This window comes from Falco cherrug, chromosome 7 (assembly GCF_023634085.1).
Source record: "Falco cherrug isolate bFalChe1 chromosome 7, bFalChe1.pri, whole genome shotgun sequence".
Lineage (NCBI taxonomy): Eukaryota > Metazoa > Chordata > Aves > Falconiformes > Falconidae > Falco > Falco cherrug.
The window spans coordinates 33,424,934-33,497,022 of record NC_073703.1 but is presented as its reverse complement, the minus strand read 5'-3'; the positions used below and the strand labels follow the sequence as shown (position 1 = coordinate 33,497,022).

The window sequence follows — 72,089 nt, the reverse complement described above, 5'->3', positions numbered from 1 at the left end:
TGTGATTTCCCTCCTGCCCCAGTAGTAGGTATTGCAACACCTTACATATGGATCATTTTAATCTAATATAATCTGGCTGGCTAGAAAGAAGGTTTCCCTCCACCACAGCTGCTTGTGATTAATGTTAAATATACATGCCAAGCTTCAGTCAGCAAGAGTGTGCATCTTAGCTAGTCTGTATTTGGTAAATCAACAGTAAACCCTATCAAATGCAGAAGAGGCTGCAAAGCTTTACATGCTTAAGTTATATCCAGCTTTTTTTTTAAATGCTTCCTCTATTTGCCATTTCTAATGTATCATGATTTGTCTTTAAGCAAAATTGATTTAAAAACGGCTGATCACAGAAGATAGGAAGTGTCACCTCATCTTTACAAATAACAAACCGTGGGCAAATACTCATTAACTGTTTCGTCCTCTTCATTTCACATTCACTTACTGCAAACTTCAGCGAATCACATTTCTTTTGAAACTAAGATCAAGCACATATGTTATAATAAAAACCACAAAGCCAATAAATGATAGCTTTTTATCATTATTAAATACAAACATGTATTCTTATTTTACTATAATTATCAAACCAGGATTAATATAATCTTGTATATTGCTTCCCTTCACGGTGAATTAAATTATGTAAAAAGTCTCCCACTAGTATTCTTACCCAGAGAGAGAAACATTTTAATTGTAAATTTGCCTTTTGGAGTCTTTAAATTATACACACACGCACATTAAAAAAAGGCCAGTACTACGGATACTGTGTACCCACTAATCTGTAAATAGACTCCCAGTCCAGGACTCATCTCTGAAATGTGGCATCAATTGCAGAGGCTCCCATTTAGTTTTAGTTGAATAAAGCCATACTAGATACGCAAATAACATCAAACTTGCCGGATTAGAAAGGGGCACCTCGTACTCTAAATCATGATTGTCAATCATCACCCAGGATTAAGGGATATAGTTTAAAAACCTAAAAGCAAGCACTTCCTTTTAACTTCTGCCTACTGTGCATTTTGGATTATCGCCCAGAAACAGCATTACTTGAAACAAGGCTGCCTCCCTTCTCCCATCTCGGGGAAGTACATCTTTGCCATCTCCTAACCTCCGTTTGGGAAAAGAAAGTCTCAGCAAAGCATACAATTTAGATTTGAGATCTACTGCTGACTGTGATTATATTTATAACTCGCTTTTCACAGAAAAATGGGGGGTTATTTTTGGCTTAATAAGTGCTTTCCAAACACAGTCACCATTCTTACCACAAAGATGTAAGGCAGTTAAAAACCAGAGCAGCTACTCTATTCTTACACAGAACTGGCAGCCTTCCGGAATCACTGCCTTTCACATGAAGAATTTTGAGAGAATTACTTGAAATGCATTTCATTGCACTCCTAAAAACAGAGCAGCATCCCATGGATAACTCTGCCTGTCCTCCTGCACATGGGACAGTCGACATTTGGCCTTCCTACTCTGTCCCCCACCTCTTCCTCTGCCATTTCCCCTAAGTTCCCCTGGTTGAGGTACAAGACACTTCGGCAAAGCTAAAGTTACCACTCTGAAAGTCTCTCCTTTGCTGTCAAAAAAAGGTCACAGGAGAGGGAGATTCACCAACCAGTGTTAGTGTTGAATGTGTATGCCAGTTCAGTGAACTGAGCTCAGGACTGGGTCATAAACTGGGAATAATTTATGGAAACAGTTAACAGACTGGCTGCTCTGTTTGGCTCCTAACTCATCACTTAGTACCTGATTTTCCAGTCAAACAGGTATGTGGTTTTCCTTATTTGATGTAAAGTTGAGGTCATTCTTGGGCTTTTGGTTATTTCTGCTCAACAACTGTCACGTTGTAGAGAATGTACCACTGAGGTACCTGCACGTGCAAGTTATAGGGACAGCTGGACACAGATGAGCAGCTGTGGGACTCAAGCGTGCCTGAATCCATGTAGAAGAGAAGGTACACAAGGAGTTGGGCAGAGGGAGTAGATGCCTACACAAACAGGACCCATCTGCTCTGTTTGAAGGCATTTTCATCTGTGGTTCTGTGCTCCCCTTTCTTTGGCTACTACCAGAGACAACAATATACACCCCGTCATTCACATCCATCCTCATGGACTCAGCTAATGCTTGCGGAGCACTAAGTTATGAGACCCATTACAGTTATTCAGGCACGTAAAGCCTCTTCAAAACCGTGGGATTTAGATACCTCAAAGCTTTTATGGATCTGAGCTTCTAAACTGGACACTGTAGTGTTGAGTCTACTCAGCTTCCCATTGCAGATACCCCAAACATCCTAGGAGGTGAAAATCCACAAGCAAAGGTTTCTTGCTGCATCTGTTTATGAGTGTGTGTGTCTCCCCTTCTCTCTCTGTACATATGATATGTTTAAAAGTGTTATACACACATGTACATATAAATTTATAAATATATGTAATATAGTCGTTATAAGAAAAAGACAAACTAAAAGAGAATAAAGGATCATCGCTGCTACCCTATTCCATAAAAATAGGATTAGATCAACTTCCACAGCTAATCAAAATCTTTTCAAAAATCAATACTTTTGGAATATCTTTAAAATTAAGATGCTCACCAGAATCTGGGGACAAGGGTCATATCCTCAGATGGTATAAACTGTCACAGCTGCACTGACTTCATCTGTACTTCCACAATCTAAATGAGTCAATGATCTTACCCCTAAGGTACAGCTTATGGCTGCATACTGATTAAAGAAAATATACACTGGTTCTTTAAGCATGAAGGGAAAAAAATACTCAGCTAAGGCTAATCTTATCAACATATAACCTTTTAATCAGATTATTGAAACATGTTAATTTATGAAAAGTTCAGCGTTCTATTAAATTGCAAACAACACAGAGAATTGCAACCCAACAGGCTGCTTCATTGAATTCATGCAGCCACTCCTGGCAAAGGCATTCCGAATTTGAACTTAATTAATATTCCTACTCCTGGTTTCCATAGTTTCTTTTTAAACATGAGTACCAGCAGAAACTGGCAGTAACTTTACCCATATTCTCAATAATAACCCCCCTATGGCTGTCAATATGTATGAAAGGAAAAATTTTTTGCATACCCCAAACTGCCTGTCATTTTCCTGTCTTTTTTCAAAAATACGTTAGCAACTTTTTGCCTACCCCCCCCTCTTTTTTGCTTACACAGCTTAAGATACTTAACTGTTTCTCTCCTTGGGTTACGAGCAAGGTACCTTCCCTCCTTTTCTGTATTGGAAAAAGAGATCAGTAGCCACATTCCTCCAACCTCAGATGACAGCCACACTGCAAAAAAACGTATTTCACAGAGGTATGGAGCGGGGTGGGGGGAAGGTTTCCTTAAAGAATCAGGAACTGAAGTGGCTAAAATGCTTGGGGAAGTGTTTCGTATTTTCCTTCCTTGCCTAGGAACTTCAAAAATAACGAGTGTCCATCTTGGACCAAGAACTTACTATTCCAAATATGCCTTAAAGCTATTTTTCTATTCCTATATAAAAGGGCACCGCCCTTCCTACAAGCAATACCTGAGCTAGCCTGAATACCAGAAACACAGACCAGCAAAGTGTCTGTCTCACCACCTGGACTGAAAGCAGGACAGAAACTCAGCACTGGACCACACTTGCGCAAAGAGGAGGAGGGAATAGACATTTCCACCAGTGCCCCACTCCCATGGGAATCATCCTAGAGGCACAACTACTCTGCAGCTTAACAACAATTCCCCTTCTGCATGATGTGGCCCCAAAACGCATCTTTCACTGTCACGTGAGCCTGTTCACCAAGCAAACCCAGTATCCCCTGACTTTTGGGAGTATTGTTTATCTTCTGTGCTAGGACACGAAGAACATAAATACCACTGGGAAGGTACCCATAGAGCAGAAGGGCCCCATGAAGAATTTCAGGTAAAAATCTGCATAACAAATCCACCCTGAGCTCTATGCTGCTAAAGGACACCACAATAAAGATTAAGATCTCAAGCCTGGGAACCGGTTACTTCAGATTTACGCCTTTGGACTGCTGCACAGGAATAACGCCATTTCACTTGCCATGGGGAGTTCAGAGTCTCTGTTTTATCCGGCCAAGAAACCCCCAATTATTTCAGTCACTGTCTGACTGAACCTACTTACAAACGGAGCTGACCAACTAAGCTTTAAACCAGGTGCAACTGAGGTGATGTTAGCGGGCAGGTGGAAAACCTGGTGAGAACTGGGGATGGGTTGTTACCTTAGGATTCGCAATTTATTCCAGCTCATAAACCAATAGCCCTACAGACTGTGTTTTTTCTAGACTGCTTAATGGCAGCAGTTAACGCACTTTTCAGCAGTTACCTGCTAAAGGTGTAGTGGTTTGCTTAAATATACCTAAAGCTTTGTCCTAAATGGAAACTGGCATGTAAGCACAGGGTCCCACCATGGATATATCCAAACTAATTCTTCTCTCTGATTTTCTAGGGGTGGGGTTTTTTTAGCTCATTGGTCCATTTCAACCAAATGTGGCGGAGGCATAGAAGATTAAAAAAAATTATGCCCCAATAAATTTTGTGCAAAACATTCAATGCAAAGCTCAGAAATACAAATTAGTGCCTCACTATAACAAAGGCTACAGAGCAAGCTCAGCAGTAGTTTGCTGTTTATCCCATCTGTTGACTGGTCAAAATGTGTGAATTGGAGTCAGGTTCACACGTATGTCAGTATCTGAGAAATGTGTGAGATGTTAATGTATATCTCATAAGGATCCACAACACAAATGGCCACTCACCCACCCAGAAGCTGGGGGACACAGCACAGCACTGAAGGTACTCCATAGTGATTTAAGGGAGTCTTAGGAGTCTTTTGGGGGAGGAACCTGCTGGACATCATTCCCCAGGAAACCAGACTTGGTTTATTCTGCTGTTCAAAGAGCAACCCTTACATTAAAAAAAAACAATTAACATCCCCCTGACAAAAGAGGACTTAGATACACACAATACAGCAGATCAAGCTTCTGCACCTCCTTTCCAACAATGCTGCTAAAACCATCATTCTTTATGGCCCAAATTCAATGATGACCCTACTTTAAAAGCAGGGGGGGTAGACCAGATGACCTTCTGAGATCTCTTTCAACCTGAATTATCCCATGTCTGTCATACACCTAGGAATACAAGCAGTGAGACCTATACTTGCCATGCAGCTAAGTACAGCCATAGTTGAATTGGCCAGCTGTAAAGTTTAGACTACAGAAAATCCAAGTTAACAAAGATTAAGCTCATATATGATAAACTGGCACAACGAGTCTATGGCATACTCTCAATGAGTACAGGAGACAGATAGTGATGCCATGAACCAACTAATCAAACATTAAACACAACAAGGCAACCTTGGGCTGGATGGGACCCATATTTCATTCCATCAAGGCCGATGACAACCACAATTTCCAAGATTTTGCAAAATATGAAGTCTGCCTTCAGGGTACCACAATGCAAAAATGTGATCTTTCATCCTGTCATTCCAAATTCTTCTGTTTTATTGAGTTGAATTGACTAGGTTCTGTTAGCAGTTGCCTCCTGTGTTGCCAGACGGGGAAGCTCAAAGCCACCTGTGAATCAGGAGGGGACAAGATGACAAGCAACTGCTTGACTGATAAAGATCCTATTCTTGGAATAGTTCCTGTCTATTCTGCCAAATATGCCTTGGCTGAAGAGTGCGTGGTGGCTTGGGAGGAGGGATGAAGAGAAGGGAGGGAGTGCTGAGGATCAAAACTGCCTCCAGGTAAGGTAGGCCCAAGGCAGAGTCATAAGAGAACGGCAGGTCAGATGGAAGCACCCTAGGAGAGACTGGGCATCTGAGAGGATGTCCAGCCAAACCCAGGATTTTCTTCAGAAGGAGATAAAAAATTTCTCCTTGATGTTGGTGGTAGCCTTCAGCTTTAGGGACTTTCAAAGTCCTCATCTGAAAAAACTGGTTTAAAAAAAAAAAAAAAAAAAAGAAATAAATTGACCAGGAAGCCCAAGTGGTCCTTTGAGGAGACAAAAAGATGATTTGTGGTTCACAGTTCGTAACAGAGAAGGGCAAATATGATGGCTATAAAATACCATTCATTGTTACACATGAAAAAAATTCTCTAATTCTTCAGCTCCTGGGAGGGACAGCAGACATTGTTTCCGGTTACAACCGGACAAGCGTTAGCTAGAAGATGGATCCTGGAAAACAAGGTGAAAATAGTGAGGACATATGAGGGCAGCTCATAAACAGAGCCCTGCAGGAAGCAGACAGACATGAGGTGCACCCCAACAGACTGTCAGAGTAGCTCTGAAATGTCAAAAAGCCTGAAAGTCACTCAGACCTGGACCAGCACTGCAGCACTCCACCTATGAAGGAAAGTTCAGTGTGTTCAGTGTGGAAGAACAGATCCAGAAAAACCTTCGAGGACAACAGAAGAAAGTCCAAAAGTCCATTTCTATAAGAAGCCAGTGATGGAACAGATGGATGGCATCTGTAGATTGTCTAACTTACATTGTACCTCATTGTGCCATCTTAGACAAATGCACAATCATCAGTCGACCAAACAGTCAGACAGCAGCTGTCACTCATGCAGGCAGAGCTGGGATCCAAGGGGGAGCAAAATGAGAGGGCCTGTTCTTCTCTGCCAAGGACCAGCAGGTGTGGAAGGAGAGAGATGCCAAGCAGAAGGGAACCAAGCTAGAAGAAAACTCATTTTGTTTGAAGTTAGCCAGTGTCAGATTAAAGAAATCAAAGACTTGTTTAGAGTAAAGCAAAGAGAAATAAAGGAAGCATTCTTCAGATTTCAGTCCAAGCCTTTTGTCCAGTTTAACCTCTTTTCTCTTGTTACTTCATTTGCTTGTTTTCTTCATCAGTCACAACAGAATGGCTCCTCCAGAAGAGACTCATCTCTTGGCTTTGAGATCACCAAAGAGACCAATATCAAAGCAATTCATGAAGCAGTTTTCATGCCTGCATTGTCATGTATACTAATGTCCTTCTTCACACAACACTGTCACTGGAGATAAATCCATATACAGTGCTGTGCCATAGCAGCCAGAGTTACTGTGCAGCCTTCATACTAGACACTGAAAGGCAGTATTTGCCCGCTATCAAATTCTCTGTAGTCTACCACTAGACTTCTAAATGAAAGTCAGCTCCAGATTCTTCTGTTTCCCAGTGAAACTGAAATCCAATGAGCCAAGCAAGCTGAAAGGGCTGAAATTACAGTCAGCCTTCAGTGGTCAAAATAAGAAGTATCAGTGGGCTTGCTTGGCCTCTACAAATAGGTGAGGCCATCTTACTCTTTAGGCATCTCAATTTAGCTAGTCTAAACAAGTGGCTTGCGCCCCTTCAAAACTGACGAAGCAACCGAGACTCTTCTTGGAAGCACATAATCTGTCCTACTTTAGTTCTATGCCAAGATGAATCAGACTTTGGAATAGCTCCCTTCCCTCTTAGTCCACGATATAGGAAGCCTACACAACTAGCACAGTACATATTTAAATTCACAGAATGGGAATTTGGTGCTATCAGTCCCCCACGATGTTACCATGCCTTAAGAACTGCTCTACTTTTGCCTCTTTTGGCTCCAGTTACATCTTGCCTGGCAGTCCAGAGTGTTGTGTTGCCTTCTACAATCTTGTTTCATTGCAGAATTGGCTCTGCTCCATTTCCCCCTTGGAATGCACATAGTTTTGACATCCAAGAATAACATCCCACTAAATTAAAATAAAAAAAAATTAAAAAAAATTACGTCACTCTCCCCTAGCTTCCTTGGCACATCTAGTTCTTAGTTCTTTCTACATCTATTATATATAGAGCAAGTTCTGCTCAAGAATGAGTGCCATTTCTCATCTTCTATGGCATGAAGCAATTTGCTGGCACTTAATTAAAGGAAAGTACACTTCACTTCAAAGTTCCAGACAAGTGTAAGACTGTATCTGACAGCACACTATATAACTCATGCAATTTTTAAAACCAAGTTGACAGATTCTTGCAAGTTTCTAAGAGTAAAGGGCAGGCATTTCCTGAGCCCGATTACCACCTTATTCAATCCTGGAAATAAAGAATCAAGATGAACTCTCTTCTTTAACTGATATTGCTGTTGATTTCTGCCCTCGCAACATGACTGAACAGTTGAACACTAAGCACTCCCATTGAATCATTATTTTCTGCCTTCTCTTTTTAAGCTAGGCCCCTAACGTTGCTAAATGTACCATTTTTACACGAAACAAAACAGAAAACTGCCCACCTTCCCGTTCGTTACCTCATACAGTGGGTCTGAATTAAAAACACCAACATGGAGAGAATTACGCGTTGCACAAAGAATAGCTTGGGTTTTCTCAACGCGCGCAGTGTCTTAAATGGGAAACAAACCACGTTTTGGATCATATCACTGCCACACGAGGCATTCTCCCTCTGGTGGTCTGATCTGAGGGTACATTTTGGAATAATTTCCTAGAGGGAAGCTGACAGCTCTTTCACACCCTTCCCCTGCTCCCTGCACACAAGCGGCAGTATTATTCTTACAAGATTGTTATTTATCAAGATCAAATAAAGCAGTTTCCTTTAAAGCAAAGTGCCTTCATAGTGTAAAGGCTTCAAAGGGATCTTTGCCCATCTTTGTAGGGACTACCACCACCTTGGACATACGTATTTTTGTCCCCCAAAAGCCACTTTAATCTACTTTTCAATTTTTAGAAAGAAAACATTCTTTGTTGCTACCAAAAGCACCACCTTCGCACCTTACTCACCAAAAAATGAAGTGCTATCAGCTAAACACGCTCCACCGTCTGCTCCGAGTTATACACCAGTCATGGTAGGTTTTAATTTGATTAGTGACTGGGCTAAAAGCAGCTAAATAAAAATTATAATGCCCAAGAGCCACTTAGACTTGTTCAGACACTTTAAATACCAAATCCCTTCAGCAATATAATACTATCTTTATAGACAAAACTGAGTTTAAAAGTACAAATCTAATTGATCTCAAGTGCATTGGAATTACTATATTTAGGCACTGGATTATGTACTACAGAAAGCCTCATGCTATGTAAGCAACAAAACTAATTGTGGAAAGACAAAGGTGTGCGTCTAACGTGCTTATGGACTTTTAAAAATTTGTATTTTCATTGAAGCTGGCAAAGTTACAGCTGCTCACACCAGCAGTGAATTTGGCACAGTGCCCTGTATGTAGAATGAACATAAGCTGGATTTCTGGTCTCCTCCAGAAGACCTGCACTTCGAGCCCTACCTCAAAATTATATTTAAGGCTCTCACTGTTGCAGGAAGAAAAAGGTAAATTAAAAATCAGCAAGTTGATTCTCAACAGCTAAGCAAGACTTTCTTTTCTTTAGTCTCAACTGTTCATGCAGGCATTTACGGCAGCTGCTCAGACACCACAGAAGGATGCCAATGCACTTTTAAAGAAGCTTTATATATGTAAAATGCTATTTCAGAATAAACAAGTTACCTAGACGAGAGGAAGGAGCAATCCATCCCCACAGCCACTTCTGCATGTCCTGAAAAAAGGACACAAAAATGGAGAGATTCACTAGTTGAACTGAACTTGTGTCTGGCTGGACAGGGAAGTGCTTTTAAAGTCTTCAGATGGATGCAAGGATTCGGGCTGCTTTGAACTCTGCTGCTGCATGCAACTCGGTCGCCTGCCTGCAGACAGACGTGCCTGGGAGGGAAAAGCAAAAAAATCCATTTTTTCCTGGAGTACAAACCCATACTTGCACCTCAGAACAAAACAACCATCAAGAAAGACTCGCAGACAACATGATTCAAAACATCCCTCTAAAACTTAGTGGCACACCCGACGCTGTGCTTTCTGCTTAACACAGGATTTTCCAGCAACAAGGCCCAGAAAGGAGTCTTCTCTCTTGATCCTCTTTTATAAGAGGAGATACATTCACTGGTTAAACAGACTAATTCGACTGTCAGAGGCTACCAGAAAAATGCGTTAAGAGGGGAAGAGCCAACATAGCAGAAGCTAAAATAGGTCTTAAAAATAAATAAAATAACAGTGATCATCAATTAATTCAGAAAAATCTATAGAAGGAATCCACCTACTAAGCAACTAAACCAAGGCTCTAACCTAGGTATTAATACAAGGGGCTGGGCTGGGTCTTGGAGGTCTTGTTTCAAGAAGTTTCCTAACAGGCTAGGAAGAGCAGGAGTGGATTTGGATCAGAAATTCCACAGAAGAGCAAAAATCTTTCTAGATTGAAGGGTGTTGTTATTTTTAGTTTTAATGAGAAGTTAGAACACACACACTGGGAAACAAAGTTAAGTTAAATCTAGCTCAGCTTTACACATTTTAACAATTCACTCTGCTGTCTGTAGAACACAGCAATATAAATATTGCTATCTCTGTTAAAATGAATTATTGACAATTTTAATACATGTTGCACAGTACATATTAATATAGAAAAATACATGTTATCAGCAGTGCAATGTTGACCATGTACTAATCCATTCCACCTGCTCAAATATTAGTGCAAATAATTATATATTTGTAATGCATCATTGCTGTCTAGTTTGAATCTCTGTCTCCAGAATAAATGTCTCTTCTGTGAAGTTGTTTGCTATTATGAGTAAAATGTTATATATTCATACTCAAATTGACTTTGGGTGGATAAGTAAAATGAGCAACCTTCAAAAATCCACTTGTCTAAGACTTAGCAAGTCATTTTAATGAATTGTTTACAGTAAAATGAATGTTATAAAAATGTTTCAAACACAAGCTCATGTTAGCTGGCTTCTCTACAACACTCAATACCACACATCAAAACAGCGTAGAGTTCAAAATGACCATCTTCAACTGGCAGCATCAACTGAGGTGCACCTTAACCATGTCTTTTAGCAGGAGCTGTCTACCCCGATACCATACAGTTTATCTACCTATGAATTGATTCTGGGGACATCTCTCCACAATCTCACCTATCTCTTCAAGGAAAGAGGTGGCCTTGATGAGGCTGGACACTTGGTAGAACAACAGCTTCTGTCTCCCACAGACTGGTGATCAAAGTGGGAAAAGCAAATGTACAACCAAGACATCGCAAGGGCTCGTTTGTGCCAGGATATATTCTTGGCTCAAAGTGACATTGGGATGAGGTTGAGAAGGACATGGGCAGCCCTGAGAACAGACGAGGTGGGGTTAAGGTGGATAAATTGCACGGGAAGACTGTGGTGCAACAGCCAGCTGACAAAGAGGCGGGGGTCAAAAACAGTCCCAAAAACTGACAGAGCCCCGTTTTACATGCAAAGGAGAGGGATAAGAAGGACTGACATCTTAGTCCATTCTCTCCTCCATTCTTTCCAAATCCAGGTTTGAGAACAACAAAACACAGTGTGCAGAAGCTTTCAGCAACAGCTGCCGCTGCCATGATGCCTGTTTCCCAAAAAAGCGTTTATTTCTTCACATTCTGGCTCCAGCAGCCTTATGGACAATTTTGGGTTTCAGTGAAAGAAGAGAAACTTTAATACTTCAAGAAGAAAAATTTTAAAATACCAACTTTCAAAGAATAGCGCATATTAGAAGATCAGCTGAACAAGCCAGCACTTGACAGCTACGGGTCTCATGAAACATCACACACGCTCCAAAATTACATGACTAGGGTGGAACAGTTCTGCCCCTCCCAGGATGACAAACTGTAGCTCAGAACTACTGGACCCTTTTGGGCAGACCACACATGACAAGCAAAGACATCCTCTGCAGCTCAAAGGTGATGCAAAAGCCTCACGCTATCCTATGTGGAGGCTACACAACCACGGGAGAGTAAGTGAGAGAACACGTATGCTGACCCCTCACAGCAGCCGGAGGCAGCTGCTCAGCTGGAACCAGGGTAGGAACTGCCACAGCCTGCAGCTCAGCCAGCACTGCTGCCTCAGCTCCAAGGTTCCCTCGCTTCACAGAGGGGAAACAGCAGCGCAGATGAGCAGGATTTGGGACCACTATAAGGAAATCTCAAGTTTATTTTCATCCCATACGATGAGGATAAACTTAAGTTACAGGCAAATAAAATTTCAAGATATCTTGACCCTCAAGTGTCAAAACAATTCATTTTGGTTTGTTAAGCTGTTCTCAAAGATACTATTCAGAGATGGCTCCACTTTACATTTCACGTTACTATCCTGGCACATCACCCAAAGGATGCTGAAGCTGAGAGAACTGACGCTCTTCCCCCCATGGCTGGTCCCTTGTATGAAGTTGCAACAATGTACCTTACAGTCAGGTCACGGGAGAGTGTGTGGAAACAGACCTACAAAGATTAGACAATATGGGGAAAGTAGAGGAATAAAGGGGAAGGGAGCTAAACTCCTCCTCCTACCAGGCTACATGTGGATGAAGAACTACTAGATAATATGTAAAGCTCTCATAGAAGCCATGCTGCAAAGTTAAAGGTTTCTTTCTCTGGTAGTGTGGTAACAGAGGGGAAGGGATAGTGCAATCCTGAGATTTGGAAAGGACAACAGGGCATAGGGATGTAAAGCTAATAGAATAAAAGTAGAAACCAAGGCTTCCCCATGCACTAAGGGTTGTATTGACACAGAGTAAGCAGTGCCCCACACAAGAGAAAAGACGACAGGCAAACACAGCTGCTTCCCCACTCTAAGATAAGCAGAAGACATGGTATAGAAATCTCCTACCACCAAAAGAAATTAGAATGGAGGAAAAAAAAGGCAAGCAAAGCAGTGAACACGACTGGGCAGATCTGGCTCCCTCCGTGCCTTAAAACAGGTGTGGAAACACCAGGAAAGAATAAAAAAGTGCCAGCCTTGATGTCCAGAATGAAAACACCCCAATTGCAGATAGATTTCTGTTTTGCTATCTCTACTTTCAACTAGCACAGAAGTGCTGGAAATAATGCCTGGAAGCCAATATCCAGCAGAACATCAGGACAGGAAAGGTGCTCCTACCTTTCGGTTGTCTTCTAAAAAAAGAGTAAATTTCGGTGCTGATGGCTGACTTACCCTCCCTACAGCTCCTGGGACAAGAAGCGTAAAGAAGAGCTCCTACCTGCATCTAAAATTAGACAAGCAATTATTTAGGTATCTACTTTCTTAATAAAGGAAAAATCATCGCTTCAGCCCGGTTTCCCTATCTGCAACTGGTTCAGCTCAAGTGCTAATCCAAACTAAGATAGTTATTGCCATGGAAATTTAATACAAAGAGCACCCCTCTGGTTTGGAATTTGTCATGACATCTAAAACTGAGTACATCAGGCTTACTGTCACACACACACTGGATTGAGAAACCTGGAGCAACAGGCTTCTGAAGAACAGGCCAACACATACCCAGCCTGTGAAGGAACCCAGCAGGCCTCACCCTCTTCAGGGCACTTTGTAAAATGCAGCATTTTTGCCACATTTCCTAGAGAAATGGAGCAATCTATTCAAACAACACTCAATCACAACACTGCAGCACCAGCTATATGGTGGAGGATTCCTCCTCAGGCAACTGAAATTGTGAGTTATCTGTGGCAGTTACACGCTGAAGCAACCAGTGATTTAAAATGACTGTGAAAGCTAAGAGGGGAAAAAAACCCCCAAACCCCAACCCAAATTTTCTTATTGTGATATAAACTGACCGGCCGCCTGTCAATACCATGCCATTCTCAAATCAAGCAGTCACTTACCATTATCCAGATCACTGCAGGCTTAAAAATAAATAAATAAATAAATAAATCAACTCAGCTCTGGTAAATTCTCCTTCCCTCCGATCAGACTGCATATTGTTGATGCACTTCTACTCCTCACAGTGGAAATAAGCAGCGGTCACATCCACAGCATTGCTACCTATCCTTCACAGCAGACATACTCATGTACGGATAGTCTCTTCCTGTTGAATCCAACGGTTTCAAGATGAATAAACAGCTCCATGGAAAAGTATTTTAGCCAGCTCCCCTTCTCTAGAGCTCACTTCATTTCAGGGTGGGAGACGTAGCTGTGGAGATTTTAATTCCTATCCTGCTGTGATGTGTACGTCGGGTTTCTATTAATCACATTTTAACCTCCTTCTATGTGTTATGCTACTTGAAAACTGCTTGTTCTCCATATCCTTTTAGTTCATGTCTTTACTCCTTACCCTCTATTTCTAAATATCTAGATTTAGTTTTTCCAAGCACTTCCATTTCCCAATTTTTTATATTTTTGTGTTGAGAGAAGTATTCTTACAGAACACCAACTCCTTCCTGCCCTCTGTGCAGATGCAAACAGAATACAATACCAAATCACGTTAATAAATTATAGGACTTGTAAAAACACAGCTTATTTTCCAGCCTACAGCAGTTTACTGCAAAGCCATTTTCAACAATTGTAGACAACATAATTACACACACATATATACACCTCCTCTCAGGCATTCATTTGGCTGCCAGCCTGTTAAATGCCTATGTTCTAGGAGTGAACATTAGAAAAGCAATACTTTAACTCAGTACATGAACATTAAAAGGTGTATTTGTATTTTGGATAGTACTCTATTGTACTCAAAAGCCACTGGAAGTATTTTCCCAGATTACATGCTATAAGAACTCTAAACTTACAAATGTATGAAAATTATAGTTCCCCAGCCCATCCCATTCCAACTTGCAAAGTAAAGTTATGACAACATAGTCTTCTCTAGAAATAGTAACTATTTCAGTGTGCACATGGGGAGGTTTTGTAAAGGAAAGGGAAAGCTCACACCAGTTATAAATTTGGTCAGTAAAATTACATTTTATTCTTTTTTCTTCCCCCACCCCCCACCCGCCACCCCCCCCCAGAAGGGCTTATACAATTGAGTATAAAGGTATTTGAAAAACATGGAAATGAAATAAAAAAAAAAGTGTCTAGAGGGAATTCTTTTTATTGAGGAAGAGTTTACATATCTAAGTTTAAGTATTCACCTACTTTTTGCTGCCTCCTGTTAACAGGCATAATGAAAATATTGCACTGAGCATATGCATGGAAAACACAGCTAATAAAGCAAGAAATATGGTAAATACACATTTCATACAACCTTAAAAAATTCCAGCAATCATACAACAAGTTCTGAAGCACTTTTGTGATCTGCAATCTTAAGACGATGTTCACTGTTCTGAAGTGTTTACAAATTGACACTTTTTTGTAGAAAGATTTTGTATTAATAAAACCACAGCCTTAAAATTGTTGGCTTTCAGTTACAGAGGTAACAGAGAGGTATCATCTGAATTCACACCAGAGCTTTTGAAAAACAATGGCAGCAGTACAGCCATGTGCCTCCTCCAGTGTCCAAAACTCTTTGTGGCTTTGCCATGGCCAAGGCATAGAGCTACGCAGCTCAGCAAAGCAGCCAGTCTTCCCAAATACTTTGAGACAGTCTGGCATCTGTTCTCTTTGTTTGCTGATGTAATGCTCTGCTAAATATAAAATGAAGCAGAAGAACATCAACTAACCAAGAGAAGTTCTGCACAAGCCTGTCAATATTGACTACACCTGTGAATTGATTTTAACAAAAGCAGAAAGTAGTTTGATTTGATCAACCCATAAAGTAAATTTATAGAAATGCTGCTCTGAAGATGGGAGTGAAAGAAGTTTCCATAACATATGCTGAGCTCAGAGTAGAAATAAAGTGGTACAGATGATTTGTTCAGGCATGATGTAAGTCAGATTGAAGACACAAACCACAGCAGTTCCAACCTGTTTTCCACAACAGCTCACCCTGAACAAAAGTCTATTTACAGAAATTTCCAACTGCTTGTGGAAAAGCTACCCCAAATATTTCAAACATCACTGTTGCTTCAATTCACTATATGCACACTATGGGTCCATCTCAGAAACACCTTGAAAAAACACTGGAGCGTAATGGACAAAAATAGCCTGTCTCCAATATTAAAATTATGATCGGTCAAAGAGCAGCATTTGCACACTTCAACATTTTATATTGCTCAGGCACTGAGGATCAATTATCTTCAGCACAGGAATTTTCAACTCTAGGTTTTGGCTAGAGCTGCTGTCCATTCCTTTCATATATGAAACACTGGGCTGCATTTTATCCTTTCACTTTGTTATAATTTGAATTTATTTACATACAAAACAGAGACAGAAGAAAGTTCTCTTATTAATCCAACAATGGGCACCTTCACCTTGTTATACAAATGCCTTAGGCAAGGCCGCTGCATTTACTTTAGGAGTATATATAAAATTCAGTGTGCCAGTATCAAACAGAAACAATAATGTCAAGTCATACAATGCCAGTATGTTCTGGTAGGCCCTTGACTATTAGGTACGAAAAAAACCCCAAAGCCAAAAGAACCAAAAAAACCCCAAAACTTTTCACCACTTAGTCCTGTTTAGAATGCTACACAATGAATAAATTACATCTTTCTGGGATAATGTTGCTTTTACTCCTACATCTGAAAGAAATTCCAAGCTAATTAATTAGAGCAAGAAATTACATTGAGCAGGATAATGTTTTAAATGAAAGAAATTACTTAGAAACACCAATCAAAGATAATTTGATTATGATTAGCTGTGCTGAAGTCTAAGTCATTGAAATTGATGAAGAATGTTTCTACGCCGGTCTATTCTACATAATCCATTACCTATGCTATGCTCTGTAGTTCAAGTCTAACAAATGGTATCTGATAATTCAATATTGAAGACTAAAATAATTTCGATGCACCACTTGCTTTCCTATGCCGACATGGTTCCAATAAAAAAAGGAAAAAAAATCAGTAGCAAGTAGACTTGCAAAATTCTTCACTTTGAGAACTTCAGCTTACATGAAATATCATCCAGATTTTTACCTGCTTGCCTTCTACGTAGTCATGTTTAAATATGGCTGCTGCTTTATTCTGAACAGTCATTATCCCATGAAAGTTACAACCACAGTTTGTTAAGAAATCATTCCCTGTGCTTTCCAACAACTGAGGCCTACCCAAAGGTACAACATTTCTTTCCATGCTCTCAACTGAAGTGACGAGCAAGACGAGCAGACCTATAATCAACACGCAGCTGAACAAAGGAGTGAAGGATGTTCTTGTCCAGATTAGCAAGTTGTTCTCCTGAGCAAACCTGCTTTAAATTATCCGGGGCTACAACCAAAAGATTGCAAAGTGCATGCAAGGTATCAAAGAGTTGTAACACCAGCGCAATCTGTGGTTAAGAGAAAAGAAAGAAAAAAACCCAAATATTAAAGAGTTAAGAGTTGCTTGAAGTCTTAATAACACAATGTCAATCTAGATCTTCAAAATACTTCCCGACAGAGGATTCACATCCATCATTCTCTCCTTGTGTGCATAACTATACACACATATAGACACACGCACATATGCATCTGTTGGGAGATATGCACGCACACACACACAGTGCTACATAGAACACATAATAACGCAAACTCAACACTTCTTCAGTATACGTACCTGGCAGGAAACTGCTCTTTAGGACATGATAAAGAACTGCTGGTATAGTAACAGATTATATAACAAAGGTATACAAAATGGTGATGTTAAAACAGAAACAAGAAGAAAAGACATCCAATTAAAAATAAGAGTCTGGCTACCAATTTCAACATGGCTGTACACTACCAACCTGTACAAGCTTACCTTGAAGTCTTTGGCACACTTCCTATACTCAGCCACATCACAAATAGCTAACATGCCTCCCATGCAACTATAGGAGTATTGCTGTAGGTGTTCATAGATAAGTCGATGAAAACGAACTCCAAGCTCCATCAAAACTGTGTCCACGTTTTTGCCATCCATAGAACTTCTAATCTTCTCCACCTGCTTTCTAACATAGCCACAGACCTTAACACAAGCCTAAATAAAATTAAGAAAAGTAATTATGTAACTTACTTTCTAGAAATCTGTTCTCAAAGTGACTTCCACATCAGTCACTGTCTTTAAAATTCTCACATCACTGAAATTATTCATCCTCCAATTTATTAATTTTCCAACAGGTTTTTTATTTGCTATATAAAGATTCAAAAACATGAGTAGAAAGATGGATTCGAGACAATATTCGATTAAGTTATAGTTCTTATCAGTTCAGAATAGAACAGTTTAATTCTGGCTTTTAATTCAAACAACAATCAACCAAGGGGAGGGAGTGGGGGGACAACGATGACACACAGTGTTTAAAAGCCTCTTGTGAGCTGCAGTTATAAACCCAAATTAACAGCTATACAGGCACCTTCACCCTTCCCACATAGTACCAGAGTGTACATGCTACTGCACCAACTCTCCCATTCCCACCCGGCTGTAGGCATTCAGGCAATGCTCTCACTTCTTCCCATTGACTGTAGTTCTCCGCTCCTCTCTGCATTTTTCCCTGACAAGAGCCTAATGTAACCCAGCACTACAGCTTCTCAGCAGCCACTAAGGCTGGGATTTGGACAGATGTGGTGGTAGAGACAATGTTCTGCAGCAAAGAACGTTCATGCCAAACCTGTGATGCTTCGTCGTGCTCCTGCCATTCCAAGGGGGAAAAGCACCCAGCAACTAGACAGTACCTGATAATTGGTTTTCTGAAACTGATAGCTTAAACCTAATTGTCAGCTAAAACCCCTGTTTCAACTCTGGACCTCCTAGCAAGAACGTGACAGTTCGTCCAGCACCTACTGATTTGTGTCTGACACTAGATACTAAACTGCTAATGTTCCTTTTCAGCTTGAGAAAACACGCCACAACAGAGTTTGGAGGTGCTTAGTGCAAAATGGAATAGCTAAAGTAAATTAATCAGATACACATGTTGTCTAACACAAGTCTGGTAAGGAACATCTTGAACCTGAAAAGACTCATGAGCATTTGAACCTATACTGATGAGCTGGGACTCAGTTTACTTACATTAGTATACTGAATCAAAACATTGTTTTCATCTTCTGGTTTAAAATCTGTCTTCTTTTGCTCTGCAGTCAAGATGTGCTTCATCTGTCCAATCATACAATTCAGCGTCCTTTAAAGTTACAAATACAGATTGGGTTTTGAAGCAAACATTTTAATTTCCTTCATTTTTATATTTCCATATACTAATTGATTCTCTACAAAAGCAAGCAGCATAAAGCAGTGAGGAAAACCCCTGCTACCTAACACTCGAGTAATCTATGAAGATGCACTAAAAGCAAACATTTATTACAAGAAGCAAGCAGTGCTAGGACATGTCAAAGGCAGTACTTCATTTAACAGACATGCACACTCTTTGGAAGTTGCAATGCAATTCTATAGAGAAGATATGCTTGATTTTACATAGTCAGTTAGAAAAAGAACAATCAGTGAAAAAAAAAAAAAAAAAAAAGACAACCAACAACCCTAAAAACTCTTTCCTCCAAGTTCCGTGTCCTGGGGCACAGCACACAGCATGCTGGCCAGCTAGTTTTAAAGGGGACACATTAATTGTAAGGTAACCCATTCAAATCCAGCTATTCAAGAGAAACTGGATAGCATTCCTCAATGCAGAGGGAACTGGATAGCTGAAGGAAGCATTTCAAAGAGTTTAGTAGCATAGAGCACGTTACTCACGAGGAAGCATCAGAAAACACTCAAACTGAAGGGGTGAGGGGGGAAAAAAAAAAAAAAAAAAAGGAAAACCCTCTTCCTCTGCCAAAGCTTGGTATTTCTCTTGTTCTCAGAAATCTAATAGTGTTTTACAGTGTCATTTACTTCTCCTTTACAGGATTTATCTTTTCAGAACACTATCTAAGGTCAAGGCCCTGCTTTGCTTCAAGTCCAAACTAAAGGTCAAACAGCAAAGTAGCAGAGAGAGGCTGCACAGCTCTCTCAATGCCTACCTTCACCAGGAACCTCCCTATCTCTCTTTTTTTTTCCGCCCCCCCCCCCCCCTTCCCCTCCTGTTTTCTTTACTTCCCTCACCTCTCCAACCTCCCTGAAGAAAACATGGTCAAGGCAATTACAGGCCTTGAAGGATTCAAGCTGGGGTGAAGGGGAGAAGAAAGTATGTATCCGAAGAGGGAATAAACTCTTTTTCTACACATAGAGCTCAGACTTCCATTTTAGTTGTACTTCATTCAACAATCCACATACCAATAGAAATTTAAAGAAATTCTATCTTGCATTCTCCTGCATTTCCATTTTCAATAAATACTCCTAGAAGGCTGTTTACACATAATACATACTGAAAGAAAACCAGTTGAACTAATTTGTTTGACTAATACTGCCTTCTGCAGAGGTAGACAACTGCTATGAATGGCATTCAAGAAACTGCTATCGGACTTTCTCAGATCTGATAACTGTCAACAGTTAGACATTTGCTTTTTTTTTTTTAAAAAAAAAAAAAAAACCTCAATCATTCCTTTAAGCAAGACAAGTGATGCTCAGCAGCACCAGTGGCACCACAAAGCAGCATGGAATCAGGCACACAAACACATTTAACATGTAACATTTATCTCAAAACTCATCTCTTATTTGTGCCAAAGCACAAATTTGTTTGAAGTCTCCATTCACAAACCTTTGAACATTCCATTTTCCAACAGGGACATGCTCTCTTATGTCTTACTGTCATTTTTAAGGTATTATTTACAAAAACAAACTATTCTGATGCTGATAACTGATCTGTGTCTGTCTAGATCTGAGCTTATGGCCTTTATGGTTCAAGTATTTCAAACTTTGTGTTTAAACCTCTATGGTCACTTCCAGCACAAGCAGCTAAAATCTCAGTTGCCACCTACACATCCCCTACCTCCACCTTTCTTTTTGCACCTACCGAAAACACAGGTGCAAAACAATATAGCAAATCTCTTCCCCTCCCTCTCTCTGCAGAAAATGCTCACTAGGACACAATTGCAATGCCACCTTTTCCTACACAGTGCTCTCTTCATCCCTCTCCAGTACGGTGTGATCCTTACAAAAACCTCAATAATAGTTTAGAGTAGCTCCCATTACTTGCAGGATGGCTTATTTCCGTTACTGCAGAGAGAAACAGGCACAGAATGCTTAGGTAACGTGTGCTTGGTTGAATAATGCCACCTTGAAGTACAGGAACACTACATGCTTCCTGGTTCAATGTCAAGCATTGCACAACAGATCAATTTCCTAATATTAAGCATATTAGTTTGTTATTTTCCTCTACTGCAAACCAGTTATGATTTTAATTTATAATCTTTGTAGCTATCGCCTCATTTTTATTTGGAGAAACAGAGGAAAAAAATAAGATTAAATGAGTTAGTCAACCTCAAAGCAAGTAAATGTCAGAATCAAAATTATTCCAGGTCTACAGATTTCTATGGCTAGGTCTAATCCATAGCACTGCAGAGATTCAAGCAAATCACCTAACCTATTTTTGTCAAACTTTGCTCCTAATGGAAATCCTGCAAGTTTTCCATCTATTTCAATCATCATTCCTCCCTCCTTTACAGTAGAAAAAAGTAGTTTGAGACAATAAGGTAACACTGAATTATTGCACTCTTTCAATGTAACCAAATCCTTTTATGTCCTTCCAGAAGTATTTATGGGTCAGAAATCTGCCATGAAAAATACGACCCTCTAAACAAACAAAATCTACATTTCCTATGCACCACAATGTGTATTTATGGGTTAAAAAAAAGTTAAAAAATATAATCAATTTTGTGTTCAGAAATAATTAATCCTTAAAAGAAAGAGCTAACATACATCACAAAGAAGTTTTGAAAGAATTTGTGATTAACAGAAAGTTTAAATCTCTACTTGCCTATCAATGCCCATATCCAGCTTCACTTCCATTTGTTCTATGATATCCTTTTTCTTCTGAAGGCATTCAGATAATTTAGGAGAAGAACTGCAACAGTATAGAGGGTTGGGTGTGTGACAGAGTGTTAATACAGCAGAACAAATCTGTCTACAGGGTCTGCTTCTTACACCAGGAGTGTGTGAAGATTTCCCATCCCATCAGAAAGGACTAGTTTAGGTGGAGTTCAGCCAACTCGAGAACAACAAATCAACAGCCATCTGGCCCTGAGGAGGACACACCGCGCGCTGATGGGCAGTGCTGTGATGCACTCCGGGCAGCACTGTGCCCACTAAGCAGTGCCTCTCAGCTGCTGCCAGCCCCTGGGCGTGAGCGAGCAAACTCAGCTTTTCACGCACACTAACACACAGCACAGCAGTGTGCTCTGCTTCGCACGTATCCAACCTGTGGCTCCCAACAACATGCAGCTTTCGCGTAGTTCATGTGTGGCTCCCAAGGCATGGCCAGCTGCTCCCTCTGCAGAACCTGTGGGGTCCTCCCAGGAGTCTCAGCAGCCCTGATATTGCCAGCTCACCCCAAGGAGCAGCCGCAACCCCCTCTAGTCCTGGCCTGTAATGCAGCAGTGAGGCCTCTAAGGACCGATACCCTTGGAACTCCCTCTCTCCCCTAAGTTCTCCAAGGAAACAATTTGTTTAACAGCCCTTCTCCTGTCCATTACAGTGTTCTGTCTTCCCACAAGATCAAACTGAACCACTCCAAGAATAAACTCCTCTTAATAGAGATGAGGAATGAAAAAAATTGCTTTCTTCACCAAAAGTGACCATTCACAAAAGGAAATGCTACTCAAAATAAAGGTACCTGATCAATGGCATCAGATGATCATTGAACTGCTTGTCAAATAAATGGAAAATAGTATTGGCCTGGTGGACAACATCCAAGAAATAAAGATTTGCATTCTTTGAATCAGAAGAGGGAATGCCTAAAGCAAAGAAGGTTTCATTAGGATTCTAACGATATGCAGTTCCTATAATTAGCATGATTTTTTTTAAATATGCAGAGTTTTTCCATGAATGCTTAAATCACAGGCTTAGAGTTTCAAAAATTTACCATGGTGCCACATATAGAATAGTTCTCATAGCTTAAATCACAGGCTTAGAGTTTCAAAAATTTACTATGGTGCCACATATAGAAGACTTCTCATAGCTATATCAAATAACCATAAGCACAGAAATATATTGCTTTTAAAATTTCTAAAAGCAAAATGGAACAGCCAATTTAAGTATTTCTTCAGAGCATGAGTTTTATGCTTTCATGTAAGAAACATAGGTTCTCACTGTCAAGATTTCAACTTCTTTAATACAAGCAGTTTTATTTACTGTCTAAAATGCATGAGTATACAAACACACACAGAATTCTCATAAAATGTAAGACACTAAACCTCAATATATGAATATTCTCCTGCTATGGCACAGAGAACAATTAAAAGAGCCTGGGAGCACTAATGGCCCAATTTCTGTGATACAGTTTTTGAAGACAGTAGTGTCCATCTGTGCATCAATTCCCCAAATAGAAAGTACTCTTTAGAAGACATTAAATGCCACCCCCCATATACACAAAACAAATTTCATTTAACCAATACATTCTGAACAAGGCCAATCAATAAGACACAGCAAGGACCTGCAAAGATCATCTGCACAAAAAGGCCAATGGGATGAAACGCTCAGAAAAAAAACTATACTCACCAGCAAGGCCTGTTTCTAATGCATAATCGATGTGTTCAGTACATAAGAACTCTACAAGCATAGAAAAAATTCTGAAAGCATTCTTTGGTAAGTCAGATGGATCAGAGAGCTTTAAAGAAAAAGAAAAAAACACCTATCTTAAAGGTCAGTTCTACATACAGTTGAAAGTTTATCCAATATTGCATAGGGAATAGCTTAAAATGCAACAAGTGTTCCAGAATAACTGGAATTTTATTCTAAATGAAAAGTATCCATAGAGAAAACTATCCAGGAACAGCCTTTAGTATCAATAAACCCTTCAGCATTAATGAGTAAACTGAAGCTAGCGTGCCAAAGGATGCTACAAAAAGCAAAAATATAAACAGTTTATAGTAATAATAAAGATATTAATTAGTAGTCCTTAAAACACAGTTGTCCAGATGTAACCCCACAAATTACCTAAATTGCATACCACTGGATCCTGGGAAAACATATACAGAAAAGGTGACTCTACCCATACCCTGCCTTTTTTCCTCTTTTACTAAGCTTCTGCCCCTGGCCACTGTGAGAGACAGGACATTGGGTTTGATGGACCTTCACTTTCACCCAGTGCACTGTTCTTTTAGCACTGCCACAGTACTGCAGAAAAAAATAACACAGACTGAACCTCAGCTACATTTATCACAGTTCAGCTGGAGTCAATGGAGCATGAAAATTTTTATTAAGTGAAGTAATGCCCACATATACACACAGCATCTGTACTTTTATGAGCTGTAAGCAACATGGGATTTTGGACAGCAACCTGTCAGTAAATCCCTTTGCTAAAGAAAAACGTGACAGTGCTTTTGTATATAAGAAATGCAGCTTTGGTTTTTAAGGAATTATGTGAAGACTTTATGAAGCTAGGACTAAGAAAGATTACTATGGCAATTCAAATTTTATGCAACGATGTTCCCAAAGATTTCTGCTGTATTCCAAAAAAACCCCAAAACAACCAACCCCAAATAAAAAAATCCAACAATAAAACACCTTTACAGAGATTTCCAAACACCAAAATGCTTCAGTATATGGTTACATTCAGAATTATTTTATATTATCAGAAATATTTTTCCTAAAGTAGTCACAGTTGGGACAGAGTGTATCTGCACACATCTGTCATCTGACATAAGTATTACCATTAGCCAGGGACACATGTAGCTTCTCTATTGTATAATGAGTTGCCTTAACCACAAACAAAACCCTAACAGCATATATGATACTGCAGAAGTCATACACCTTTAATTCTAAAAATCTCCTTGCACACCAAGATCCATTTAGCAATGGTTTCCATCCCAATATCTACAATTGTTTTTAGACAGAGTATGAAAAAATTGTGCATAATTGAAAAGTTAGTTTATATCATGAATTAATTTAACAACCATTTCTAGCAACTACCATACTGAAAAAAAGAATGATCTATCTGCTCGCCTTGCAGTCACTGACTTTCACCACTAGGAAGGTGGTCATTCCCAATGCATACAGCTAACAGTGCCATATGAGTATTTCATTATATCTTTGATCCCTCTAAGTTTATAAAATGTTAAAATTTCTAAACATCTGAAATGTTATTTTTTGCACTAAGCTAATATAGAATTAGAGGTATTAAAATTTGTTAAAAAATCAAGTGTGTTTAGCTAGTACAAAATCTCTAGCATTTAAGTTTGCAAATCAATTTCAAGGGTTTTCATTTACACTAAAGTACCAGACAAACAGTAATTGAAAGGCAGAAAAAACAGCAATTTAATCAGAAGGAAAACATATCTTTTTGGTTAGACTAAAAAATTTAAAGAACAGCAGATGGTTACCAAGGTAAACAACGTTAAAGATTATTCTTCTCAGTGTTTTATTGGTGATAATTCTTCAATGCAAGAAGAAATGGCACTAGACACAGGAAAACAACTGTTGAACTATTCTCTGTACTTTAAAGTAGCAAAAAAAATACACTAAAGGCTTCTCAGGTTTTCAGTCTAATTTACTAAGAAAAGCAGCGCAGACAGTAGGTCTTCCAAAAATAGACGGTATTAAACCCCACAAAATACAAACTAGATCCACATTTAAAAATCAATTCCTTAGCCTCCATCATGACCCTGCTCCAGTGAAAAATACAAAGTTATTTATAATATAAATATTTTATAATATACATGTTTATTATTCTTTTAATAATGTCCTTCCTTTCTTTCTATCACACTTCAATCAGAAATTGAACCACAAAATGTGATTTCATGCACAAAATTATATCACTAATGGAGACGACAGACAGCAAACTTACCCTGTGACATCTTTCAAAAGCTTGCTTAGTTTCTTGCAAAAGGTTAACTACCACTTCTTGTGACAGAAACGTTTCTCCATGTGTGTCAATACTTGGCCCCAACGGTAAGTTTGTACGTTGCCTTATTCTCTCTTTGAGATCTTGAATACTAGAATAAAAATACACCAAAAGAAGATTTCACTGGATGGAAATTTTGATGCTCAAATTCAACAATGATTTAGGGTAATTTAGTTGTTAACTTAAAAAACAGAACCCAAGACACAGTTTAGGATATGCAAGCATTAAGACAGTCTTGCAAGCTCAAAAAAACATCGCCAGTAAATGCAAAACTACCACCTCTGATTCCATGGTCAACTGTGCTCTACCATGGCACATTCACACCATAGGACCAGCTATTCCCCATTGTGGAATAAATAATTTCAATTGAATCCTATGGCACTTATGCTCTGTGGACAAGGTTTAGCCTCCATACATTCTGTCACATTGTACTTTCAAAACACTAATGAGAGCTTTCTATCTCATCCACGCCCACAAATCCTCTCATCCTCCTCCACTATCTCAGCAGTCCTGATTTACTCAAGCATGCTCTAACACATTTCCATGCATAAAACAACCCATAAAGTTACTCACTACCATAAATTTAATTTTCCCCAAGAAAATTAAATTTTCATCTTTGTTTTTTAATTCATTTAATTACTTTGCTGCTGCTCTCTTTAAATAACTTTCACATTCTTGACACACTGAACCCAGTAGCTCTTTGAAAGGCACAGTAGTCTTATCACCTCTGCTTCACACAAGTCTTAATTCTTCCTTTCCCACTTCTCACTAGTCCTTTATTAGTTCTCTGCCCTGAGGATAATGAAGTCTTGTTTTACCTTTCTCTAAGTCCATTGCATCTTCTGGGCTCATTAAGAGCTTTCTCACTGACATTGCTATGGTCTTTTCCCCTTCCTAGGTCTTGGGAGGGGACCACAAGACCTGGGCAGGTGAAAAAAAATGTATGCTTTTAGATACACACATACACATGCTTTAGGTACCTTAGTTTTGCTTCAGTCCTTTTGTGGATCTGGATCCTAAGTTGAAACATAGGTTTAACTGGTATTTTTCATTTCCCATGAGCGCATAAATACCATGCATCACCTTTCACATGTACCAAGAGCAATACACTTTTTAACAGAACATAAACTGATAGCAAATTATAAAAAGCTGCAGGTTATTTTAGAAGCCTGCACTTTCACAGTTCATCACTGTACATCGAACATAGCAAATACTACGTTTTTTCCCTTTACCACCTCCCTTCCATTTTAAAAGTATGAAACTTCACAGAAGAAACTTACCCTCCAGTGCCAATGGACCTCTTCTGGTGGTTTTTGGAATCATAATAGCGTTGCAGAATCATAGCACTCCTACTTTTCAAATAACCAATTTCGACCTCAATGTAATTCTCCAAGTAGGAAATGAAAATGGATTTGATAAGCTTAGACAAGAAAGTCTGCTTATCAGTACCCAAGTTAAATTCCATCAATTTGCTTGACAGATTAGTAGTTCTTTATGCAAAAGAAACAAAGAAGGGGAGAGGAGGAAAAGGTTGAATTTGTATGAATTACAGCATTACATGTTTGTAAAGTACACAGCACAACAGAATCCTGATTGCGATTAAGACTTCTAGCAGCTTTACATTTAAGTAAAAAATTTTGCATAATTCATGCTTAATTACATACAAGCAAGTAAGTTGCCAGTGAGATACAGAGAACTGGCTTTTACACAGTTTTAAAATTACTCTCAAAGATCACTATAAAAAATACTTCACATTAAAAGTAATAACAATAGGAATTTAAAATTTTCTTTAGGAAAGCAATCATTGTAAGGACAATGGCCATAAAATATTTTCAGTTTTTGAGAAGTTTAAAATTTTGGTTCCTCTTCCTACACCTTGATAATACAACTATTACAAGAGTATCTACACAATAATTTCATCATCAATATGTAAATACCTTGTATATAGATCATAGAGGTTCTTAAGATACTGTTCTGCATCTGATTTCCTGTGTTCTTCTAGCTGGTCCTTTACATAACTCTGTAAAATTTTGATACATCTGTTAGAAGATTAACTAGCATCCACAGGTGATACTATGTGCCAGATTATATGTCGTTTACTGCAAAGTATATATATTACTTAAGGTAATTCATGTTGGGTTTTTTCAAAATCTCTCATTTACATACAGATCCTGCATTTCTTTTAGAAGAAAATTATTTAGTAATAGAAAGCAGTAGAGCATGAAGCAAAGACAAAAGACAGATTGCTTTGAAAATATGCTTGACCAACACACACAAAACTCCCTCTTTTTAAGAATCAAAAGCACTGGAAGCCTAGGGGCATTTACAGTTGACAGTAAGCAAAGGAAATGCTTACATATTTGCTTATCATAATACATACACAAAGCAGATACAAGCTTAGAGCCTTCCTGTCATTGAATACTTGGACAAAAATATTATTTACCATAAAACACTAAGTCAAAACTGACACACAAATTTGAGGCTGAAACACAAGCTCCATCTCTACGCTACAAGAACAACATCTACAGAGAAATTGGTTTTTGTAGCCAATAGTCATGTTGTTGACTTCACACACTTAAGCAAGTGTACTTGCAGGACAGAAAACATAGTATTTTCAACTGTTCTAGACCTTCATATAAATATTGGATGAGCTGTGAAACAGTACGCACAACTTTGTTATTTTCACTTACTCAGTGCTAACCTTACACATTAAACCCAATTCCAAGAATGAACAGATTAAAGATACTTATTAAATGTGAAACTGACATATTTTTCCTGACATATTCTTGGTAGGGGGCACTCAGAAGAAATCAAATATGCGAATGACATCTTATGAATTACCCAATGAACATAATGATTCCTGTATAATTTCACATACTGGAATATTTTCAGTCATACTGTATTCACAGCACAGACAGTTTTATTCGATATAGGCTTGATTATCTGAATTGTTACAGAGCTATCAGCTATGATTCTACATCCTTATACAAGATTACAAATAATATAAATTCTCATTAATTGTTATCACTAGATACTATGTTTTTGGATGAAAAGTTTCCTCAATAAACTTCAACGTTAAATTTTGAAATACCTGGAGTTTAACTTCAAAGATATTTTGAATGAGTTTGGCTAGCACAGTCTCTGGATTACTAAAGACTTCTCCAACTTGCTTATTCACTCGCTGGCAGAGAATGGCTGCATCTTCGAAGACATCATTCCTCAAGAATGCACCCTAGGGTTTTAGAAGCACATTTCATAATATATTTACAACAACCTATACAACTAAATAAATCAATACCCAAAGAAATACATGTAAAACAAAATGCATTACCTCTTGACACTGTTTTATGTACACATCAACGCAGTGGGAATAGCCCTATGGAAGGAGCAAAACAACTCTGTGTTAAAGCAGGTTGCCCATGCTTTCAGTATAGAATGAAATCAAGGAAATACAATGCCTGTGAAAACGGTATTGCAAAAAACCCAGAAACATTGAAAGTGTAGACTCTTTCAAACCCATTTCCGTCACACACCTAACATAACTACACTTATTACCACTCTACTTGGATATACACCACAGGTTTCAACACTTTCTCAAGCATGAAGGTCAGTTCATACACATACAAGAAAAGATTATCTTAGAATGGTCTCTACTGACACAACCTCCAGCCCATCACCTGCCTCCTTTATTCCCCTGCATTTGATTTCAGATGGAACAACTCAATATTTTTAAAAAGTCATACATGTTATCTGACATGGAGGTTGTGCCCATGCAAATATGTTCACTTAAAACAGGTACTTATTGTATTTTCAGTTGTTTTATTTATGTATTTAAATTTAAACCCTCAGTTTTTACCTTAAAATGAAGCAAAACTGCTGCTACTTCTCTCATTCTGGAGATTTCACCTCTCCGCTGTGCACTGGTAAACTCTTGAATTAGCTGGCACTCTAAATCATGGTACTTACCTGGAAAGGAAAGGGGATAACAACAAAAATCCATCAGGCCACGTAATACAAGCACTGACAAAAAAATGTAATCCTGACAGTATTGCATACTTTTTTAATCATCTTTAACAATTCAAATACAGGAATATGGATTGAACTGGATAGATAACTTACTTGCTATCTTTGATTTTACTTCAGAAAACCTGTAACAACAAAATATGCCATGATTAAATTCAAATCCACATCACAAGAAATCACAGACATCCTAGATCATGACTAAGAAGCACTTTACTTAAAAATGAAAACATGTAACACAAAGACGACAGAAAAGTTATACACTTTACATCCATAAAAACCTACAAGCATCTAATTCAAATCTAGCATTAAGTCAGCACAGCAAAATTATCCCATTAAAAATCTGTTAAGCAGTTTAGGATGTGTATGTAAAGATGATCCTACAACATGAGTGCGTGAACACAAATTTGAGAATAGAGGAGAGAGAATTAAGTACACAATCCGTCTCAAAAGCTACAGGAATCACTAAGTAAAGTACCAAAAAAGTAGAGAAGCATCAGAAAATTATAGCTATAGAAGATCTTTCTTTTTTTAAAAAAGATAGATTTTTACCTGTCAAAAGGTAGCTCCTGTGCAATCAAATGTAGTTTCTGAATAATATCAGCTGCCTCTTTAATCTGTTAAGAGTAAAACAAGACAGAATTAGTAGAGGTTTGTGAGCTACTCCTTTCTTCCCCCTCCATTGTTCAGTTTTTATACACGTAGTTCCTATTCCTAAAGGTGGTTGACTTGATATACCCACAGAGGAAAGCATCCCCTTAAAGTTCCTGTAATGCACTTTCATGATGCTGAAAGTATTTTTTAAAACAAAGTTATATAGGTCAAAACATGATAAAAAAAATCTTGTTATATGTTCACATTGGGCATGTATGTGTGTGCACTATACCAACATAGCTATACAGCTTGCAGACCAAAGATTCCTCAGGGCTGATTAGATCAGAACATGGCTAGAGCAGTCTCATGAAAATCTGTATCATTCCATTTGGGAATAAAATATGTAACTGTAACACAAAGCTCGCTGAAGTGCAACCTTATACTTCACAAGTGATTAGGATAAAAGTGTCAATGACTTGCACCCAACCAGAGGAGATCCCTGTTGAACTCACAAGTGAAATGGCTAGCAACGCTTTCAGCCATGTCAGGAAAAGCATGAGGGAATTCTTTGCAATTGATGAAACCAAATGTATAGCTGTATCCAATAAGAGCCATGTCAGTGCTTGGCATGGAGATGAGGAAGAGGGGAAAAAAGGGGATGAAAGCAGAGCGTAGTTGGAGTAGCTCACATTCTCCCAAGGAAAGAGAAATGGAAACTGTACTAGAAATTATAAACTCTGAAGACCAACGCAAAGATCAAGATGAGTCAGTTAGCCGTGCATCTACAAAACAGGAATACTTGCATGAATAAAGAAGCTAACACAGTTAATGCAGCATGCAAATTTCTGCTCCATCCTCGACAGCAAAACCTTTTATCATTTATTTTTCCGCAATCAATCAGCGTGAGAAGGTGCACCTACACACTGCTTAGTGACTGTTTCACTAGGCTAACTATAGAAGACACCCATTTGAAAACGTGGGTAACACAACTGATTGCAACTGAAGTTCAGTAGATTTAAGGACACAGTGTCAACTGGCCCAAAGCGGACACAGCTCTGGGATGGTTTTACAGGCTTTGTTACGCTGTCCTGGTGACTGGAAGGCACCTTGAAGGGGGCGATGAAAGCTCTAGCTACTACATTGAATCAAAACCTTTATAAGCTGACACAACTGACAACATGGAGAACACGCAGTTTATCTTGTTCTTCCTGTTAGTCATGTTCTAGGGAGCTGGAGTAGAGAGGAAAGAAAGTAATGAAATCCTATTCTCCCACCACTTAAAACAGATTGGGATTAAAACTTTTCAAGAACGTAACAAAACACACAGGTAAGAATACAGAGCACAGGCAACATGAGGTTGGTTGTTCAGCAAGAAACGAGGCTCTCAAAGTATATCCATTCTGCTTGTTAAGAGCGGCTTATGTTTTGAACTGTCAGCTTACAATAGCCTGTAAGTCAAAAGCAGCTACGCTCCTCAAATCCAATGAAACAGCAGTTATTTCTATTAGCTTACAGCAACCTTAATACTTCACAATTGTGATCAATACTGATGTCATCAGATTAGTCTCTATATTAGCAATTATTCACCAATGTTACAAAAAAAACCCAAAACACCCTCACAAACACAACATTTTATTTGTCTCCTCTTCAAATGGTAAGTGTTAACTAGATTTTATTGAATTCCAGGCCTTTACTTATGCACAACAGAAGCCACGATAAATCAGTTCTCTGTGGTTTCTGCTTAAACATGGACATATTTCATTTTGAATTGGATCACACTTCTGTAGACTATTAAATCAAGCATAGATTCTGTAAAATACAACTTCATGGCTGTAACGTATCTGGAACAAAAAAATCTGAAAAACCATGGACAAAATGGCAAGAGAGGATTTTAACCAAAGTATTTTTATGAACAATTAAAAGGCATAATGGAATAACATTGAAAACAAAACATAAGTGAAGGAAAGGGTGTAAGAATAACAGGAAATACATTACACACAAGACCATGCTACTGCATGATAAGCAAGTGAGCTGCTAGATCATTTTGATAGTTTGTTTTAACTGGAGCAATTTTCTCACCTCAAGACCCTTCAGTGCAGCAGAGGGTTAGCTGGCAGTGCAATGGAAATTGTAAGAATTCAGAGGATGAAGACCAAAAATACATAGCATGGGACAAGACAGCAATGAAAAACCTTCACAGAGACAGTAAGTCAGAAATTGCTCAGTATGGCTAGGAGAAACTGATGTAAGAATTGACACTACTGAGAGCATATGAATTCCCTAGGAAATAACTGCATTATAACTATTTTCTTGCCTCTCCTTTCACAGCATCCCCTTCCCTCAGTGTCTCAGAAAACCCCACACTTGTGCGGGATGGCATAGTACAAAAAATTGTAATACCCTCCAAAACACTATCTAAAAGCCACATCAGTTTGAAGATCAGAAGACAGTGACAAAGCATTAAGGTTTTACATTTAAGAATAGCTGTTACTATCTCATACTTTAAAACTATTTTTAGTTCAAAGATGCGTTAAGATGCGATAGCACATGTCTAGGCAGGTTCTTTTATAAACACTATTTCTACTTACTATTGAAACTAGAAGGCAAAAAGTTACAGAACAGTACTAACCCACCTTGACTGAAATTTGTCTCAGTAAGACAACTTTTACCCAGAAAATCTTGTGTCCTCACACACTTCCTCTGCAGACCAGCACAAGACTTCTGGCCTTTACTACATTTATCTTCCTCCAGATTTGCTGAATATCTGATTATTCTTTGGGGTGTATAAAGATTAATTTGTTTACAGAATTCCAGGTTTACCCTATTTATCCACCATTTTTTTCAGATCCTTCCTCCAACAGAAAGTATTACAAAACTTTAAGTTACAAGTAAAAGTTGAATTCTATATGAGACTCTTCAGCAGACAACACATAATTCTCTTAAATTTATGCTTTGCTATTTACCATGTTGCCATTAAATAAGTTTTCAAATGCATGTTTTATTTCTACTTAGGAAAAAAAGAAAAACTTACATAGAAGAGCTTTTGTTATGTTGAAACCTTTCTGTTTTTCTTGGAAGTCAGATGATGTGCTCCCTCTTTGCTTAGGGCAAACTATCAACTGGAAATTAACATATATCCATAGACCATGAATCAAAAGCCACTATGCAACTGACTTCTTGGGTATACAACTGTATGAAACTATTAGTTTCTCATTTCCCTGAGAGATACCTTCAGATCAGTAGATAGGGTATGACTATTAACCTATTCCCAGGTGCTTCAAGCACATGGTTTTTGCAGAGTGTGCAAACCGAGGTTTTGCTGTTCTCACATACTGTAATTTTTTCCTGACTACAATCATACCACTGCACAGAATTCAAGGAATATGGGAAGATTCTTCAGGACACACCTCAAAAAAAAACCACCAAAAAACCAAAAAAAACCAACAACCCAACCAACAACTTTACTTGTCTTTCAAACTGCTTAGGGAAATCTAGTATGTGTTGTTTTGCTTACAGCTGGACACTTTTCCTTCAGTTTATTTCTATTAGCCACACCACTCAGATTATATTTGCTTCATGAACATACTCTTGAAGCATAAGAAAAACAACATGCTTTAACATTTCTTTGAAGTTTTCCTGCCTGGTTCCTCTAAATTCAAAGGGTGGAGACATAACCACAGGACTATACAAAGCCCAAAGGCATGCTGTGACAAAAAGGTATCCAAGGCCAGTGGACTGACCCAACAGAGTAAAGTTTCACAAAGAAGTTGTATTCAGAAACGTTCTGCATTACGGGGTGGATCTGAGGCAAGGGGTTCAAAGGAAAAAGGCAGATATTGTATGCACTCTAAAGTTGCCCTCCCAGCGTTCCTCAAATCTCTGATAATTTCATAAAATGAAAAATGCCAACATTGCCACATTAAGCATCACTGAATACAAATGCTTTATCAGCAATCTGCAGCCTAGTGTTGTTAATTTACATTTCAGAACAATGAAACTTTAACAAGTCAGTCACTCACTGGTTTGAAGTCTGACCATGGTAAGTCATGGTAGCAGCTTGTAATTAGGGCAGTACTGCTTATTGCTTTGAACTGCTTTCATCCCGCTGACAGCTCTTACCTTTTCAGAGTTTGTAAAAACATCAGACTTCAGCTCTCCATCCAGAAACTCATTAAAGTATTTCATCAGCTTCTGAGCCTCCACAGCCCGTTGCCGTGGCGTGTTTACCCCCTCCAGTTGGTCGCCAAGGTGACAGACCTTAGTTGCTACATAGCTGATGTGCTCATCTAGTTCTTGGAAATGTTGGAAGGCAACCTGGGAGAACATAGACACAGACACAAAACTCATTATTTCCATTTACTGTACTTTAGGAAACACTAGATTTACTTCAGTAGGAAGCATAGCAAATGCAGGCATCAGCTCTCCAGGTGCTGGAACTACAGTAGAACTACTCAGAACTGCTAATTAAGTACACACAACTGCTTAAAGTTTAGTGTCTTCCTTTAAACTATTGTGAAGACTGGCTACTTTCAGAATAGCTAATATTCATTAAGGGAACATGCAGATAAGCCCCCTTTCACAGGGGAAATTGTTTTCTGTCAAACCCTCTTTATTCTTATCTCAAAGAGTAGCAAGCTTTACCAAGAAATGTTAATGGAGCATGTGATGTTTTTAAAGCTTGAACAGCATACCACTGACTATAGTACTCAGATTTTACCTGGTTGCTTTTCTGCAGCTCTTGTACTTTCTTGGCAAATTCCTTTGCTTCCTTCTGGCATTGTTGTTCTAGTTTCTCCACCTTCCTCTGAATCCTTTCATCCATTACCTGTAATTCTTGGATATGATTTACAAATTCTTCCAATAATCTGATTTAAAATAAAACACAAGAAAGCAGAGTTTAGTCTGAAAGACATTGTCTTCTGCAGAGCACCTAAAAAACATCAAAGAACTTGTCTACAAAGCTGATATAGCCATGCCTAACTTACAAATGTTCTTTTGTTTTAAACTACATTGCCCTAGTTGTGTAGAACTCCATGCCTGCATAAAAACTATCTGATCACATAAAAGGTAGGACAGGGAAAAGGCGAATACCTAAATACCCATCACTCAAGAACATGACTCTGCCACAGGTACAAAAATCCTTATATCCCCATCTTCCCTAAATAAGTCTCATACGGACAAAGAGAGCTAAGGCCACTACATTCCTTCAGCGTAAGGGCTATACTGCACCTATTACTGTTAAGCTTGTAAACCAGCATCCTATTAACAGGCAATGAATATAATCATATAGTCTCATAATGTTATTTTGGTTATAACCATGTCACTTTCTGACTTCAGTTCTTTTCCTCCTCTAACATACACCATTTTAAGGGTTTTTTTCCCTGCCCTTTCCAATCACTCCAATTTTTGTTTTAGACTCACATTTTACTCTTCCCAAACAATGTACACCTGACTGCGTTCATAAAGTTTCCTCTATTCTTTTTCATTCCATTCTCAATGTCTCTCTTTCCCATTCCTGTTTTTGTCCATTCTGTCCCATTCCAGTCATCTTTTCAGCTTATAATTTTCTAAACATCCCAGTCACTGATGCTCAGGAAATAGATTATTCCCAGGTCCTCCACAGCCATAAAACTTGTGCTAGTAACTGAAAACATATGAAGGATTTGAGAACTCTGCTGTCCAAAGCAGAAGAGGAGAGGAAATGTGAATCCCTTCCAGGGAGCTATTTCTAGACTACTCTGGAATCTGCATTTTTACATATACTCTGTTCAGAAAGTATACTGTGAATGTGAAGCCAGAATGAGCACAGAGTGTGAATAAGCCAGAATGTGAACGAAAGGCAGAGTGAGCACACTCTTCCTCTCCTGGCTTCCCATGCAGGGGCTAGAGACTCTCAGCAACCAGAAGGGAAAAGCAGAATGTATTATTCTACCCTCACGTAACTCCTTCCCAGCAATAACTACAGTACCTCTCTTAGAGAATCATAGAATTGTTTACATTGGAAAAGACCCTTAAGATCATCAAGTCCAACCGTTAACCCAGCACTGCCAAGCCCACCGCTAAACCCTGTCCCCAAGGGCAACATCCACATGGCTTTTAAATACCTCCAGGGATGGTGCCTCAACCACCTCCCTGGGCAGCCTGTGCCAGTGCTTAACAACCAACCCTTTTGATGAATAAATTTTTCCTCATATCCAACCTAGACCTCCCCTGGTGCAACTTGAGGCCATTTGCTCTCATCCTATTGCTTGTTACTTGGGAGAAGAGACTGACACCCACCTCGCCACAACCTCCTTTCAGGCAGCTGTAGAGATCAATTAGGTCTCCCCTCAGCCTCCTTTTCTCCAAGCTAAACACCACCAGTTTCCTCAGCTGCTCCTCATCAGACTTGTTCTCTAGACCCTTCACCAGCTTTGTTGCCCTTCCCTGGACATGCTTTAGCACCCCAATGTCTGTCTTGCAGTGAGTGGGCCCAAAACAACACAATTCAAGCTGTAGAGCGAACATCTAGAGCTTTCTCCAAGCAACACCTAAATGATACTAGTGTGGTTCTCTTTAGTTGCATGAAATGTCACAGCATTTTCAGTCTTAACCTCTGCTGCTGAGATGACTGGCTTTTAGCCTACTGCTTGGAGCATGCAAACTGCCTTTTTGCTCACTGTATTGGTCTAAAACCTGTTAAAGTGATATCTTTACAACACTAAGTGACTTCAAGTCACAATTTATTAAAGAAAACTGGATTGGCACAGATGTTCATGACTACTTCTACTTCCTGCTTGCCAGAAGCTCAAGAGTAAGCATGTTGCGTCAGATTCCACAGAAAACCACAAGGAACAGACTTAAGTTTACAGAAGTATATTTAAAATAAAATTTAAACAACAGTAAGTGACATACAACATACTTTCAAACAAAAGTCTAGAGAAGTGCAGATAGTTTCTATTCATTTTAACAAGCTGATTCAGTTCAGTTCAGGGTTTGTTTTTAAACAGATATAGTACCAACTCAGCTCTTATTCAGCAATAGTACTCAATACAGTGAGACACGAAAGAATGCTCAAGTAGAAGAGGTAGCTGCTCACGAGGTTTCTCAGAACAGAAATAAAAGACTCCAACACTCTTTCTACCAAACAAAAGCATAACATTCTAAAAACAGAAAAGTAAAAAGATACAACCAAAGACCTGTTTCTTTTTGATATTAGTTTTGGCTCCCTGCCCCTTACTAGCAAATCCCAAAAGAAAAATATTTAATGCTGCAGGATTCTTCCACTTGTCCTGAAAATTATGAAAGTGCATCACAGAAGTTAACACAAGCCAACTAGCAGAAATATGGAATATAGGTTAAACTAAGTTGGTATTGATACAAACCATTAGCTACCCTAAAGTACATATTAGGCACAACTGCGGAGAAAGAGCTACAGGAAGAAGTGTTGTGTATTTCCAGATTTATTCCTGCTTAAATCACATGTAAAGCTCTGCATAGGATACAGGCCCAGACTGAACGTCAAGGGTTCGCATCTTGCTAGAACTCCAACAATATCCTTCCTCTCCTTGCACACCTCCGAAGAGCCAGACTGCTCCAGAAGGAATGTCCTTTGACTGTGCTAATGAAGCGTTCTAACTAACAACAGCTTGTCTATGAAGTTAGCAAACCCTAAACTTCTTAAGAGTTCTCTCTTAGGTTACTATAAACAATGTCAATCTGGACTAAGATTGCGTGGATAAATCACTAAGGAACAGCTATTGCACTTGCACATCTCCCAAGTTATAATCATGTGAAAAATGAAAACACATAGATGCAGCGTATGAAAGCACAGACTCCAGTTGTGGTGCAACTAGAGACACTTTATTATACAGAGAAGCTCATATTTATATCTCTGAGCCCAAATACAAATTCCAGCTGTATGTACCACCAGGCTCAGGGCAGAAACCATTCATGCAGTTACATATCACTACAAGCACGCAGACACCTATTTGCTACTAGATAACCATGTTTATCTTTCTTACTTTCCTTCAGAATACCCAGCTGTTCTCTCATCTCCTGCTAAGTCAGACATTCTTTATCCTCCTCTCCCACACATAGAGACGTAAGTTATTTATGTCTCTAGAAAGGCTAACAATACTGATACAAGAGCTAAAAAGTAGCACTATTTGAAAGAATCACTCTTGTCAAAACAAAAGAAGGTCCATAGGTGTGGAGTAAAGAAGCTTAGATGTTGAACACTGCTGTATAAAACTGTGCATCTGCATTACCAATGCACTACCAAATGCTGGGCCAGTAACCAGAGAGCTGTCTTCTTCAGGTGAAGTTTCTCAACAGAGCCAAGCCAGCTCACCACAAACAAGAGAAGGTCCTGCACTACCTCCTCCTTCCCCACTTTCCCTACCTTAGCCTTGTTCCCTTTCCACACCCACATTCTTTCTCACTACCAGCTCATAGACACACCACCTCTTCCCTTTGCATCTGCTCCCAGGCTTTCCCAGTCCTCCAAACTTGCTAACCCAACTAGGAAAAAAAAAAAAAAAGTTTTTTTTTCCTGTCAGGTTAGTTTTCTTACATTTTAGTAAATTAGATTAGTTTACCATGCTAGCTCAAGATAAGCCATCACAGTGTGTAACTAAGAGCAAGGAAGGGGGGCACACACCCATCTCCATTCAGCACCAGCAAGCCATTCAATTGATTTAGACTATCCAAATTCACACAAATTCAGTTCAAAACAATCTAAGTCAATATTGCCATATTCCTACCTTTCTTCCCAATACCTGTTCATGCCTTTTATTTGCACCAGAACTATAAATGACTGGGTTTTACAAGAAGACAGCTCAGGGAGCTAAGTTAGCAAGAAACTCATTAAACTGACTTAACTATCATAGCAGTGAAGCCTCATATTACGCTTTAATCTGGCAACTCTAGTGCTTTGGAACATTCATGTCTGACAAGGACAAACAACATCAATTCTCCTACATTCAAAAGGTCTAAACAGCAAGTGATTTTCCCTACTCTTGTTACTGAATAATTGGCTCATGGTCACAAATTCTAGCAATTCTCCCAAATGAAAACCTCCTTGGACACACACCAACACTACATACAGGCTTTTTGTTACATATGTAATAAAACAGTACAATTAGAGATATATTCACTTTGCCCATTATGCAAGTTTATTTTACCTTTTTGGATCAAAAGCTTCTCCACCTCTGGAACCTCCTCCAGGTGTTCTCCATGCCAGGCGTTCAATGTATTCATCTGCCACAAAAGGCTCCTAGCCACAGAATAAAAACTCCTTACAATGTGCCACAGCAGGGTGTCCCTTAAGCAGCTGCTTACACAACATTTTGAAAGTGTTTAGAAGCTTTACTACAATCAAGAGCAAGTACAGTGTTGACAATTACCCCATCACCTCTTATCTTTACATATTTAATATAGGGAACACTGTTCTTAATATGGTGGGTTTGAACATCTAGTCTAGAGATTGCCAAACTACTAGCAAAGAACTGCTGCAGGTCTGAAGAGCTGGCTCTAAATTACTTGTTCTTATTTCCAGCTGAACTTACAGCTTGTCATTACAAAGCATCTGAGCCATGCAGCAACTACACTGATTTGAGATACTACATCATGAGACCCAGCCATCAGCTGTGCAGCAAATTAGACAGGATTTATCTGTCCAAAAAATTATGTGGCAAAGTAAGTTTCCTCTGCAGTTGTTCAACTCTGATGTAGTTCACAATACAGCATCACAAGCCGAACTGACCAAGGCACTGCCCCCGTGGCAAAACAGTGAAAGTCTGTCACTGGACACTATGCAACATCAAACTGCAGCTGCAAAACCAAAGCCGATAAGAAGAAAAAAAAAACCCCAAAGTAAACACAAAACCAGATGATGGACTTGACTTTCCCAGGGAGGAAAAACAAGGCATAAGTGATGCTAAAAACACAGTTACTCAAATTTCTTTCACAATATTTGCTGGATCATCCATAAAAATACTGCACAGTGGTGAAGAGTTAAGATGTTTCTCCATCCAACAATGTTTTCTGAAGGCAGAGACCTCATTATAAAACCAAGACCTCTTAGTTTGTCTAATATTTAGATTAGCTCAAATATTTCTTCACATAGTTAACATTAAACATAACAAAACACAGGCCAACACCTATCCTTTTAAAAACCTAGTATTTATCAGCTTCATTGGTACTCTAGGAGCATTGTTTAGGTACTAACATCATCACATCTAAGATCACTAAGCAAAGAATTCTCACAACTGTCAGGATTTCATGGAAAGCTTTTAAATTACATGTGGTAATGGTTCTAAAACTGTGAAACACAATGAAACACAACCCAACACGGAGCTGGGAGTGGCTCTGGTTAACAGTGGTGTTTGCAACAACTCATTTCTGATAGCAAAACACTGGAACATGCCACTGGTGCCTTCGATAAAGCTTGGTTTTAAAAAAATAAAAATAAAAACAAACAGCTGTCCACAGGTATCAAATTGGTTCCTGTATCAATAGGTCTAAAAACTTGTCAGAAGTAATAGGGAGGGAAAATCAGCATTATAGTGTTATCATAGTAACTAAAAACATGGGTTGAGAAGCAAATACTGCCGCTTCAAGGTTTGTCATCCCTCAGAAACACATTATATGCCCTATCCAGTCAGGCCCAGCTATTAAACTGAAAGATAACAAGCTTTTTAAATATACTTTGCAACATGCTGAATCTTGCCAGACAGGTTCACCCTTTCAACAGATCACCCAGTAATACCACATTCAAACACTGACCAGAGTAACTCTGTTTTGCTCAGCCTCCTCAGTTAACCTTCAAAAATAACTGGATGATACCACATACAAACAATTTCTCTACAAGTCACTTGTCTCGTTAACCCAGTTCTTCCTGATACAGAATGTTGTTTCCTTTACGTGAATCCTTTCCATCAGAAGTTATAATTCAGTGTTTTCATATCAAGTGAAAATTCTCTCCTTATGTCATTTTTACATCTAAATGTTTGGGAACATTTTTGCAATTTTAGTTATAGGTGAAATGAGCCATTCAATACAGTAACATTCCCTTCAGGGGACTCCTCCAGCTTCCTAATTACCTTATGGCTCTTTGTATGAAAATCACAACCACAGTCTTTCCATTGAAGATCCTGTAATTCAGCTGGAGTACCACTCTAGCTACAAGGATACCAATACAGCACTATGGAATAACCCTGTATAAAGGGTGCACTGCTTGCTGATGCTCTGTGGGTGTATATAACATCTTCTATATTTCTCCCTTCAGATGTTTGCACTAAAAAGATAACTCACACACACATAATGACCTTGATTATTCCTTCTTTTTCTTTTTGCAAAACAACATTTACAGTATTTTTCTGCAAGCCTATCAAAGCCTTCGCTCCTAAGAAAACCTGACATATATGTTCGTAGACCCTCTTGCTCTATCCATTACGGCTCGATACTCCTCTAAAGTTCCCTCAAGTGCATGTGTACTCTAGAGCACCTGTAGCTCCCTCTCCTGCATCCCAAAAACTAGCCAGGCACATGGCAACAAATGCTGTGGTTGACCCCAAACTCTGTGCCACCTGATCAGCCAGGAGGCCAAACTGAACCTGCAGCAGCCCAGTACTGCCTGCGCCCCCGCCCCCCAGTGCGGGAACTCACATGTGTCCCCCTCCTCCACAATCCTCAGCTTGTTGCCCGGTCTGTCTCTCTCCTTCTGCAACATCTGCTATTCTGCAAAAATTACAAACTCGTATTTTGTTTTAACAATATGATACATCAGCACAGAGCATAAATTAATTTAGTCAGAATCACTGTTACATGCAGGTGTAGTAATATTTTAAAGGGATGCAATCTGGAAAAAAAACCCTGTTTTTCAAGAACACTTACATAGGAGACCTGTCCTTCAGTTTTGTAGCAATATAAGCACTGTTCCGTATTATTTAAGAAACAGTAACAGCAGGGGATACTATTATGTGCAGAATACTGACCAACTGAGAAACAAAATGAGCTTTTTCTTCCAAATTTTCACAAAGAGCGTGCTAAAAATAATCTACTCCATTTATAAATGAAGTTCAACGGTGTCTTTTTAAGACATGATTTCACAAGTCCCATTGCAAATTCAAAACTTTTCCATTTTGTTTATATATTGTATCTTCCATATACATTTGCTCTTTTTAATGCTGTCTTGATAATAGGGTTACCTATAGCTGACAGGCTAATTCCTATTTTGAGTCTCCTATCCTGTTCTGCAGAAACTGCTGAAAGTCAGCTATTACAAATGTCATTTGCAAGTCCTTTGCCCGTTATCAGATGAGCCCCAACAGTCAATTTTTTCACAGCTTTGAACTTCCCTCTAGCTCTAGATGAATTAATATGATCCTATCCATTCAGCCAATACTACTGATTTAATAAGAGATATGCCTGAAGTGGATGATAACCTGGTTTGATCTGGTCTGTATAAATGAAACTACACCGGCCACATTAAAAAACAGTTTAGAAGTAATAATTGTTAAATTACACTTTGAGTTACATGAGGGAGAGTTGAGTTCATGTTGTGTCCATTTTCAGCACAGATCCTTCTACACAATGTCACGTATTTATATTGAAAATTACTTTCAAACACACATTCATGAAAAAACAGCAGTCAAACACCAACATTCAGTATGCAGCTAAGGGTTATTCCCATAATAAGCACACTGTCATGTTCTAACCTACATAGCAGTCACTTCAAACTAACATATTCAAACTTCCATATTGGAAAAAATAATTTCAAGCCCTTTCTCTAGCTTTACCTAGCCTCGCCCACTGCAATTTCACCCCCATTGCTATATGCAAAATTGTTGCATGACCCAAAGCAGCCAAAACACACAGTCGTCTTTCCACATCCAGGTTATCTCACATTCATCATCTCACAAAGAACAGAACTACATTGTCATCACGTTGATAAGTCAATGGGCTCCTATGACAGTTAGAGAGGTGTAAAGAGGGTATATAACCTAGCATCTAGCTACTTAGAACACGGTATATTAGTCTTGTCATTTTTTTTTTTAGACCATGCAAGCCAAAAGATGTGAGTCATAACAGTGATTCATAAATACAAGTGCACACAATGTATCTATAAAACCCACAGATATAGGATCTTCCAAAGAAACAGGAAGACCCTTCCTGAACCCTGGGCAAAGCACGTCCCAGTGTTAACACATCAAATGAACGACAGACTGGCTCTTGATTGACTCAGAAAGCATATACAGGATTACAGAATCACAGAATGGTTCAAGTTAGAAGGAACCTTAAAGACCATCCAGTTCCAACCCCCTGCAGGGGCAGGGACACCTTCCACCAGCCCAGGTTGCTCCCAGCCCCATCCAGCCTGGGTTTGGACACTGCCAGGGATGGGGCATCCACAGCTGCTCTGGGCAGCCTGTTCCAGTGCCTCACAGTGTACCTGGTAATGCTACCACATCCCCATGCACTAGCAAGTGGGGACAAACGCTTTCCGCTAATCACAGGTCACACCACAAGACCCTGGGGTCCAGGTGAGGAGAGAATGTGCCAGACTCCTGCTACGTTCTTGTCCTGCTTGTGCACAGCTTTGGGCAAGCTACTTGGTTTCTCACGCCTCAGCGCCACAGCGGCTTAAAAGACAGCAAAGTTATTTCCTTATTTCAGAAAAGTAAATACCGCGCTAACATGCCATGGTGCTAGGAGCAACCGAGCATGTGCCTTAGGGAGAAAGAGAGCGTCGGTCGGGCCTAGCATGGCCTGTCACCCTGCGGAAAGCGGCACCCCCTCTGCTGCAAAGCCCTGGGAGCCCCAGGCGCAAGGGGCGCCGCAAGCGCTGGCCTCGGGTAGGGCGAGGGGCTGTATCCTCCCGAGGCATCGCCCGCGCTCCGCCCCGCTCCCTCAGCCCCCCGCGGCGACACGCCGCTCCCCCAGGCTCCGGCATCGCGCCGCTCGCCCCCTGCACACGCCCTCACGCCGGGCCCCGGCCGGGAGGGCCCTTTGCCTCCCCACCCGAGCAGGAGCTCGCCCGGGGGGCTGCGCCCCGGCCGCGGCGGGGGGAAGGCCGCCGCATCCCTTCGGAGAGCCGGCCGGCCTCGCCGCCGCCTCCCACCCGCGGGCCCGGCGCGGCCCCCTCCACCCGGGGAAGCCCGCGGGGAGCCCCAGCGCTGCCCGCACCCACCTCGAAGAGCTCGGCCGTGGTAGCCATGGCCGAAGGGAGGGCGGCGGGACTGCTCAGCGGCCCGCCGCCACCCCGCCGCTGCCGCCCATTGTGCCCCGCCGGCCCGGCAGCAGCAGCCGCCGCGGCGCCGCCTCCGCCCGCCGGAAATGGGCCTGCGCCGGGCGGCCGCCGCCGCGCGCAGCTCCCAGCCCCTCCCCGGCCGCGGCCGCCCCTCGGCACCGCTGTGGCCGCGCTCAGCGCCGCGCCGCCGCCATGGCCCTGCGGGCGCTGTGGCTCCTCAGGCACGATCCCGGCACCGGCGGCACCGTGCTCTTCTCCAGGTAACGGCGGCGCGCCGGGCGTGTGGAGAGCGAGGGGGCGGGCGCGGCGAGCCGTGCCGGGGGCGCTGCGGGGGCCGGGGCGCGGCGGGGCGGGCGGCAGGCAGCGCTCGCCGGGCGCGCAGCCGGCGCCGGGGTTCCTGGGGGGCCGGGGCTGCCGCGGGACCCCGGCGGGTGCGGAACCACCCGCAGCCCGACGCCGGGTAAGTCCCTCCGAGCGGCCGCTGCGCGTTTCTGAGCCCGGGTCTGCAAATTTTGGGGTTCAGATGTTGTGCTTTTAAATAAAACCGGTTGTTGGTTTTTTTACAACTTCTGCATTTTGCACGTGACTTTTTCTCTGTTCCTCCTTTAGTTACTGCAAAGGTTTTGCCTACCTCTTCTCAATCCTAGGGTGGAAAAGGACAAGGCAGTGATTATGAAATACTCGCAAATTAACAAAATGGGCAAAGTAGAAAGCATGCAATTTTTCATGTATCTTGCTTATGTTCTCTTTGTGGTGTTCTGTGACTGTTCAAAAAGTACGGTATATTCAGGCAGAAATTTAACTTCCCATTTTATTTTATTTTTGCATACAAAGACAGGTTTTTCAAATTCGTGGAGGAGCCCATTGATCAGTCTTCCGAAGGAGGGCTTTTTATTCAGAACTCTTGCGGAGTTTTAAGTAAGACTCCGGGCTAGGCAGGCTGCTTTTGTTGGTCTGGCAAAATTTGTTGCCATTTCTGCGTACGCTTGTGTGATTCCAGAGGACTTGGTCTGGAGAGTAAGAGATAAAACAACCAGGGCTAGGGAGCGGAAAAGTCCTGAGACCTGGGGGTAGGGACAGGACCTACAAGTCTGAGTCTGAATTCAGTGAAACTGGAGAGAGAACACGGGGCTGGGGGTGGGGGGAGCATACGTAGACTATCTTCCATCTTCAGGTGCAGACAGATCTCTACATTGGACATTCCTCTGATTGTTTTAGGATTAGTATTATGGTCCTTGTATTACCTACAAGACTAGAGATGAGGCCTCCCCTCTACAAACACAGAGAAAGAGCCTTGTCCCAAAAAAACGGAGAGTGTAATCGCAGTGGAGGAAGGGGGGGCTGGTGACAGGGATATGTGAAGTAACTTGTCACACAGTAAGCGGCAGAGACAAGGAATAGTGCTCCTTTGAAAAGGGCAAACTATACTTGATACTTCAAGTGATTTCCAGACTTAGATCTTTCACATTCCCAGAGGAAATAATAGGGCTGTAGAAACCCCATGTTTATCCTCCTAACTGACCTTAAATTCAACAAAGCGCACAGACAATATAAAGAATGCCAGATCACATGGAAACTGTTGGTTTCGGGACTTACGCACTCAGCTGGAGATACGTGAGCCCTGATCTTTAACCTCAGAGGAGACATCTGGGACATCAAAGCATTCCTCTTTTTTTGAGCTGGTCATAACTTAATTCAGGCAACAAATATGGTCTGCCTCTTGCATCACCAAAGCTCATTCATCCCTGGAAACTTTTTTTTTTCTTCTTTTTTTTAAAAAAAAATTTCATCACTTTCTAGAAGGGAATACTGAAAAACTGAGATCTGAAAGGCTGACTAATTGTCTAATGATTCAGCTAAAGCTGTGAAGATTCTTTGGGAGGAGGAGAAGATTGCTGTGGTGTGGGGACAGCTTCAGCAAATGGAGCAGACAGATTAGGACATAAGACAAAACTAGACTGAAATATCTCTGCTTCCTTTGTTTTGGAAATGTTGACCAAAAATAAGAGGTGCTTACCAAGGTTACATGTAGCCACTTACCAACAGCCTTGCTCTGGAAGTCCACGTAAATTTTCGAGCTGCAAAACCACTGTTTGTTCACTCTTCAAAGTAGACTTGAGACTGCAGGGAGGCATTTTACTGTCATCTGTATCCTGTTTACGGATCTCGTAGCTCTAGCTTCTCTCTGCCTATGCTTGCTTTTTCCTTGTTGGGGGGTGTGTGGGGTGGGGGGAAAGCCCTTGGTGCCTGATTAGGAATCAAACAAAAAAGCACAGTCACTGAAAATAAGCCTGAGGAAGCGTAGTTGCCTCCAGCAAGAGACTCTGCTACTCAGTAAAGAAAAGATGGTGTAGGTGGGACTTCAAGACAACAGGGTAAGAACCATGCAAGTGTTGGGGAACAGAAAGGGAGTGTTACACGTGGAGGTCATGGATACAACAAAGTACCACGTTGCTGTGATTACAAGTTCCATAGCAATTTAAGAAACAGACTGTCCATGTGTCCTTAAAAAGATGGTATAAAAAGGAGAATAAATGAAGGCATTTATATATCTGTGCATTTTTTTCTCCCATGGTTATAAGTGTGGCTCTGAGTGCAAACATCCAGCCTGGGAACAGATCTGCTACTAGATGATTCATAAAGTGATTTAACTAGTTGCCTGGTGTGTAACCTGTGAGATGTGCACTTTGAGGGTCCGTGGATAAAGGGAATCCACAAAAGATAATGTAGAAAAGCTAGCCTGTTATCAAACTTAACGTAAGAGAGACTCAGGGGAGTCTGCAGTTCCAAAACAGGATGAAGACCAATGCATTAGTGAAAGTAATAATTTTCCTTTTCTCGGCTATTTATTAAAAGACAGCTCATCAGTTTGTCTTGATAGATTTAGGTTAGCTTGAGAAGGAATTCATCCCTCTCTCCTTTAAAAAAATAATACTACTTCAGAAGAAAAAAATGCCAGATGTAGCATTAAACAGTTAGTATGATTTTTCTCAAATATTATCTCTAGGAAATTTGAAATGAAATATATATGTTAATGCAGTCAAACAATTTTAAAATATACAAAACCTTCCATCTCCATTATATCTTAAATACTTGAAAAAATGAAATGATGAAACAGTCATAAAAGCTTAAAATCACATATATTGAACATGCAGTGTGGAATCCATTTTGCTCCCTCTCCCCACACAGTCCGTGCAGCCTTTTCTGCAAAAATTTGACTGACTTACACTGAAATCTTTTTGGATTTATAATACTGTCAAGATTTTTAATTAATCTTGTTAATCAATTAAAGCAACTGCTGCAGATCAATTGTGTAAGCTCAGAACAGCAATGAAAAACCTGTATACAAATAACTTCCATTACTGTCTTCTAAACATGGTATCTAGTAGAGTAGCAAAGCTGTAGCAATAGCATACTGTATCTCGGCAAAAAGCTGTTGCAGTTGGATTTTATTATGTGGGACATCTGTTTTTTTAAATGTCTGAAAACTTGTCTTCAGTGTGATCTCACCTCTTAGAAATGTTTCACTGTTGAAGTTTCACTGTGCTGGTGTGAGTCATGCTTGGGTTCATTAGTGCCATTTAAATGTCCTATACCTTTGTGCAACTGGAAGGGTAGAGACAGATTCACATTTTGTTAAAAAACCTGAGTGAATGTGTTTGCTCAAAGTGCCCAGTAAAAATCCACCTGCTAGAATGAAGCCTAATTACTCATTAAATAGTTTTATTGACAGTGATTTGGATGCTGATCCTGTCTCTGTTTCTGTCAGGATGCTGCTGGTGTCCACTTACACAAGGTTACTTTTAGGACCAGAGGGGCCTTTGGGAGTTACTTGAATACCTAAGAGAATCCCATCCTTGATTATATCAGTATTCCAAAGATTTTTATAATGCTTTTGCATTTTCCAACAGCCAGAAAAGGCATTGTGCGGTTCTGCTTCTAGGAACATCTGTTGGTATGATATTTTGGGTGGGAAAAGATCCACAGCATTAAGATGTTCTCATTTCCGTATCACAGACGTTACCCCACCGTTGAAATGCGCGCGGAGACCTTCAACGGGTCAACACATGTGCCTGTACCATCTGACAACGCTTTTCTTAAAGCCTTGCTTTTTGAACTGAGACTCATAGATGACGATATTTTTGTGGAGCACCGAGATACTTGTACTCAAATCAATCACTCATCAGTATATTCAGTTTGCACCGAAGGAGGAGATCTCTGGCCCGTGCTTGCTTTTCAGAAGAGTGGTCTGATATACGCGTGTCTTCCACTAGTTGAGGAGACCTTGGAGCCACGGCCACCCCTCCTCACCGTCCGTGGGCTCTCACAAGGACTGGCTCTTTTGTTAGGCATTGTGGACTACATCTCTCCAAGTCGGAAGAACAAAGCTGAGATGAGTGCAAAAATAGGCCAGCTTCGAAATTTGCTTATACAGGCCTGTCCACTTGGCACCCCCTTAAACACAAACATACGCAGCTTGAACAGCTCATTTGATGACATTCAGGAAATGCCCACAGATGAGCATCAGCCAGCCTGGAGATCCAACACATATAAAGGCAAACCTCAGGTTAATGTCTGTATCACTGAAAAAGTCAAGTGTATGCAGTATGACAAAAGAGATGTTGCGGACGTGTGGCAAGTTTATGGAGCTGTAAATTGCAAGGTGAGAGCAAATCTGTGCAAATCTGACCCAAAGTATTTTTCATGCAAGCATGCTGGGGAAGAAAATACTCATGCCATTTTACTTTGGTATGTGATCAGTGAATTTCTAATACCGTAATATTTCAAAGTGTAAGGTACTACTACATATTGGGCTGACAGGTTAGTGTTTTTTGTTTTGACCTTTAATGTTTCTTACCTGCAGGCTTCATGCATTTTTTCATTATTTATGGGAATTATATTTCCAGAAATAGCTACATTGCATGTGTCTTCCCAATTTTTTCTTACTTTAAATGAAATAGAGAAAAATAATGTCATACAGACTTTGTGTATAGAGACTAAGAAATGGTAGTGCTAACACCAAGTGTATTTCCAGCTATATGATAAGCAATGTGTTAAATAATGATTAGAAACAGAATTTCTGAATGAGGCTTCTACAAGTTTCTGTATATGAGCTTTTTAAATTAATTTTTCTACCAAACAAAAGTTTAATCTTCTATCCTACTTTATTCCATTACAACAAGAATCCACAAATATTGTTTGTTTGGCTGACATAAAAACAGTTGATAAAAAATCTAGTAAAATAAATAGTTGTCTAATTAATTTTGAATGTTTTTGCGTGCAATGATGGTTTTCATTGTTTAAAATTAAAAATTGGGGAATATTGACTCAATAATAATTATGAAATACATTGAAAATTGTGTTTTCTCTAATGAATGCATTTAACATTCTTTGTTCTGAATTATGCTTAGGAAGCACATATATTATCACAGTACACTGTATTTGTAACTGCCAGTGTTTTAAGAGGAGAAAGACCTTCCAATAAAGTAGATCATGGTAATGTAATTATTTGCAAGATGTGGGACACTCATCTCTGAAGGAAGCCAACCTAAGTACTGTGCTTCTGAAGACTGGGTTATATCCCACCAGCTATGCTGGCAGGGATTATGGGGGTGAACAGCTTCCTCTCTCAGAGGGACAAGTTTGTAGGTCATCTTGCAGAGTGGATGGCCTTACATAAGAAGAAAGCCCTGGTGTAATTGTGCACTGCTGAGCTGGCACACGGAGGGACGAGACAATGGATGCACTGCACATGGTTGCTGTGAGAAAGCTGACATGGGACCACAGTGGCCATTAATAGCGTACTTGAATCCATTAAGCGGATGTTGTAAAAGTAACCGAATTAATTAGACTATCACCAAGTGCATTTATGTAAAATTCGTAATGATGTAGCTATACAGTAAGTCCTTGGCTTGCTTATCTGCTGTTTTCTTGCTGAAGAGTACTTGTCAATTAAGAGACATTTAGCTAAGACTGCATCACTAACCATACCATGGAAAAGGCTACAGAAATGGGAAAGGGATTTTGTTTTCAAAGTACTTGTCAATATTACTGTTTGAAGCCAGCTGATGATTTTTAGTGTGATTTTTTTTTTAAAAAAAAAAAATCCTTATATTCAAATTTTGAACGTCTGATGCTGACTTGAGGGAGATATTCTAGAATAACTTCTTGACTTCATTTTTTCAAGTGTGACATAGAGGGATCTGCACCAAATGTAACCCTCAGTTTGAATCTCCCGACTAACGGTCCTCCGCTCCAAGATATCGTGGTCCATCATTGTGTGACTTCTGTTGACCCTGCCATGCTGATGTCCAATAGTGCTGAGCCACTGGATGATTCTGTGTATAGTGGACCTTACAAATTTCCTTTCATTCCTCCTTCAGATTCCTTCAACTTGTGTTACTACACTTCCCAGGTAATAACATCCCTGACCTTTGTTATTTTCAGGTCTTCAAACAGGAATAAAAATACCTGTGGCGTTGAATGTGTCTGAATGAGTTTCAGTCTGATACAGGTCGTAAAATGCTTTTTATAATATAAACTGCTTGGATGGCGCTTTAGGACCTGAGTTATCTGAATCATATTCAGGAGGTGCCAGTACCTTTGATTGTTTGGCATCACTGCTCTTACTTCAAATGAACCACTTAGATGCCTGAATTCTACAAAAGATGTTCAGGCTGAGATGTCAAGTGCATATACCACAAATCTATTTATTGCAAGCAGCCTAAAGAGTTTGGTACAGTCGGCAATTAATATGTATTTGTTATTTTTTAAAGTACTTTAGCAATTAAATAGTATATAACTGATCTTATGGTGATGGTATTAATTTTTCTTGAGAATGAATATAGTTTTTTCCAGGTTCCTCTTCCACCAATTCTGGGACGTTATCAACTCATTGAAGAGGGATCACAGTTAAAAATAACAGTGAACTTAAAGCTTCATGAAAGCATAAGGAATTCTTTTGACTACTGCGAAGCTCGTATCCCTTTTTTCAACAGGTAAGAATAAAGAATTCCTAAACAAATTTCTTCCATTTCTCTGTGATCTTCCTGAAATGAACCTATCAGGATGGCAATGTAACAGATTATGCTCCGTCAAAGTACTACCAGTGGACACTGACCTTGCAAATGTTGGGAAGCCTCCTTGAAATTCTAGTAATTTCTATAATACAGAATTTTACTGGAATATTTGGTTCTGAATACTTCTGTTGTGCATCCTGTTTCCCTGTGGTATTTTTTCATGTGAAACGCTACCACAGTCCTCCAGGTGGATTAAGTCCCAAGATCATTTCCAACCTAGGGTTACCTGTTCCTTAAGACTGCTAAGACTGCTAATCCTAGCTACAGATCAGCTTATCAAAAATACAGTTATTTAAAATTAAAATGATAGTTTTCATTTAAGCCTCTCGGACAACTGCCATGACTATGCTGTCACATAATTATCATGAAAATTTAAAGATGAAATGATACAAAGTTGCTGGTGCTGATCATAGTGTTAGTGAAACGCTATCAGTGAACTAAGACAGTAAAATATCAACAGCTCTTTTATGATTACTAGGTTGAGACCATGGTGATTTCCTTCTGCTCTGTAATTTTGATTTATAAATTAGCAGTGTGCTCAGATATGTGTGATTTGTCTATATGCGCATAAATAATGTCTTTCAGCATGTTGTTGCTTTCTTTAACAAAATGGGTGTTAAATACTGAACGATACTAATTCCGATGGTTTTATTTCTCCTCTGTCACACTGTAGGGGCCCAATTGCTCAATTAGAGTACAAAGTTAGTTATGGCCAGCTGGATTTGTCACAAGAGAAGAGCCTGCTGGTTTGGGTCATTGGTGAGCAGAATACCCCTGCGCCCTCTCACTTCCTCCCCTGGGCAGTTTCGTGCAGTGTAGGCACAGCTGTACAATTTCTCACAGATGCTGTTTCTGGCTTTAGGACAGAAGTTCCCTAAATCTTTGGAAGTTTCCCTGACTGGAACTGTGTCTTTTGGCACTGCAGGCAAAGAGCACCCAACTGATTATGTTTGCACTGGGAACACTGCTTATGTAAAAGTAAGTTGCAGGCTCTGTGAAAAGATGCCTTAGTAGTCATTTTTTTATCTTACATTGGCTATGAAGATACGTTGATTTTAAATCAGATATAATTATTAGCCTCTTTGTTCTCAGCATGAAGTTTTCTGTTTTCTTGCTTACAGGATTTGACATCCTGTCAGTTTGGAGTATGCTTGCACACCAAGAGCATGTAACACAGATTGCCAGTATTTGCACAGCAAGCATGACAATACACATCTGATCATGTTTTCCCTCTCTTTCTGTAGCTGTATTTTAGGATCCCAGACTTTACACTTACTGGATGTTATGTAGACCAGCATTCTGTTCAGATCTTTGTACCAGGAAAACCCAAAGTTACTGCATGTGAGTTGCTAAAAATGTCATTTTGTTTAACTGAAACGGCGTATTGAAGTTATGGACTGGATGTCAATGACTAAAATTATGTAGCTAAACTTGGACAAAGCTTTTTGTTGGTTTGCTTGGGACATCCTGGAAATTTTGTTCTCTACTTTGATGTTTGGGGTTTTTTTGTTGTTGTTTTGTTTTGTGATTAAAGCATCCCTGGAGTAGGAACTGGCATCTCCCTTTCAGATGAAAGCTCTTATTACGCAGTTACAAAGTCAGTCTCTCTATTGGGCTCTCTCCCCTTTGCTCTGTGATGTTTTACTATGCATAATAGCAGAACTTTTACTGGGGGGGTAGAAAATGCTTCTCTATTCTGGCCCCTTGTTTAGGACACTTTTGTCAAAGATGTAATATGTGGATTGGCAATACCCAGGAGCAGAACTCAGCTCCTGCCTTCAAGGCGAGACTGTTGCTGTCAGTGTCATCACACCAATAGCCCTTGGTGGATGTGGCTGTATATTGAATCTCTGGAGCAGAAACCAAATCTGCTTATTCGTCAGTCAACACAGGAGTACTTCCAAGTCTGCACCAAAAATACACTAATTGGGAACACAGCAGTCACTCGTTAAATCCGAGCAGTACTGTTGAATGGAAGCAATTTTTATTTGTAGCTGTCTATCTCTTGCAGCTTCTGTCAGTTGTGTTAGCAGAAGTCTGTAAATGCCTTTTGAAAACTGTTTAATTTTGTGACAGGTCACATTCAGTCCTAAATTGTAACACAAAAAAGCAAGAGTTTAATACTGTATATTTTATATAGAGTATGCAATTTATATTCATTGAACAAAATCAAAGTCATCCACCTGCTTTTGACTTAACCTATGTTTGAATTTTAAGCTTATGACTGATACATTAGTAAAGATAATTGAAACTGAGACTTTAAATGTCTCATTATCAGAAACGATTTTCAAATAATAAGCCTTACAGTTTAAAGATGCCATTATACCTTCTCTGTAAACTAGTAAGGATGGATTAGTAGTCTCTTAACTTGAATGAAGGAATGTCTGATGGTAAGGCACCCTGTAATGCTTGTTTTTCTTCCCTTTTTTTTTATTTTTTTTTATTTAGCCCGGAAACTCATTTCTACCGATTATTACATCTGGAATTCCAAAGCACCAGCACCTATGGTCTATAAACCCTCACTTGCCTAATCTTCTTGTGAATTATTTTTGTATTTAAACAGAACAGCTAATGAGACCAATGTCATGATAGAGTAAAAATAAATATTCTCCAGCACTTGTACTTTGTATGTTTTCTTAAAAATTTGTCTTGAGGGGAAAAAAAAAAGAGGTAATTTCTCTTAATAACATAGTTGGTTTAAAATTGTTTAGTCCTGATTTTGCTTACAGAAGACAATTTGAAATGTACTTGCTGTGGCCATTTTTACTTTCCCTTCTAACATTAACTGGTACAAAGTAAGTAATAGTGACACAGATACAGACTGGCATGATTGGACGTGTCTTCCAGGAGGACTACCAGTTACTTCACTGGTTTTATAAACCATAAGGCTCATGGAGTGGGAAAGCTTTCAGTGTCTTATTCCAGTCCTGGAGTCACAAGGATCTGATTTAGACCCCAGATTTACAGGCCAGTTAAAAGCAAGAGTTCTGTTATTTTCACGAGATGCCTACAAAATACATACAAGTCAATAATTTACAAGAATTTTAAGAGAGGGAGAATGGCATGAGCGGCACTTGTAAAAACAAAGACGATGCAGGAGTCTTGTATGGCCTCTGTCAGCAGAAGTGGTGAGTTCCCTTTCACACATGCCTGTGAACTGCATTGCTCTGAAAGCCAGCAGTAGGATCCAGAGGTGTGAACCTGGTTTTTCAAATCAAAAGGCTAGCTTTGAGCAGGCAGAACCAGCTAAGTTTGCTGGAGGTTCCAAAAAACATCACTGAGCTGTTTTCCCTGGAAAAGTAGGCAGAGGAGGAAAGGACTCAGTTTATAGAGGCAGACCTCTAATTTTGAGAAGAAAATTGGTATCTGCAGGAACACAGGAAATGGACTTTAAGAGAGTTATCAGGAAATGTGCAAATTCTGAAAGGCAGGTGAAAAACTGAGAGAACCTGGAGAGCAGCACAAAAGAAGAGAAGAATGCCATCTAATAACGGAGCATGCCAGCTGCTCCTGCTGTACCTCTTGTTTAACTACGCTGTGTGATAAATAAGATTAGTGATTATGTAAGGAGAAAAATTTTAAGCTATAATTTAAAAAATGCTTAGATTGAGATAGTAATCTAATTGGTTGGTTAAATGTTCTAAAGGGTGGATTAATTCATGTGAAACATGCCGTTCAGCTGAAGCTGTTATGCAAACTTATAAAACAGAGCTATCCTAAGAATCATTTCACGCAAGTGGTTTGTCCATTGTAATTAGCAGGCAAAAGGTGAATTAACGATTTTACCCAGAATCCAGCCTCTACCTGTTACAGACGTCCACATGCCTGGACGCCATAGTGTGAGTGGAGAGAGTCTCTCTGTTGGAAGGGTTTATATCATGTTCTGTACACCAGGCACCCACCCACCACAGGATTTTTGTGTGCTGGTGTTTGTGTCCCACCTTCCTGTGAGAAATATGGGAGCTGTCTATTCACAGCAGCACTGTGGAGGCTAGCTTTTCTTGTTCACAGGTGTTCAACAAGTACTCCCCAATAAATGGTATCTAGCAATGGAACTCAAAATTCACAGTGAATTAGACGAGGAGACACCTTGCACTTAATAGCAGGAGGTCCTTCCCACATCATGTTCCTTGTTGTTTCCCTCTAGTCTGGAAAAAAGGAGGCTCAGAGGAGACCCTACCACTCCCTGCAACTACCTGAAAGGAGGTTGTAGTGAGTTGGTGGGTGTCAGTCTCTTCTCCCAAGTAACAAGCAATAGAATGAGAGCAAATGGCCTCAAGTTGCACCAGGGGAGGTTTAGGTTGGATATGAGGAAAAATTTATTCACCAAAAGGGTTGGTTGTTAAGCACTGGCACAGGCTGCCCAGGGAGGTGGTTGAGGCACCATCCCTGGAGTTATTTAAAAGCCATGTGGATGTTGCCCTTGGGGACAGGGTTTAGCAGTGGGCTTGGCAGTGCTGGGTTAACGGTTGGACTTGATGATCTTAAAGGTCTTTTTCAACTTCAGCAATTCTATGATTCTGTGTCTCCAACCCTGTCAAGGTTAGGAGAGCTGCAGTACTCAGGAATGGAGGGCTCCTGCTTTAGATTACTTCGTGCATGCATACCGCTGTAGGTTTGGGTGGAGGAAGGGAGTGAGTGGTGTTTCTTTTCTACCCCTGAGCAGTCTTCTACAACTTCATGCAAGCCATCACCTGTTTTATTATAAGGGTTTGCTCCTAAACCTCTGGATTATAACTCTAGCATGCTCCCGCGTCATGATTGTGCCCCTGCTGAGGGACAGCTCTGTAGTAAGGGAAGTGGGGAAAGGAGGTGCTCTCTGCTTTTTTTTAGAAGTCTGGCTGAGGTCTCTCTGGCAGGCTTGACTGCGCAGCATGCCTTGTTCTTCAGAAAGCACCCACGAACGGATCAGACAGCAAACTAGATCAGGTTAAATTGGCACATGCCTAATCCAACGGTCTTGTGCAACAACTGTGAGACCTCCCTACGGGTGGAGAAAAAGTCAGATGAAGCCTTTCTCCTGGCCTGATGGGCTACGCTTTGCTTTGCAGAAGGGGAAGGGCACATTCTCATGGGTGCTTCAAAAATCTTAGTAAGCCAGTAAACTAGTAAAGTAAGCTTAGTAGTAAACTTGGCAAACTAGATGGCTAGCAGCTCAGGCCTATCACAGCTGAGGTACCTTTGGGCATGACAGACTGAACACAAGGCAGGGAGAGAAACGAGTGATGTGTGGCTTCAGGTGCCTCCAGGGCTGGGCAGCAAATGGGAACACTGGGGAGACTGGGGAGATGACACTGGAAGCCAGAGTTCAAGGAGTTATAAATGACTAAACTTTCCTGTGCATCTCTGTGTGTTCCCTGGTAGTTCCCCAGACAATTTAACTGCTTCTCTGCCTGCTTTGACCATTTTTCCTGTTTTAAGAGGGAGAAAAAACACTTTGAAAACTAAATCAGGAAGACATGATTGAGAGCTAATGTGAGCCTGGACACTCCACGGCAGAGATGGTATCTAACAGTAGTTCTGGTAGGCTCTAGAGGTGATTAAGCCCTGTGTCAGTGGTATTCTTTTAGCTCTTTAAAAAAAACCCCAAGTTTTTAAAATTAAAGGAAGTATTAAAGGGAAAAAGCAAGAATTCTCTTCTGGTACAGAGTGTTCTTTCTTCTACGAGAAGTGCTTGCTACTTGAAGTGCTTACAATTTTGTCACGGGTATAGACTGTATGAAAATGTAGCAGATAACTTTGCAGAAAGACTTTCAAGACTTTCACAAGAGGAGGCCAAAGCATTCTGCAGTCTTAGTATTGCATTTCAGAGGGCTAGAAGAAAACTAACATGCAAATACTTGAAAAGAATAAACATAAGGACCTAAGTAAATATTGGGTTGTCAACCTGACATTTTCCCAAACAAAATAATGGGTATAAATAAGCAAGAAGTTAATATAGAACTCACTTCATTAATAAAATGAATTTGTTTCATTTCATTAAAATTTTGGGTTAATGCCAATTAACATGAATTTAAAGCAAATATACACTGTCAAACTTTTTAGATGAGACTACACATTTCATTGGCAAAGAGAATTGATGTAACAGACCTCTAAAAAATTAAAGTAATGCAAAATCCATGTATAACCCACTAAACAGTAGAAACTGGCTGACCTTTCCAAATGCAGTGGCAATGGGGAACGATCACCAAATGTGTTTTGGAGCCCAACTGTGTTATTTAACACTTTGTGGAAGGTGTGGAAGGAAATGAGGAATTTGCATTGATGAAGTTCACAGAGGGTGCGATGGCTGAGAAGCAGCAGTTACTGGGGGTGCTGAAGCCCTCATTCAAACTCTGATGGTTTGAATGTCTTGGGGAGAAAAAAAAAGTAGATGTTCCAGCACAAGCAGGTGCAAAGGTGTGGATCTGAGAACAGATGCCATCGATACAGGGTGAGAGGAAAAGCAAACCATGGAGTGTCAGAGACCTAATGTGTAGCTTAGGTGGCCGGAAGGACCAGTGCAATCACCAAATGCACAAGGAGCAAAAATGCGGGAGTAGCTGGCACTGGTGTGATTCTCACCAACCCACATATCCCCATTTCTTGGAGAATGTCCAGACCCTGAAGCTTCTTAGAACTCCTGAGCTTCTCAGCAAAATCTCCCGTATTCTTCACCCCTACCGCCTTGCAACCTCCAGCATAGCCTGCCTCTCTCCAAGTGTTGTGTCCAAAGGCTTATACCAAGGTGCCATGGTGAGGAGAGATCTCTCTTCAGGTGTCTTAAGTGCATTCCTCCCACTCCAAATCCTGAATTGTACCAGGAGTAAGACAGGACCAGGAAGCCCACCTTTTCTTGGCTGGTAACTACTGCTGGAGAACAGCTGCTCAGGACCCCAGGAACACCTTCCCACCATGGTCACCTTAACTTACCTCCTGAGCTTGCTAGTCATATTGGGAGACAGAGTCAAAAGCATCACCAGTGTCCGTGTGTGAGACAAATGTCGCCCTCCAAATTCACAAGGCCTGTTCCTCTCACCATAGAAGCGAATTAGTCCACCTAACATGGTTCGGTGTTGTCTCATCTGCTGCCTGTTACTTACCACTACTCAGTAATGTGGTGCTTCTCTAGTTTTCGGGAAGCCCTTTCCTCCTGCCAGGGTCCAAAGGTGACAGCTCCAAGATGGTATATTCCAGTTCCTCAAGTACTTTGGGGTAAACCTGTTACTTCAGATAATTTGTAAGCAGCTGCTTTTTCTACATAATCCAGCCCTTCCCTCCTCTGAATTTTTATCCTATTTTTACCAGCGTTAACTACTTTGGCCATTTGTTAAGAAGCAAACACTGGAACAACAGGGCATTAAACATTCAGTGGCAGTTGTTCTCTACTGAAGCTATCGTAGAAATTTGCTGCACTTGGTCCTATTTGTAGAAGCCCTGCTGAGTTTTAAGTTATAGCAGAGCTTGTGAGTAAGTCCATGTTTGTCCTTCATTACTTTTGCTGTATCCTTCACCACCACCTTGTTCTCATCCTTTAGAGGATGGTAACACTTTAGAAAACACCTGCTCGTCTGGGCAGCCTTGTTTCTTTGACTTATCGCCCATAGGCTCCAACTTTCTGAATATACTGAGATTTGGTCCTATTCCCCCTCTTTCCCATGGCTGGAGTTCTGCTGGCTTTATTTTGCTGTCACCATCTCCCACATTGCCTTCTGCTGTCCCATCATCTGTTGGCTCAGTCCCCAGACTGGGATCTGAACCTGCACCACGTTGTATCTGCAGCAAGAATTTACTGAACAGTGAGCATGGACAAAATACAAGGTATTACCAACAGCATCTTTTAGGGTGGTGACAACCAAACCCATCTGAAGCAGTGTCCATCCTGAGCGCACCATGGCAGGGAACGCCTGCAGCCCTCAAACCTGAAGGAGCCGTTAGATGAGAGTTTTGTGGATCCCAGTTTGGGAAGCGCAAGCTTCCTTGGAGGAGCTGCTATAGCACCATATGGCTGCCAGTGGGAATCCCAGAAGCACACCTGGGAGTTGTTCCTAAACTCTGTTCCCTTCATGCCATGTGTGGTGGGCTGACCCTGGCTGGGTGCTGGGTGCCCACCCCAGCCACTCCATCACTCCCCTCCCAGAGAGAAAATATAATTAAAGGCTCATGGGTGGAGATAAGAGCAGGGAGAGATTGCTCACCAGTTACCATCATGGGCAAAACAGACGCCACTTGGGGAAACCAGTTTGATTTCCTACCAAACCAGAGTAGGATAATGAGAAATAAAAACTAAATCTTAAGACACCTTGCCCCTGCCTCTCCCTGCTTCCTGGGGTCAGTCCCATGCCCGGGGTCTGTCTCCGAGTGGTGCAGGGCCTGGGGCAGCTCATCTCACGCTGTCGCTGTCGCTCTGCTCCTTCCCCCTCGCACCCTGCCCTGCTCCAGCCTGGCACCCTCCCCCACAGGAGACAGGCCTCCACGAGCTTCTCCCACGGGAGCCCTTCCCACAGGCTTCAGGGGGGAATCTGCTCCCCCATGGACCTCCCCGGGCTGCAGGTGGGGGTTTGCTCCCCCATGGACCTCCCCAGGCTGCAGGTGGGGGTCTGCTCCCCCATGGACCTCCCCGGGCTGCAGGTGGGGGTCTGCTCCCCCATGGACCTCCCCAGGCTGCAGGTGGGGGTCTGCTCCCCCATGGACCTCCCCAGGCTGCAGGTGGGGGTCTGCTCCACCATTAACCTCCCTGGGCTGCAGGTGGGGGTCTGCTCCACCATTAACCTCCCTGGGCTGCAGGTGGGTGTCTGGTCCCCTGTGGACCTTCCTAGGCTGCAAGGGGGGATCTCCACCGTTAACCTCCATGGGCTGCAGGTGAGGACCTGCTCCACCGTGGTCCGGCCTGAGCTAAGGGGCACAGCCGGCCTCACCATGGGCTTCACCACCATGTTGTTGCTCTTACATATTCTTGCTCATCTCTCCAACAGCAATTGCTGTAGTGCAGCAACTTTTTCACCTTCTTAAACGTGTTATCCCAGAGGCGCTGCCACCGTCACTGATGGGCTCGGTGCTGGCCAGCAGTGGGTCCATCTGGAAGCCGCTGGCGGGCTCTATCTAGTATTGGGGAAGCTTCTGGAAGCTGCTCACAGAAGCCACCCCTGTAGCCCCCCACTACCAAAACCTTGCCATGCAAACCCAATACACCCACCAACACACCCAAGTTATTCAGGTGCAGGGAACAGGGAATAGTTTTAACTCTCAGTCTGACTCCCCTGTCGACAACAATGCTAAAAAACCCTTGGGACCCTGTATGGGCTCAGCACAGGCCACCTGGATAGGTGCATCTCCTTGATTATCTGGAATTTTTCTTTCTTATTTCCACAAATCTCATGTTGCCATAAGATATGCCAATCTACAGATTTTTGCAGGAATAAGATCGTGATTCATGCAGGGGAGCAGGATCTGAGAGAAAAAAGGCTCCGTTCTCCTAAAACCATGAATCCTCTCTTGTGAGCAGACTGGCAATAAAGTAACTGGCTCTCTCCACCGAGACCCAGATCCAAAGGACCACAAGTTCATTGCCTTCCAGGAGACAGGACAACTACCAGTGTGTTCCCAAGAGGCTCCCAGAAGAAACCAGCATCCTTGGAACTTTAGTATTGGTCCTTAAGGAGCTGCTGCATGTGCAGGATGTCTGGAAGGACAGCAGTCCCACCAGTCTATCCTACATCAATAGGGCCAGAGAGAAGCTGGAAAACATAGGAGCTGTGCTTCTCCCAGAGGAAGGGAGGGCCCACTGCACCCCGAACCAAACCTCACTGCCCGCAAAGGGGCTGTAGGGCTCTCCTAGGAGGCTTCCCATCCAAGATGTGCCTGCTCACCTAGATGGCTCATCCTCAACAAATCATACCAAATACTGATTGAGAGGTGTGAACCCTCATGGAGTTTTTTTTCAAGGACTCACAACCTGGAATGCAACTACAAAAAGGCTGATCCCTTTTCCCCTTCTTGCTTTCACGAGCCTCTGAGAAATCTGGCTGAGCTCTAGATAATATTTTGAAAGCCTGATGCCATATGTAGTGACACATAACAGCAAAGAATTAAATCCAACCCATTTTCTTCCCACCATTTTCTTCCCAATGAGATCAGCTGGTTGCTTTTCATTTTCTCTAGAAAACTATCTCTTCAAGATCTCTTTTTTTCCTTTTTTTTTTTTTTTTAAGTCAAATCTGTTTCCCGTTTGGTAGGTGACCTGTTTAATGTTTTCCCTGCGTCTGGGAACTCCTTAGTGTAATTAGCGACCTTTGAACTCCACAACTAATCCTGAGCTATTTTGTATTCCTTACTCATCTTTAAGGCTGGACCTTTCTTTTCTTTTGAGTCCGCTGCCACAATTAAAGAAGAAACAGCTGCATTTCAAAGGGATTCCAATTCCAGAAGCTTAATCGTGATTGACATGTTCTTATTCTAAGCTATAAGAAACTCTAAGAGTCCTTTCTTGGGTTAAAACTTCAATCATTTTCTAAAAAATTATCTCAATATGGATTTTATTCATTTTCTTTGATAACCATTCTTTGCAATTTTTTTAACTTGAAAGATGCTTTGAGTTTGTGATGAATATGAACTGCACCCACCAAAAGAATGGATGGTGTCAGGCGCAGGCTAGATGCAGAAGTGGCTAAATTCCATTTATTGTCAAAATCTGATTATGAAATCTGACGTCCACCATGTAGCTTGACATTCTTCCATATACCCGACAGGTAGGAGAGGTGGAAGCACTTGCAAATGAACCCCAGGATGGCTGGGAAGGAAGGTGGCATGAAGCATTTTCCAGAAATCTACATTTGTAACTATTTTTCCCAATTTTTATAGAGCAGATGAAAAAGCCATTGCCTTCCAGCCCTGGAAGAGCCCTTCGCTCTTCGAGAAATGAATTCTCCATGAAAACTCAAAGCAACTGCCATAAACCAGGAATAATTCATATGGTTTAAAATCATTGCCACAACAGCACAACGAACCCTGAACAAGGCTGTGGTGCTTAAATCTCTTCTGAGGGCTGATCCTAGAAAATGATGGCAGCCTGTTGGGTCCCGTTATTTAATTAGCTCCATCTCACTTCGAATTCAGCGTGACCTCCGAAAGACAGGCTTAAAAAGAAAAAAAAAAAAGCCTGAAAATCCATTTGTGTGCATGTGTTTGCACAGATCCACACGTGCGGTGGGCACACCGATCCTGCGGGCATCGCTTGCAGCCGCTGGTATAAACCTGTATGAAATGATCCCAAAAAGCCCCGGGTAAGGCGACAGGCAAGACCCAGTGTTTCTAAGACAAAGGTCAAATAAAAAAAGGATGTTAATAAACAGCCCTCCGGTTTAAAGGGACTTTTTTTTAAGGATTACATCTTAAATTCCAACAAATCAGATTTAGGAGTTACTGAAAGTGAAATTGATCCATCCCTCAGCCAAACTTTGCAATACTTTCCTGTTCTGACATCATTTAGATAGTTAGCTGTATTATCAGATTAAAAACCATTGTACAGGGCCGCTGAAAGGAAAAGGAGCCAAAAAGCTAAACACTGCCTGAATTCTGAACCTTTTAACCTGGCTGAAGTACGTTGGTCCCTGTTATGCAAATACCTTCAATCCTCTGCTAAGTTCAGTGGAAATAATTTTCTTGAATGACAGGTTTATTCAGCAAGGATTCAGTTGGCGATTAATCCCCCTTTGATCTAAGGTATTTCACTTAACTACCAGTTACCTCGTCCTGACAAAGTGCAACCGAGATTAGGGAGATCACTAGAACACGACCAGGGTGTGCGTTTATTCTCCCCAACCGTTCAAAGCGAAGGGCCAAGAATGCAATCTATTTTCAGTATTTGAAGATGGAAAGTCCTGTCTCCTAAGTTAGAAAGTCAATTGAATACCAAATGGTGTTTGGTCCTGACAGAAGGGGACAAACGGCTGAGACATCGTCTTCAAACCCAGGATATTCCCACTAACTGTGATTTTTGCTATGACCTACCCCCAAACCCTGTTTTGCAGCCAGGTTTTCCCTCGCTCTCACAAAGCTGCCTCTTTATTTCAGATTAGCGCGTGGCACGTGTAAAAGATCTTTGCTTTTGAAAAAGCGGATAAGGCACGACATTTTCCAGTTTTGATCTGTTCAATATTATTCCTTAGGATTCACCTTGCTTTTTGCTGAAGAATCCTTTTTCTAATTCTCCAGTGAGTACAGGCATGGTGCAATATTTTTGTGCCAAAACCTGTTCATGAAGGAAAATACATCACAACAGATTACAGAAGTCATTCCCTAAAATAAAAAAAATCAGGCAACGGATCTGTGGCTGCTGACATCTGAAATGATGTATTTTTTTTCCTTTGCTTGTTCATTCACCAATATGTTGTCTTTTTGCTGAATTACGACATCATTTTGTAGAAGTGTAAACTGCAAAAACGGTGCAGCAACCCAGACAGCACCACAGGAGCATGGTCCTGATCCAGGGCTTAGCTGGGTCAGCCCATGAGAAGCTGATTACAGGACTGGGCGTAAAGCTGTATTTTCTTATTGCAAGTGGAAAGGTGGAACAATATAATTTGCGGGATTTTTTTTTGCGGGGGGGGGGGGTGGGGTGGGGGGTGTGTTTATTTGGTTTTTTTTTTGTTAAAGTGGCTGCCAGGATTTTCACTTCAAACTCTCTGATTTTAGGGGTGTTCTTTGTATGTAAATATGCCTGAGAGAGGGAAAAAAAAAATTATTCCACTTCTAGGACTTTACCCATCCTGAGATATTAGGCAGTAACTTAAACAAATTCCTTGTCCATAGAATCTGTATAAATCAACCTTCTAAAGCGAAACAGTGTACTTATGCCTTTGCAGAATCAGGGCTGTATTTGGCCATTTCTATGTTCCACAGGCAATCTTTAAGCTATCCTTCAGATATGTTGTTGGATTTTTTATTCCCTGATGTTAAATACTTTTGAGTTTTTAAAAGCTGCTTTGCAGGGTGAGTACTTTGACCTGAAGTGGCTGTAACCTGCACTGGGGTCCCCCCACCCTGGTTACATCCCCTCCTTGTTTACTTCCATTTCCAGTGAAAATTTCCCAAGCGTTTCCTTGCAGGACTCCTTGCCTGTAACAGCCGCAAAATCCCCCCAAAGGCTCATCGAAGGCCCCCATCACACTTGATCAGGTCAATAATACACAAACTAAGAAGGATTTGCACTCAAGAGAGTAACAGCTTCTTAAGAGCCATTACAGTGGAGTGGGTTTAAGAAAGAAATCCCTTTTAAGAAATGCCAAAATCTGGACTAACGTGATAGTCTGTAAAGCTTTAGGGTCCTTCTGGTAAATATAATGTTACATGTACTTATGATTCGGTAAAAATAAAAAAGGAGGATTGTAAAATTTTTTCTACATTTACTATATTGACTATATGAGCTCTATAACGAGCCAGTGACGGAGAGAAATTAAGCTCTGAAAATAAGCCCAAACTTGTCTGCCTAATGTTATAGCATAACAAATACAACACGGTGACCACAAGCAATCAAAGCAAAGACCTGCGAGCCCCATGCTGATCTCTGTACTGCCTCATTGGTGATAGATAACTGATGACTCGATTTAGCTAATGACTAGATTAGATTATTTTTAGAAGCCCTGGGAAGATGGGGTTTATTCATATGATATATAGAAAATGCCTCAACTGCATCACTCGTGTTTTAAGCAAAAAGAAAAATGTGAAGGGGGAGTCCTTTCTTTGCAATGGTTGTGTGAGTCTGTGTTCAAGTATATACAATATATACATATATAAGTATATAGTATAAATAAGACGGGAAATATCTTAAGCCAAAATATCTGAACGGCACTTACCAGTTCCATTGGTTATTTTTCCCAAATAGAGCAACAACAAACTGTCATCAAATACATAGCATAGAATGATACTGTATTCTGATTAAATTAAAAGCTATTTCCTAATTAATCATGGTAATCTGTTGCTTAATTTCTTAAGAAACGGGGTTATTAAAAAAACAGAAGGCATCTCCAACATGCCTAGAGAGAGGATAATTTCTCTTTTCAGCCCGCAGCAGCATTTCTGGAGGACAAATACCTTAAAACACTGCACAGAGCTCTGTCTCAAATGTAACGTACAATAGGTCAACCTGCTCATTTCAATAAAGGGCAGGGATCTATTAATAAAGGAAGAACTTGGCTTCAGCAATGCCAGTTTTCATGGGAAAGGCTGATGCTCTTCACAGGCCTTTTCTGCCCCCCGGTGGTGGCACAAAACCAGCTCCCCAGCTGCAAATCCAGCCTGGCAGGAGGGCTGCCTTCTTAGCTGTCATTTATTTATGTTGCATTTATATGTTGCACTGGCTATCCGGCAGGTCACTGGTTCACTGGTGCAACTGGTTTGCTGCACCCATATATCGTGCAGAGCATTGCAAACTCCTTTGCTCTGCTACCTTGGATTCAGCCAACCTGGTATTCACTTTTTTATTTCATTCTTTCATTTATTGCTCCTCTAGGTAGATGTTTCCTCAGAGTATGATTAGGGGTAGCTTGATTTGGGGGATGGAGTGGGCACTGGTTGTGACTTTATTACCAAAGTTTGGTCTTTGAAAATACTGAGGGTTAACGCCACAGCAGCTCCCATCCCCTCCAGGCCCAGAGCAGTCCTGTCTTCAGCTCAGGCCACAGTAGCTCCCTGCGATGGTCCAGCTCAGCAGAGGTACATCGTGCTAGGAAAACCTCCGATTACTATGATAAGCTGTGCAAAGCTTTAAAATGGACTCAGGATTCTACTCGCAAATTGCTATGAAATCACTTTGCCACTTGCAGGACTTCTCCAAGGTTTCTTCCAGTTTTCAGATGCCACATCTGTAAGATTCAGGAATGCAGTATTATGCGTCTTTCACCCCTAAACCTCATTAAAAATGCAATAGTAAGCATGAACTATGATTTTTGTTTCCATTTATCTACTTACTGGCAGAAGAAGCATGTCCATATTTGACCCTGTGCTTAACTGAAAGACAGTAAGATACAAGGTCAGACTCCAGTCGGTATCATCGCTTTTATTGATACCAGTGGGTGAGCTGAGATTGCAGATTACACAATTAGAAAAATAATGCTTCGCCCTGCTAAAACAGACACATTTGGCCTCTAGCCCCAGAAAGAACAAGCAGCACAAAATGACATCAATCTATTCCTACAAAATCACTTTTCAAATTGCTGCACTCCCAATCCTTGCTCTGCTGCATCGATTATGCTTCTCAATCTCATTTGTGTTTGTTCAAGGAGCAGGCTGGAGGATAACTGGTGCCAGATGAAGGGACTTTTATTGTCTGACCAATTTGAGAAGAGAATCAGAGGCTATCACTATGGGAATAAGTCATCTCTAGATATTTCCTCACCTTCTCAACAGGTGCACATATCTGTTTCTGTGGCTGAAGGGAGATGCTTTCCTACATGAAACCGTAGATCCGCAGGCAGCCTCCTGGTGGCACTTCTAATTCAATTAACTTACTCACTGGAACTACCAGAGAAACTAAATATGACGAGAACAAGAGGAGAAGCTGGGCCAAATTAATAGGACGAGATCCTTTTACAGGCTGGCCAGCAATCCTGATCAGCAGCCCTGAAAAGCAAATTGGAACAAGCAAATTGCTGTTGAAAAATTCTTTCAGCACTTGGCTGTTGCTACTCAGCCGGTCATTGCAGGGAGTCAGAGGTTGAAAAATCCTGGGCTGGTGCTGACAATGGAGGCATTATTATGACAAACATTTACATTTTATTTATTGAAGTGTTGGAGGTAGATTAGTCTCATCTTCAACTGCTCTGGATGGACTGCGCCATTCTGAGGGAAGACTAGCGGAAACAAGCATTTTATTGTAGGGAAAAAAAATAATAATCATATTTCCCACTCCCAGTCTAATGAAAAGAAATTCAGGTTTTGAAGATTACACTCGGGAGAAAGCTTGCATTCCCCAGGACTCCTTCTTTATGGGAAAAAGCACAGTACAGGGGATTTTTTTTTCCTGATTCCAAATAAGTTATCTTGAAAAATAATGTCATTTTATGCATATGGCTGACTTGACATGTGCTTTATGCAAAAGTCCTGCCGCTTTCCTTCATGGAGACCAGGGTACACAGCAAACAATCTGTTCAAAGTGTCCAATCAAAGCTTTATACAGATGCAAACTAGTGTGTGGGTATTGTTTAAGCAGTTGTGTAATTGAATATAGTGATCACCTATGCATGGGATATTCGTTAGCTTGTAAAAAGAATAATTGCATGTTCATAGCTGCAATCTCCACTGAACTTTTTGACTTTAAATAAGCAGTGGAGAAGGAGGGGAAGCTGAGCTGGGGGAGCAGAGACGAGTAACAAATCATATGCACATCATGAAACATCCTTCTTCTGACTTACGTCCTGGATTTTATTGTACAGATAATAAAGCACCAGTGCATCTGTAGAATAAAATGTTGGGGGAAAGAAAAGGGAAACATGCCCAGTTAAAGCCCAAGTGAACAGTTTCAACTGGAAGAACAATTACAGCGATTAAGCTGTAAGTTCCTCTCTTTCGTGGCAGTGCTGGCTCCGACGCCGGTAATACACCAGCACTTGTGCTTCTGGGGAGGGCTCTGACCTCAGATGTCCAGGTGGGGGGCACTGTCTGTGGGGGTCTGACCTAAAAAGCTTGGGGCTTGCTGCTACAGAGGAACAATATCCACTGCCACCCTCCTCCTCAGCACTTGTGTGACAGGGCACATAGCAGAGAGCAGGTCTGGTGTGGATGTTTTTTGCAGTAATGACCTCAAATCCAGCTCTGTCCTTGTCATTTATTTGGGAAAGTTAAGCCCCAAATCCTTTTACTCTCTCCTGCCTGCTGGCCCACAGACAAGAGCCAAGGGAGCACTTGTGCACGTGAAGATTTTTTTCAATTTTTCTGTGGTTTCCTTCTCTTCTCCTTGACATCAGTGGAAGGAAAAGCAAGAGAGAGGGCAGCAGCCAGTGCTTGATCCTTGGGTCAGGAGAGTGCTGGCCCCAGCGCTCGGCACAGACTCCAGGGGCAGGATTTGTGTGTTGGGTGCTCTGGGCCAGTGAGGCTGCTGGTGGCCTGCATGCCCAGACACTGCCTTTCTCTAGAAAGCTGTGAGCCTCCACCACTCTTCTTCCCCAACAGTAGAAGCCACACTTGTCCAGTCTGCCTTGGAGTGCAGTCATGGCACTAGGCAGGGGCTGTGGCAACAGCGTCATGAAGGGCAAGAGCATTTTGGAGATGATGTTTTGCCTTTAAATCCGAAAGTGAAGGCACTTCATGGGCCACAACATCTTCTGACCCACACTCCAGAAGCAGTAGGAAAGTGAGTCCCAAAGCAACCCAGCAAGGTGCATCTTGCACCAAACACATGCCGGTTCACTCTGGCTCTTCCTACACTGCAAAGGCTAGAACAAGCCATAACAACTCCAACCTACACTGGAGGTTTGATGCCATGCTCAGCCAGCCTAAGATCTTGGATGATGGCCAGCATCCATCCTGATCTCCAAAGCTGCACCAGACTGAATTGCAATGAGAGCACTCTGGCCAGTAAAGCTTCTGCTGCCTGACTTGGGTGCCTACAATGGGGCATTGCTTTGTTTTCCTTCCAATGGCCCAAAACTGGCATAAAACATCCTTTGTCACTGCCCCTCCATGTTCGCTCTTCCCCTCCTGTGTCTGGGAGATGGTGCACCCCCAAAGCAAGGACCGCCTTTGCTTTGTCTTGCACAACACTGCCAGCAAGTTTCTTAAAAGCACAACCTAAACAACTTGCTCAAGCAATAATCTGCAGGTGCTCCTGTCCATGCCCAGCTGAACTGTATTCTTCAGCGCAACTTGGAGCATCACCATGCACTAAAGAAGGATGGAGAGGAAAGGTGTCCACTGGTTTTCTTCTGCAAAAGCATGATCATGTACGGAAGGAACTGTTCCACCTATTTTAGATGGGATTAGCAACAAATCTTTATTTATCCCCAGAGAAGGGGTGTAGGATCCTTTTACACACCCTTGTAAGCCCTAAAGCAACCCTAGCAGTGTGACTAGTCAGACTACAGACACCTGGTCCAAAGAGTAAGGTCACTGTATTAAATTCTTTGCACCTTTTTAATTCCAGTGGCTTTATTTAAAGCATTCAATATTTTCTATCATTTTTGTTTCAACTTATTTTTAGCCTTTTTTTCACTCTCAAATGTATTGAAGCTGACATAATTATCACTCTGACTTCCCCAAAGGCATGTATTTACCTACTTGTTAAAAGGCTTTTTCCATGCTGCCATGCTGTTGCTGTGACAAGATGACTTTGAAGGCACAGTAGGTAAAATAATATTGTATATTGCACAGCAACCCCAACAACAAAATGTTAATTTAACCAATAAAGTAACCACATCATAATTATAATAATCACTATTCCTTATCTCTTAACGGGGCTAAAAGTGGAATTCAGATTTGCCATGTAGTGCTTGTCAGCTCTGAAATTACTACACAAATCACTCAAAGCAATGAAGTTTTCAGCCTCACTACCCCTAACTCGTGGAAAGTGAGAAAAGGATTATCTGGAGGAGATCAATGTGGTCTCATAGCCATCATGTTCCTCCTCCAGCTCCCTTCTGCTCCACCTTCCCATCCTGTTATGATTTACCTTGTCAGTGAATGGGATATTTGGTTGGATTTTTGAGATTTTTCCATTTTAGTACGTCTCCAGCTGCTGTTAATTCATCCCTCTGCTCCATAGTACCAGGAGTTAAGCAAAAGAGCCTTCTCTAAAGTAACCAGATTCAACAAATTAACCCTGAGGAGCAGGTGAAGGGCACCACCATCACCCATGGAGCCAGGAGAGCTCTCAGTTTGGCCAAGCCCACCTGATTTCACAGGTTGGACCTACACTTCCCCATGTTCTGTACTGTGCCATGCTGTGCTAGCATGGTCAACCTCACCGTCCAGACTGGGCCAAATTTGGGGAGCATGTGGCTCCCATCTCTTTTACAGGATTTCATCTTCCATCAGAACTGAGGTTCAAGAGCAGCAGTGCTCAGGCAGCTCTCACTCTGGTAGCAAGTCATCCAGGGGGTGTGCCAGGACATACTCTCTGATCGGGTATTTGAAATCAGCCATAGGATTTAGCTATCATTCTTTTGTGCTTCTAAACCTCTCTGATGGCTTTGGAAGTCCCATCCTGATTCTCATTCCCAATGTCACATAAATAAATGGATGCCAAGTTCTCTTTTAGACTCAGAAATGTGTTACTGAAAATACAGTAAATCTGTAGCAATGATGGACATTTAGGAAGGCAGAGAGCTTACAGTGGGAAAGAAAGGGAAAGAGAGAGATGGAGAGTCTTTTTGTCTTTGTAGGCATGGCAAAGAGAGATGACAAAGCTGCAAAAACTCTGTGCTTGCCCTTTTGCTGAACAGCAAGTTAGAAAAACTGTGGTTCAGTGTAGCTTGAGGGAGGATGATCTAAAGCTGTACAAGGGAATTAGCATGTCTTAATCCATGGCTGCTCCCCAAAATGACAAGGCAGGAGCCATCTCAGGGTGGTTGAGGAATAGTCTGGCACTGCAAATCTCACTGCTTGGACTGGCAGCAAAAGGGCGATTAGCCCCAGCCTGTGCCCAGGGTCCCACACGTGGTATGGGAAGACCCACAAGCAGACTCAGGAGGTCCAGGGACCGGGATGTGCTTGGGAACCATGTCCACCTCAAGCAAAAGGGGCTTGTTTTCCTGCCCTTACAACCCCCTTCCATGGCAGAGATGGGTTGTCCAGCTGAGCACTATCTCAGACCTCAGCAAGGGCCAGCTCAAAAGCCTGTGCTGGGCAAGTGCCACAAACCTTCCTGAGATGTGGGGCAAGACTTTTAGTGCAAATACACCTGTGCAGGCTGGACAGGAGGAAGCTGCATGCAGAAGACCCCATAGATCTATCAACACAGTCTTAAGCCTGGACTAATATCTGCTCCTGCTCCAGGACATGGCTTCCGGACCAAAGATACCCAGGGTCCCACTGTGGGACAGGGGTGGCTGTTGTCCCCCGAAGGGATAGATCTGTAGGTGATCACAGGAAGGTCTCGGCATCCTCTACAGAGGGGCTTTATGAGGATAATTATGTTACAGGCTGAGCAGCGTTGTGATACTCTAGCACCACGAGCCTGTGTGAGGTCCGAAAACAGATTTTTCCCTTCTCACATTTTATGGGGTGTGGAAATAAAGCCAATCCACATCCCAGGCCAAATCCCTCAGCCAGATGCCAGTCTGGCTCCTGACTGTGATCCTCAAGCTAATATTAACTTGTCACGGAGGCAACAGCAGAAACGCAAAATGTGAAAAGAGGGCCTGGGTCCACACTAGCATAGGTTTTGAAGTTTAGTCCAGAATTTTTGATGTGAAAATTGATTTCTGATTTTGCAACATACTTTAGCAGCCACCATTAAAAACCAGCATACCTAATACTTGCTACAGGCAGG

At 41.1% G+C, this 72,089-nt stretch overlaps 2 protein-coding genes across 2 annotated transcripts; one reads left to right on the top strand and one right to left on the bottom strand.

Moving 5' to 3' along the window:
* Positions 1 to 14,806: 14,806 nt before the first annotated feature.
* EXOC5 (exocyst complex component 5) lies at positions 14,807 to 44,622 on the bottom strand. The gene is made up of 18 exons (XM_055717240.1): positions 44,490 to 44,622; positions 39,481 to 39,572; positions 35,034 to 35,181; positions 34,436 to 34,630; positions 30,275 to 30,339; positions 29,822 to 29,850; positions 29,559 to 29,668; positions 29,034 to 29,078; positions 28,794 to 28,934; positions 27,640 to 27,722; positions 26,983 to 27,192; positions 25,646 to 25,793; positions 23,359 to 23,467; positions 22,475 to 22,595; positions 21,620 to 21,706; positions 18,784 to 18,892; positions 17,542 to 17,757; positions 14,807 to 17,092 (listed from the first exon to the last, which is right to left on the bottom strand). The coding sequence occupies exons 1-18, from the start codon at positions 44,514 to 44,516 to the stop codon at positions 16,904 to 16,906; spliced, it is 2,124 nt and encodes a 707-aa protein (XP_055573215.1). The 5' UTR covers positions 44,517 to 44,622; the 3' UTR covers positions 14,807 to 16,903.
* Positions 44,623 to 44,676: 54 nt separating this feature from the next.
* On the top strand, positions 44,677 to 54,250 carry AP5M1 (adaptor related protein complex 5 subunit mu 1). Its single transcript, XM_055717244.1, has 8 exons — positions 44,677 to 44,809; positions 48,567 to 49,212; positions 50,737 to 50,964; positions 51,408 to 51,547; positions 52,302 to 52,387; positions 52,491 to 52,606; positions 52,873 to 52,969; positions 54,077 to 54,250. Exons 1-8 carry the CDS (start codon positions 44,742 to 44,744, stop codon positions 54,157 to 54,159), a joined length of 1,464 nt encoding a protein of 487 aa, XP_055573219.1. The 5' UTR covers positions 44,677 to 44,741; the 3' UTR covers positions 54,160 to 54,250.
* The last annotated feature ends 17,839 nt before the right edge of the window (positions 54,251 to 72,089 follow it).

Excerpts from the sequence above, each read along its gene's own strand:
- EXOC5 (XM_055717240.1), bottom strand. The coding sequence starts at position 44,516 with ATGGCTACCACGGCCGAGCTCTTCGAG. Across the intron at positions 34,631-35,033 it reads AGCTGCAGAAAAGCAACCAG|GTTGCCTTCCAACATTTCCA; the intron begins GTAAAATCTGAG and ends ATGTTCTCCCAG. Across the intron at positions 17,093-17,541 it reads AGTGTGCCAAAGACTTCAAG|ATTGCGCTGGTGTTACAACT; the intron begins GTAAGCTTGTAC and ends TCTTAACCACAG.
- AP5M1 (XM_055717244.1), top strand. The coding sequence starts at position 44,742 with ATGGCCCTGCGGGCGCTGTGGCTCCTCAGGCACGATCCCGGCACCGGC. Across the intron at positions 52,607-52,872 it reads GGAACACTGCTTATGTAAAA|CTGTATTTTAGGATCCCAGA; the intron begins GTAAGTTGCAGG and ends CTCTTTCTGTAG. Across the intron at positions 52,970-54,076 it reads AAAACCCAAAGTTACTGCAT|CCCGGAAACTCATTTCTACC; the intron begins GTGAGTTGCTAA and ends TTTTTTATTTAG.